Genomic DNA, 72089 nt, shown 5'->3' with positions numbered 1-72089 from the left:
GAAGACAAGTTTGGCTTCTTCTGCTTCACCCAAGAAAAAATTATTGCTTGGAAACACTCAATTCATTTTTAATTCTTTGCTATCCTGATGGCCATGCCTCATAATTACATTTGAGATCATGGTTCTGTTATTGTGTGAATTGTGCAGATGATACATTGAAGAGCTGGCAGTCAAAAGAGGCAAAGTAGAGAAAGAATAGAAGGGGAAGTGGGCAAAGGAGTGGTGTAAACTGCTCAGGGGCTGAACGAGAAAATAAAAGCCAGATCCAATTAGTATTAGCTCAGAGCACTGTTCACAAGAGAGGAGTAAAGTAAAAATCATATTATAGAATGGACTTCAGAGAAAGGCTGGAGATTATCTTGCTGAAAGGTGATATTGTGCCCAGTTAGAAACTTTAATACCACTTTGCTTCCCTGGGAAAGCAATTGATTTCACTGCAGTGTGGAGCACGTGCTGCTCCAAACCTGGGAGGATGAAACTCTGCTCAATTCATGGGTAGCTGCATATGTGATAAATTCAAGAAGGTGTATGTCAGAAACTCCCCTGACATTCTGGTCTTTTTGAAAAAAGAAAACAAAATAAATAAAAAAAAAAGAGGAATATTATATTTGGCTGTGTTCTGTGCAGATGTCCTCAAATGCTGCAGGGAGAATAGAATTTCCATTTGGGAGGAAAACAGCAATACCTGAAATGGAAGATATAAAAATTTTAAAATCCCACATAGCTTGTTACTTATTTATACCTTAAGACTTTTTCACAAAATTAAAAGTAGGTGAAATCCAAACAGCAACAGAAAAGATTTTTGGAAGAGAACATCTGTACATGTAGAAATTTGGACTTTTCACAAAAATATAGAAAATTGACATTTTGTAATCAGAATCTAAACACCGTGATTTCAGGATGCAGAGATACTGCTTCAGAATTACAGTTCAAGCATTCATTGGTCCCTCCATCTTCAGTGAGGCTTTGGTGTAGACCTTATTTTTGTTACAATATTGGTGATGAGGTGCGTATGAGGAAACTTGGCAACAGAGTGCCTCAGAATTGAAGACAAAGTCCTAATTTTCCACTGAAAAACATCTTCGCTCATAAATTTGAGACTGTCTATTCTCTTCCTACATATATTTCATGTGAACCTGGGTTTCTTGTCTAGTCCTTTTGTTATCTAGCCAGGTAAAATGGTACGAGTGGAGAGCTTAAGCAAAAGATATTCCTTCTCTCTTGGTACCAAGCACTTGCTGAAGATAAAGATCAAATCTGGCAGAGGAGGAAATTCCATTCCCTTCAGAGGATGTGGCTAGCTGTATCACACACAAGGATCTCGAAACTGAATCCTCCTTTGGGCAGTAAGATATCAAGCTATCCTCAGAGAATCCCTTTATTCAAGATTCAGTATTTGTTTTATGTAACAGACAAAAAAAGGCCAAAAGTCCACCTTGAGACAAGCAGTACTCCAAGCCACTATGATTAAAGCCCATCAGTTTGTACATCAAAAGCATACTAGGAAATTATGTGGGTAGCATCAAATCTCTTTGTCTTTTGATCACATCACCCGTGGGTCTCCTAATCTGATATTAGATCAAGTGAAGATTTCATTCAGCCCATGGTTGCAACGTGGAATTCACAGAAAGAAACTTAAAAGGTACTTTTGCAGTTCCTCCTGCACGGGGAGCTTGACTGGTCTTCATGTTCCAGGCTCTCTGCTGACCCATCCGGCTATGACTCCAACCACCATCATGGACTTGCACGAAGAAAAGAAAATTAAGCCACTTTTTCTTTCTTCATTTTTCCTTGAGGTAGTTTGCTTCAGCTGTACAGCAAAAGGTCTTTTACAAGGACATTACATATTTGCAGAACAGAAAAATACCTCCTTTGGGGAGGGTGAAGGAACACATCTGAGGTGGGGGGAAATCTCCAATTCCTGAAGGAGCTTATTAGCTTCTGATAGCCTCGTCTTTCTGAAGGGAAGGAATAGATGGTGCTGCTTCTGTGGCAGCTGAGAAATTTCAGGGACATTTTTCAGTCTGTGCATGACAAACGCTGAAAGACAGTAACACCAAGCTGTATTTGTTGTTGATGTAGTAATAACTACTAGTAAATTTGAATTGCTGACTTGGGCCTGATTCAGAATCTTTTAATGACTTTACAAGACTTGCTCTTACAGATAACTGAAAAAGGGGATTGCTTTTCTTTTTTGCATATGTTCTTTTTGAACATGCTGGGTTTAGTTTTTATATTTGTGGTGAGCTGAAATTTCAGAAAGTCTTCATCAGACAGGTCATCAATAAGTTATAATGATCTAGCATGCTCATGGGTATGCTTGTAAAAACTTCTAACCCAAACAACTCATGCACATTGCATGCTTAAAATATTTTAATCCTTTGGTAGTAAGTGGAAATAAATTATGTATAAGTATTATTATAGCTGAAGTCTCTAACTAGTCTTTCCTCAAAAGACCTGTGTAAATGAAGCTTCTCTAGGCATTTCTACATGATCAATCCAATCCTTTTATTTTGCATACCAGTATTTAATTTAAAATATCATTCTCATCTCCGTAGCTGTATACATGCTACTTTCTTAGATCATTCGTCACCTTATTGTGACACTGACCTGCCTGGAGCACTGCTCTAACCTCATGTTAGATGACTGCAACGTACGCGTGGATCAGCTACGGAGCATTACAGCTTCCCGAGCCTCAAACAACTCCAGCTCAGAAGTTTGTAGCTTTGGGTGCTGGCCAAAAAAAATGCTGTCAAGCTGATATAAACCATCTGCTATTGTATTTACCATTTTTTGGCTCTACATAACTCTCTGGTTTGGAGGCAAGTCCTTCAGCATAGTCCTTGAATATCAAGTCTTTGATGGAAGGGACAATATGATCATAAGCCATCAATTTAACTGAGCTCAGAAAAAGTGCCATTAAAATAACAAAATACCTCCACAGACACCTGTGAGATCACGGGCCAGTTACAGACAGAGAAGGTGGCTGCACAATCTTGGTTACTTGGAAGGGAAATTGTTTTTTGTGATGACAACAAAGACACAAGCACAGATTTAGAGCTTTATCTTTTCCTTATTGAAATTTATGTCAAAACTTCCTTAACCAGATAAAAACATTTCAAATGTTTATCCATTTGGTTGAAAGCTATTTCCTCAGCTGGAGGATTTAATTTAACATTTCCACCAAAGAGAAGATAGGAAAAAGTTTTATCATAGTATTTTGGCATGATTGTTTCTCTTCTCAGGTGGCATCAGTAAGGACAAACATAAGCAAAAGACAATAATGATGCAACCTGCAAAACTAGCTTTCTCAAAGGGGGTCTGTCTCTGCCTAGGTATGCAGGTTTTCAGAAAATGTCTGCGAATAAATGGGTTATCATATTTGACCTGCCTCTAAAAGGGCAAATAACATTAGTTTGTAACAACTAGGGTTTTCTTTTTTATATCCAGGATGACTTGATAAAGAATAGGAGTCAAGCCATGTTGCAATTTCATTCAGTTTATGGAAATACCATGAAATAATCTCTCCATTGTGTTGTTGTGCAATGGTCGAGAGCAGTGTCAATGGCCCAGAGGTATTACCCAAACTCCTCTGTTTTTCATAAGCATGAAGTTGGAGTGAAACAGTAGCCTAGGAAGTGAAAAACTTACTTTATTCAGACAAGTCACCTGGCTATCAGTTTTTGCCACAGTTGACAGAAGGGAAAGGACAGCAGACGCAAGATGATGATTCTGGAAAATCCAAATAATAATAAAAATCCACTAGAAGTAATAGTGGTTTAAGTAATCTACTTCACCAGACTTTAGAGCATGCCACTCTATAATCTCCACGAAAATAAAACATCAGTATTTATCTGTCAACACTGCTAAATATATAGTCAGCAAAATCAGAAATAAGCCTACATAAAATAATATCTGGCAAAAGCACAGAGACTGCTTTCCATCCGGCACTTTTCAAAATGTCACTGAATGACATATTATTGTATTTTGCAGCAGAAACCATTGCTGTCCAAGTACTGAGATTTAAACAGACATATTTATGTGGTATTCCTGATCTCGCCCATCAGCTAATTAATTTTATTTATTATTTTTAGAAGTATGTTACAAAACTATGGAGAATATTGATGAATTTGTCATGGTGTTTTTATCCACGGACTCTCCTATGCTTTAAGGAATCTTTTGGTTAAACAACATTTCTGGCCTGTAATAAAAGTGATGAAAGAGAATACAGGCTTTTGAACTTCCAATCCTCTCCATGTCATGAGATTATGCATGAAGCACAGAAATTATTTCAAAACCAAACATTGTCTCTGTGTGTAATAGATGCAAAGCCAGAGCCCTTTGGCATCTATAGCACTCATCAGCATCACGGCCGGAGACTGCAAATCCTTCCACAAAATTCTGACAAACCTGATTACTAAAAAACTGTCAAATCTTCCCATGTCACGTGCAACCCAGCAATCAAATATGAGCCTAAACCAGCTTATCTGATAAATCCTATTTCCCAACCTGATTACCAAAGGATAAACTGCTACAACAAAACCCACCTTTTTTTTTTTTTCTCCCACTGTTGCTCTGAGTTTTTAGAATATGCAGTTTATCTATATTTATCTGAAAAGAAATCACAAGCGTGACTGGGGAGACAAAGGGAAAGGAGCAATTTTAAATATGAGGTTTAAAGAAACTACGCAGCAAAACCTCACCAATCCCTTAGAACTGGCTAAGCATAAAGTTCACTGTCTCTTCTATTTCCACCTTAGGTCCTTTTCTTCTTTTACCTTTTCAGTCTCATCTGTGGCTCTTCTTGAATCTGTGGATTTGATTAAGGGCTTGTGCTTAAAATAAAGCTTCAAAATTATTTAATAACATTAAATCACACACGTGATAATGATGAGTCACGGCAGTGTCATGGAACCAAGACCCTTGAAAACAGTGTTAAATGGATGGCAAATGTTTGGCTAAGTGTTGTATTTAAATAAGCTTGCTTTGGTGTTGCTTATGCCTCAGCACACATTTTTTAGGACTAGGGCTATTGGTGTTTGAGTAATGTTTGCTAAGACAAATGTCCATGGAAACAATTTTGAAATTATCGGTGTTCAGAAAATCTGTTTGTAGATAAAAAGAGTGATTGTTCAGGGACTAGAAGTATTTGTATACTCAGGATAATCAGGGAGAAGGATACAGCTGCTAGAAGAAGGCAGAGATAAACAAATTCAAATAGCAATTTTATTCAGGATCTTCCTTATAAACAGTCCTGGGTAAATTTTTAGTTATTATGAAAAATATTGCATTATTGTACAGTAAAGACACATGATACAGTTACATTATTTCTTATTGCTGATCATCCATTAATACTGCTACCAAAGCTGAATCTTTGTCTGTTTCTTGTACATAGAGTCTTTCTCTTGTTTTTTGAAAGAAGGTAAAGGACAGTGTTGAAAATCTCATCTCAGGAAACATTTTCCATTCTCTAATCATGTTAGTTTTATCCCCAAACAGTGTGCTGCATGCATGAATTGGTAAATCATATTCATTGCTTATGCAAGGCACAATATATTCATCCCACTGCATTCAGAAGATCAACGATACAGTGATTGTTTTATTAACATTAACATCATATTATTAATGTACAATATCAGCAGCTTCTTTATGCTAATAATGATTAATTGCACTTCTACTTTGGAAAACAGCCTACACCAGTGATGTATGAGAATAACATTTGGTGCAAGCATATACTCTGCAAAGCTTACAAATAATTTGGTATAACAGGTAAGTATATGACAAAGTCAATCAGTCTTATTAATTTCTTAGCAGATTTCATAAGACCATTCTGTTGTAGAAGTCAATCATTCTCCATTTTTTTGCTGGTTTTCACTGAACAGTCTCTCTGATGTCACCATAATCTGAGCATGCTAAATCATGATCTCTCCTAGATCTACCTCATTAACTCCACTGGAGTTGCACCATGTTTTATATAATCCAAACATTTCTGGAAGTTCTAAAATTCTGGGACTACATCTTTTTTAAAGAGAAGAGTGTGGAAATCTGTTCTAGAAATAATATATATAATATGAAGTATTTTTAATAGAAATTTAATACTTAGTACATAATCAAGCAGGTTTCAGCCCTAGAAGAAGCCCAAACACTAGAAATTTAGTATGGATTCTGTGAGATACTGTGGTGGGTTGACCTTTGCTGGATGCCAGGTGCCCACCAAATCTGCTCTATCACTCTGCTCCTCAGCTGGGCAGGGGAGAGAAAGTATATCAAAAGGATCATGGGTCGAGATAAGGACAGGGAGAGATCACTCACCAATTACCATTACGGACAAAACAGACTCGACTTAGGAAATTAGTTTAATTTATTACCAATCAAATCAGAGTAGGACAATAAGAAATAAAATAAAGTCTTAAAACACCTTCCCCCCACCCCTCCCTTCTTCCTGGGCTCAACTTCACTCCTCATTTCTCTCCCTCCTCCCAGCCAGCGGCGCAGGGGAACAGGGAATGGGGGTTGTGGTCAGTTCATCACCCGTTGTCTCTGCTGCTCCTTCCTCCTCACACTCTTCCCCTGCTCCAGTGTGGGCTCCTTCCCACAGCAGACAGTTCTCCATGAACTTCTCCAACGTGAGTCCTTCCCACGGCTACAGTTCTTCACGAACTGCTCCAGCGTGGGTCCCCCACAGGGTTATAAGTGCTGCCAGCAAACCTGCTCCAGCAGGGCTCCTCTCTCCACGGGGCCACAGGTCCTGCCAGGAGCCTGCTCCAGTGTGGGCTTCCCACAGGGTCCCAGCCTCCTTCGGGCACATCCCCCTGCTCTGGCGTGGGGTCCTTCCCGGGCTGCAGGTGGGTCTCTGCTCCCCCGTGGGCCTCCCTGGGTGCAGGGCACAGCTGCCTCACCATGGGCTGCACCGCGGGCTGCAGGGGAATCTCTGCTCCGGGCCTGGAGCACCTCCTGCCCCCCTTCTTCTCTGGCCTTGGTGGCTGCAGAGTTGTTGCTCTCACATGTTCTCACTCCTCTCTATGGCTGATGTTTTCTGTTGCACAGCTTTTTTTCCCCCTTCTTAAACACCTTATCCCAGAGGCGCTACCACTGTCACTGATGGGCTCGGCCTTGGCCAGGGGTGGGTCCATCTTGGAGCCGGTGGGTGTTGGCCCCATCGGACATGGGGAAGCTTCTGGCAGCTTCTCACAGAAGCCACCCCTGTAGCCCCCCTGCTACCAAAACCTTGCCACACAAACCCAATACAGATAGACAGACAGAGTCAAAGTAAGAATTTTTAAACACTAATCATAGCATTGGCCCATGAAATGGTGGGGAAAGGTTCATAAAAACTCTTCCTATTCTCAAAAGAACACTTCCAAATTAATTTTATTTCCAAAATAGGTCACTCCTTTTTATTAAACAACACTTGCTCTCTTGATTTCTTTTTTTTAGAGGAAAACTACAAGGCTGACATGAAATTTGGGAGGTATTTTTGACTGGAATGTACTTTTAAATGAGACCTACTTCTACTCTTCTTAGTTCTTTTCTACGTCTTGTACTAGTTCCTCTTGTTGAACATTCAAATTCAGGATGAGATTATGCCCTAATTTATTTCCTCTTCCTCTGTGTTGGTTGCAGAGCTTTTTTCTTTCCCCACTCTTTTCACTCTCATCACTTTTTCAAAAGGAGGTGGGATAAAAGAGGTATATTTATGTCAGTCCTTTGTGTTTTATTTTATATTTTTAAAAATGTGTTACATACTGGACCAGATCCATGGGTGCACACCTACAGACATTCAGGAACAAGAGAAGTCAAACAAAGTTGGCAAGTGGACAACAACTATATTTTATAGCATCTTGAGGGCAAGGTTTATTTTTTACCTAGCATATCCATAAGTGATATGATAAAGATGCAAGAAATATTCAAAACACTGAGTAGAATGCAATGAGACCTAAAAATATCACTGCGTTTGTATGTGAAAACATCAGCAGAGACTCAGATGGAGATTATCTAGATGGTGGAAACAGTAGAGCCAATTCCTCTCTGCATGAGATGCCCAACCCATCAGTCCATACGCAGTCCCCACACTGCAGCTGGCCAAATGACTACAGGCACTGTGACTCACGAGCGCTGTCCCTTTGCCCCTTTCCCCACCACCTGCACCCCCATAGATGAAGATGGGCCTGCTCCATCATGAATGCTTAGAAACAGGCATCTTCTCATTAGGTTTCCTGATAAGGAAGGAATTTATTACCATGGGCAGCTTGTCCCTCTTCTGCTTGCCACAGCATGAGAGCACCCACTGTAAAGATGGCAACCATGGTAACTGTAGCTGTATAGTTATATAGCTCGCATTTCTGACAAATTGGCGGCAAAGTGCTTCCCATATCTCTTTTAAAAGTAGCAATTATGGTATCTCCTGCATTTTATCTTGCAATAAACCACCTGATTTTAGAAGTTTTTAGGAAATATCAATACACAGTAGTTGCTACTTGCTGTTTGTTGGCCTCATAAACCCTGTTATTATTAATTTTGTTTTGCGTAACTGCATGCCAATTAATTTTCAGTTAAACGAACTTACCTAGGCAGGAACACACAATCCCCAACTGAGTAATACTTGTTCGCTTACCCTTCTCATTTTCTTCCCCAAATGAGCTGCAGACATTTTAGATACCCACTATAACTGTAAATCTCCAAAGCTGTCTAGGAGACGTGGTCTGTAGATAGAAGGATGCATTCCAAAATTTTTTCTAAATGCACTGGGATTGTGCCATGAAGATGAATTCTGGCAAAGCACTCATGTTTGAAAGGGACGCTCAACTATATTGCTTTTAATGTACTGGGTCTAATCCTCCAGGTTTTGTATTATTTCCTAGTGTTGTCAGGTCAACTTTAGAAATAGGTGACATATCAAGATATGAACAAGAAACTATTTTCTTAGACCTTTACCAACTAGAGGCAATTGTAGTGTATACATACGGTAGCTCTTCTGTGCTTGGTATAACCTATACCTGGACCAAAGTATTTATTGCATACAGTATCTTTGGAAGTATATGGCCCTTGAGACAACTGAACTGGCGTTAGTGCCAGAATAAGTTATGTTACAGCTAAATAATGTTACAACCAAAAGAAGATCATTGTGGTACAGGAAGAGGTGGGAAAAGGTTTAAAGGGAACTTTTCTTTCCCAAAGGCTCTATGTTTCTTCACCTTCCATCCTTACAATCTAAAAATGTTATCTCTATTACCTCAGCAATCTTTTTTTAAGACTTTACAGGTTATTTCTGTGTGCATGTACATTTTGGTGGCTTTTTTCCTCTTTTCTCTCTTTTATGCGTGTGTGAAAAATGAATAAATGCTAGGTGATAAAATAAAAGATATTTCATTAATAAAAGCTTTTCAGATCCTTACTTTATTAACCACTAGTACCACTACTCAGGGAAAAAAAATAATCCTTCACAATCAGAATTCCCAAGTGGATTCTCTTTGACAGAAAAAAAAAGGGTAAATAATAGCTGCATTAAAAAAATATGGAAAGTACCAATCTACTGCCTTCATTGCCTCATGATTATGTTACTTACATTTATCTGACAAAAACAAATACTTGCTATAAATGTAAAACAACATGATCTGAAGCAAAAGTACTGGTAGCCTGGCACACAATTGAACCATTTACATCAAGTAGACTGCAGTTATTGCTAACATACCCTGTTTTCCTGTCATATTTTGTATCTTTGTGACTAACCATGCACTGAAGAACTGTACACAAATGCTTCATTTAGGAACTTTTGATTTGTCATGAATGCTCTACAGCCATTAAATGAATTGCTGAATATTAAAAACCTTTGCTTTTTCATCTAAGTATGAAAAAGAATGACATATTTTATAGGATCAAATAATCATGTCCTTCTTCCTATATTCCTCTTTTTGGAATCTAAAAACCAATCTCACACTAAGAAATATTCATCTAAGTTTCCTACTCTGCATTTGTCAGATAAATTTTTATCATCATCATCATCATTTACATATACATGATATTTGGCACTAGCACACAGAAATACAAGAAGCCATCTTTCAACTTGTGATCCCTGCAGTAAAGTCTAACTTTAGGCAATTTCTGAGCTTACCTGAAGCCCTGTTGAGGCTGTGTAGCACAACATGCTCATACACTCTTTGCAACTCTCCCACAAAATCAGTCTTCACATCTACAAAGGAGCTCTTTAAGGGTGTGAGGTGAACTCCTAAAAATATTCATTAAGTATTCTTAAAAGGAAGAAAGACCCCAAAGGTTTGATGGTTCTATGAGTCAAAGGATCTTTCATATGAGATGGTTAAAGTGGCAGGGTGACATCATGTCTATACTTAATCAAATAAAGCCATGGTATTTTGGGAATACTGTTCCTGAAGAAAATGAGCCCCACATTGGCTAGGACTCAGACTTAGACTTCAACTGGTGCTCCATCCTGGGACATAGGATTTTATTTTAGATGGATTGGGAGTGTTATGATGACAGTTGTCATCGTGGTAGTTAGTAATTTCTATTTCTAGTCCAGGCTTGAAGTCTGAAGTGAAGAACCGTTGGAAAAATATTGTGAAGAAAAGATTTTGGTGCTCCAAAAGTGAAGATTATGTTGAGGCTCAAAAGGATGAAAAGAAGTGTTCGTACCAGAACTGATAAATTAATCTAAATGCTTCAAATATCCCTGTTTTATAAACAGTGATTAAACTGTAATAAGGAATTAAAATCAGTACTGTTTGATTTCTCTTGCTAGTTATTTTTTCTAAATAGAGGACACTAGACATCTATGATGATGCTCTCTGACCCTTTGTACCAAACATGAAGAAAAAAAAAAGATGTTGAAATGTTGTGCTTCAATAGTTACTGAAGTTGAACACATACATTCTAGACACCTCATTTCTGCAAAAACAGGAGCTGATTTTCCACTAACTGAGATAATTTTCTAGGTCTCAATGGAGACTCCTTAATCATATAGCTGTGAAAAAGGAAGGTCCATAGTGTTGCAATAATCTTTGTTTCTTGCCTGAAGATAAAGCAACCGGAATTACATTTGCAGCAGGAATAACCATGGCCTCTATCTTATTGATTTTCTATGCTATTGCAGATCTGGAATATTGTCTGCTTCTGCCCAGCTGGAGGTGTTCTGTGAATTTCTGAGATTTAAATATTTATTGTTCTTTCCATAATTTCTCTAACTTTTTCTGAGTTTTTCAACTCATCTAATCCTTAGACAATCTACACCTATGGGAAGTAAAATCTTTAAAGTTGGCAAAAGCCAAAGTATTTTTAGAGAGGGCATCATGCATTGATTATTGCCAAATCTCAGTGGACTAAGACACTATGTTATTGTCAGCATTTTTATTGCTGCCATTGCTTTTTCTTTTTTTCCCTTTAATAGTTACAAGAGTCTCTAATATATTTTAGGCCAAACTGTTCCATGAGCTAGAAGGCAATGAGAACTTTTCATAAGAACCATATCCAGCTTTAAGAGACAGAAAAATGAATATACTTGCTGCGTTTCTGTCTCTATCACACATTGTCAGTCCACAAGCAAATAAAGAGAAATGCTGTTTCTGTTGGTTTTGATGAGTAAAGAGAATAATCTCGTTCTTTTCTTGATCTAGCTATCCCTTTGCAGACTATGGATAGCTTATATTTAATGTAAAAATGTTATAGAAATTGAAATGTGTGAAGGGTAGACAAAAAAAAAAAATCTATTGGGATGCATAGGAACAGGAATTCATCAGGGGAGTTGGGCCCAGAATGCACACAGATAATTTGTGAATGATGAAGATTCTGCCCATCTGGAAAATGTTATGAAAAGTTTAATTTGATGCATTGTCTGAGAGGCAAAGCCCCCCTTGCTTCTGTTATCCTCTCTCTGCAGCTTGGTAAATATTTACCCTCTTAAAACAACCTTGCACATAGCACAAAGTCAAAAAGAGAAGCTCTGGCTCTTGGTCCCAAAGTGTTTATGGTCCTGTTGGAGCTGACAGGAGTGAAGCAGAGCTGGTGATAACCATAGACCACACAACAAATAACTAAATTAAAAATTCTGAGAACAATCTACCTGTTCTGCACATAGTGATGCATCTTAGTGGCTAGCAAAATTTTATTTCTGTATTTGTCTTTGATAAACAGCTTTTTATCTCTCCTGCTTTAGCTTATTCAGAAAAGAAAATCATATCAAGAGATTTTCTCCTTTCCTCATGACATAATTTGGCATACTCCCTGACATTAAGCAGACCTTTTTTTCAGATACTGATAGCACATTTATGTTCCCAAACAGACCCAGATAACCAAGGCCACTGCCAGCGAGAGACTTATTTGTGGTGTTTCTGTCAGAAAATGTGCAGTGTAACACAGGTCAAGTAAGCTAGGGCTTGAGTCAGAGAAAGGCAAAATTAACAGAAAACCCAGTTTACAACATCTTAAATAAAGCACTTGTTCAACTTGTTGTTCCCTCTGATTTTAATATTCAGGACACTCGGGCTGGCCTGAACCTGCTGTATTCAAGCTGTGCATACAGTACTCCTCCTCACAGGCATGCTAAATGATATTTTTATTTCTTCCGCTCCTCTCCTCTAGGTCAGACGGGAGTAGGGGTAGTGTCAGTGGGGGTGGTGTGACAGTTCAAACAGGAACCTCAGGATCCCCAGATTTCCTCCTGCATTTTGAGACGTGCCATTCCTGTGTCTCAGTGTCCCTTGTCAAACATACTGGGATGGAGGGAGGGCACTGAAGGAGTCCCCGGGAGAGCCGGAACGGAGCAGGTTCACTGCAGCTGCTTTCCACCAGCACGTGGAGGGAACAGAAACCCCTCCAGAAATGAGGTGTGGAGATAACAGATCTCCACTTGAAAGGACTTTAAGAAAACATGCAACTGCTCAAGTTACTGGGATCGGTGGGTGACAGAGAGAAGAGCTTCCCCTCTGTTCAATGCCTGCACAAGGCGAGCACTCTCGAAAACATGCTGGGCTCTTACCCAGGTACACACATTGTCAGCACCGGAGGTCTTTTCTCAGAAAATGTTTCTTCTTCTCCTCTTTGGTGTTTGCTATTGCTTAAGTAAGAGGAAGCATGGAATGAGAGTCAGAGCTATACAAACTCCAAGGATGTTTCTGCATTTTACAAGCCTGTTTGCTTATCTTCACTTGCTCTGGAGAGCATCTTTCAAACGATGTCTGCAAAGTCAAAACCTAGCATTGTTATCACGCTCATCCTTCAAAATAACGTAGATTTTTTTACCAAATTTCTAAGTAAAATCTAAAATCTTTCATAAATACTACATACCCAGAGGGCAGCTACAGAGCAAATAATATGGATGACATTGTGAGCATCCTAGCTAAACTCCTCCTAATATACAGCACAGTTCAGCAGAACAATTCTGCAGTGAATTTAATTAGCAGAGTTCTCATTTCTGCTTTTGTCACACACAAACTCTTCTTTGTACAAATAACATTATTTTCTTTTTTTGCTTTGCTTCTGTTATTCCCAGTGGCTATCTTTCTAGTGCCATTTTGCAATTTCTTACATGTTTCTCTGTACTGTAATTATGATGGTGTGCTTTTCAAATATACTTTTTTGGTACTGAAATACAAAGGTTGGAACTACATGAAGAAAGGTAGAATAATTTTCACAGAATTATTTCAGTTACTTCAGAGACTGCACGTAATGTTTTTACAACTTTCCATAGATTTTCCTTTTCCCTATATTTGCACATATTTGGGAGTCACTCAGACAATAAGACATCCTGACTATCACAGCATAGGAAAAGAAACTGCTGTGCCTCTATCTATTATGAGCACATAGTGCAGCCTACATAGATATTTTACACGAGACAAGTGGTTATTGTCAAAGAGACTGGTAATATCTTGCTTGAACATTTTCAAGCTGGCTCTAGGTCTGTATATGTAATGCCAGCAGTGATGGAGTAGGTACAATATTTCTACAGTAGCATAGTTCCCTGCAGACGTCAGTAGGTTTTATCAGGCTCAGAGGGAACGTCTGACTGTTTATTGTGCTGGTGAAGTTCTCCAGCTCTGAAGAGCTCAGACCAGATTAGGCTTTTAAAAAGTGCTGACACTTTAATTTTATATTTCAATACATTTCAACTAGGAGTGGGTCTGAACTTTTTTGTGAATTTTGATCATAAACAAACATGCAAAATGTTTCCCAGAGATTGCTCTACAGTCCATAATCTTGTATAATTTCAGGTCTGAAATGTGTAAACAGCACGATTAGGCAACATGAAAATTGCCATATAAGATAAAACTCCAAGAACTAAGTTTCTAAAATTCGCAGCAGACTTTGGGACTGGGTGGTAATAATTAAACATATAAACTCCATCTCTTAAGATAAACAACAGAAATCCACCGAGGCTGGCTGCGTCAAGGTACTGGATGGATATTCAGAGATGTCTACTTTAAAATATTTGTTCATCGGTATGTGAAGCCAGCTTTCTTGCATTAGCTTGAAACTCTCCCTCCAGCAAGGTTATAGAGTGCATTATAATTTCATAATAAGATGTAGTGAGGCATAGGATGAGCACAGTCTTCCCAATGATATGTATAAGACTATTCTGAACTGAAGGCACAAGGAGGTGCCTCACATTAAACGATGGGAAATTACACAGCCCAGTTAAAATATTGACTCAGAACTTTATGCAGCAAAGTGCTCCAGCTTAAGTTCATCCTTTTTCAGCAAAGCACTTATTTTTGTGGGTAGCATTAAGCACCAACATAAGTCAGTTGATTTTAATAGGGCTTTGCTGCATAGATGCAGCTTGTTGAAACTAAAACCAGAAAAACAGTTTAGCAAGGGCCATCCAGTTTTCCTGGCAGAGGCCAGGAAACATTAGCTCTTACATTAGCTCCCCTCTCTTGAGACGCCGAAGCAGAGACGAGATTTTTCTCCCTGCCAGCACAGCACCTTTGCCTTTCTCCAAGCCCTCAGCTCATTTGCTGGCCAAGGGACATGTCTGTCACTGTGCCAGGTGGTGAGGAGATGCTTCTACCCGAGCAGATTCACTCTGGTATGTGACCCAGGGCAATGGCATTTTGGCTATTCCCTTCCGTTTCCCGCTTGCATCTACCCCAGCATAACTCTTCTCATCACTCCTCAGAGCACAGCAGAGACAGTAATCAGCTATCTGACTCCATTTCCTTCCAGGCACCTGCTTGAATGAAAACTATCAAGCACTGTGATAGGATTAGAAGGATAACAACCTAAAACCTTACCCTGCCAGATCTGCAAGGCTGGTAGTGAAGGAACTAGAGGGACTTAAAAGTCAAAAAATTCTGTACCACATATGATCCACGACTGCAGTAATCCTGTTGATGGCAATTTGCTTACACACACACAAAGATAAAAAATAAGAAAAAATCCATATTCTTAAGTCTACTGTTACACAACTATGATTTACCATCTCAGTATTCATCACAATGTTGAAGCCATAGCAAAGCAGGTAACCTCCATAGAATCCCCGGCTAAGACACTGGACTTTGCAGTGTCACACGTTGTTGTTCGTGAGATGGGAAGAAGTACGGAGGAGCGGGTGTATTGTCCCACGATGAGGTTTGCTACCATGACACTGCTCCTAACACGGGCCCTGCAGGAGCAAGCTGAAGCTGCTGAGATCTGCTTTATAAGGCCCTTGTACAGCAGCTAATCTTGTCCTATAATATATTATTGATATTTCCCTAAAGAAGGGGGATTCACCCTTTCTAATTATAAGAAGCTGCTAGAAAATATATGAAACCAATTAGTAATAAAAGACAGATATCAAGAGCATTGAATCCAGATTATCCATCGCAGATGTGAACTGGAGTCAGCTAATGGCAAAAGACTTCAGTCTCTAACTTCTCAGTTGAAATACTATGGCTGAGTTGGTGACTGTATTATAACACTATTTACAGGCACTGTGTGAAATCACAGTCATAATAAATCCAGAGAAAGTGCTAGTGAAATTGAGAAGGAAATTCGCACTTCATTGAATTCAGTGTCAACTTCCATTAAATTCAAAGGGACATGAGAGTCTTCACGGGGTTACTGAGCATCTGTAAACATTTCCAAATATGCCCCAAGTTACAGGTTTATTTTTCAGTTCAAAGAAATTGGCCAGGCAAAGGTACATTTATTTCTTATAGGCTTGATAAAAGAGAAAAAACATTTGAAAAATTGATCAATACCTTATGACATTTGGGGTCCTACATAGTTTGGGAACCCCACTGGATATGGGAAACCTAATCTAATATGATTTATGCCTTTTTTTTTTTTTTACAGTACTTGGCAACACATATTCATTCTAGTGTGGCCTCAAAGGCACTTGGCATCCTCACGTTTCAGGTCTGATATGCTTCACGTTGAGGCACTGAACTAATGGACATATTTTACAGAATCACAGAATGGTTGAGGTTGGGAGGAAGCTCTGGAGATCATCTGGTTCAACCCCCCTGCTCAAGCAGGGCCACCTAGAGCCAGTTGCCAAGGACTGTGTCCAGAGGCTTTTGAGTATGTCCAAGAATGGAGACTACACAACCTCCCCAGGCAACCAGTTCTAGTGCTCAGTCACCCTCATAATAAAAAAGTGTTTCCTGGTGTTCCTGTGTTTCAGTTTTTGGTCACTGCCTCTTGTCCTGTCACCAGGCACTACTGGAAAGAGCCTGGCTTTGTCCTCTTTGCACCCTCCCTTCAGGTATTTGTATACATTAATAAGATCTCACTTCAGCCTTCTCTTCTCTAGGATGAACAATCCCAGCTCTGTTTGGAGAATGCTTCCTCATTAGCTGTCTTCATCAAAAGGCAGAATATCAGCTAATCTCAAGGCAGGGGCAGCAAGATCTCTGGATTTTATATTAATGAATAGGAAGGTTGAAATAAGAAAAAAAAAAACCCACTGTGATGAGGTTAAAGAGGTCTTGTTCAAATGAAGCTTTTTGCCTAAAGAGAACAGAAAGAAAAGAAGAGAGGAAGGATATCTAAACATTTCAGTGATAAGCAATATTTTAAAGTCTGCATCTCCCAGCAGTAATAGGAGAGGCAACCCTGTGTGCTACAAAAGTGAAGCTGGCATTTCACTCTTTTCTAAATCTTCCTGTGGTGAAGTTTATAGTCAACAAAACATTGCAATTCTTGGGCATGTGTGATGTGCTATTACTCATCCATTCATCTTAGTTATAAATACATGCTTAATTGTTTTGGAGTTTTTGTGTGTGTGTGTCAAAGCATAACCTGGACATTGACTTCTGTTGAAAGAGTTATCGACTTCTGTTGAAAGACTGGGGACTGGCTCAGCTGCTAAATCAGGGTTCACTTTAAAGCCTACAAACTTTCACTGAAAGGCTTTCATTGACTTCAATCACCTTTAGATGAGGTTTCTAATGCAGATATTGAACCTATTTGTAGCAAAAAAATCTTAGAGAATGAAATCAAAAGATGACTGAAAAGAAAATCATAAAGTTTTCTTGAAATGTTGTTTTTTAATTGCTTCTCAGAGCTAAATGGGCAAACACAACAGCTGTGTTAAGCTCTACTAACCTGAAGCTTTAATAGTAATAAACAACTTGGAGTACTAGGAAAGCAAAATGATATTTGTTAAGAAATGGACTGCAGCTGAACTATGTGTATGGGAACACCATGGTTGGCAACCGTTATGGAAAATGACCTTGTCTTTTTATTTTTTATGATAGAGTAAAACAATACAGAGGTATCCTTTCTTAAGGTTCCACAACACTGAATAACAGTTGAGGCAACACAGAGAGGAAAAGCAAGAAATAGGAAGGACAGGGGAAAAAATACATGAGTAACTGAAACTACCTAATGCAATTTGGTAGGGATACAAAAGGAAAATAGAGAGATTACTTAGTTATTAGTGAGAGATATTAATTTACACCAAAGGAAAATGACCTAAGTGTTTTGGTTACATGAATTTGGATTGAAACTGGAGATTAAAAAGTGTCACAATCAGGTGAACTCTGGATTCTGCTGTAGAAGAAAATGTATCTGTTCACATTATGTAGCTTTCCGGATTTTAATAATCTAAATATTGACTGGGATAGGTATTACACACACACACAAAATGAGAGGCTATTTAACTAGAGGAAATGGTACTTCTCTTGGAAGATTTGCTTGACTAATGAGTTTCTTCTTTTACTATTGTACATTTCAGGTTAGTCACAAATCCAGGTCTGAAGTTCAGTAGCTGTTTAATCTGGTTATGGGTGATGTTGCTTCTCTGTTTGGAATACTTGATGAGACAAAGTTCCACCAAAGGAAGCAGCAAAAAGTTTTCCTTCATTATGCAGGTGGTAGTGAAGAAAAACTACACTGTCAGCAGTTCTGACCACCTTTCTGGTTATGTTTGGCAATTCTGAGATCTACAATCAATCAATGAACTGAGCTTCTCCATATAGTATTGAATTATAGTGTGTCTCAGAAGCAGCTAAGATACCTGGCTAGGGGACTATAAAGTGAAGTCAAGCAGATAAGTCCTGATTCCCAAACAATGAATGAGAAGTTCCATAATTCAAACAGAAATACCCTTGGAGCAGTACACGTATTTATTGCAAACCACAATTCATTTCTTTACATTTTATTTTACAAATTCTCCATTACTTGCTTCAGTTACAGTGAAATGGCCTACTGTATTTCAAGATATTTCAAGCTGATCTTGTACTTCACTTTTCTATGTCAAGAAATATTCAGACAATTGAACAATCAGATTACTGAAAAGCTGTTAAGTGCTTTGTGATGCAAGGAAGTGTGAGCTATTTAAGAACTAATGTGAAAAATGGCAACTTACACACTATCAGGTAGGTCTAAAAGAGAAAAAAGGAAGAATAAGTCAATATGATTAGACAGGACTGTATTCAATGAGCACACTTTTGTTTTGAAATTGTGAGAGAATAATGTTATTTCTCAGGATATTTTCTTTTGGATTGTAGAAGAAGATACTTCTACTTTGTAACATGTATTTTGCCCTTGCAATCTCCATAGTTTGTAAAACTAATCTGATTGAAAAGAATTGGATGCACAGAAATGAGATTTTTTTTTACACTGGAGAAGTTAAAATGAATCTTCCATATTAAAAAATGCAAAGATTATTTATACAAGAGGTGTTCAATCAGTAATTTTTAAAGCAGAAATGAGGTCAAAAAGGAAAATGTTGCATTAATGATAGCTATTTGGCAACTCTGCAGAGGTTTCTCTGGAATGAGAAGTTGTTGAGTTCATTTGAGTGGACACACCACAAAACCATTACTTTAAACAGCTGGTAACTTTGGCCAAAGGACTAAGTGAGCATTTGCCACTAAGTGCCACATAAAAACTGAATAAAACTTAGAATCGTAGAGTCTGTGTTTTGCTGCACTTTATCGATCGAGAATTCCCAAGCCCTCAGTACTGAACTAAATCTGCTCGATCAGAGGTTAAAAAGGTAGGTAAATATTAATGGATTAACTCCCACAACACCAATAGGCAAACTGAGACACAGGAGATTTAAATGACCGTGTCCTTCTTTTGCTCAGACTTTGAAGAGACCCAGCTTGCACTTGGTTTCTTTCTTGTGTGACGCATGCAGGAAAAGCCACTGCTGTGCGTTCTGAGCTTGTGTGCTTTTATCTGCAAAATTTGCAAAATGGGTAATTTAAGGCGGGGGGGGGGGAGCAACTTCCCTGTAAAACCACAGCATTGCACTGAACAAGGTGTATGTGAGTGAGCAGCTGCTAAACAGACCCATGGCACATCCCAATGGGAATAGTGGGCCTGGGCCAGGCAGGAGTAGGAGGCAGGACTCTGACATAAACCCACTCCTCTTTGCTCCCAGACCTCGGGTTGGCCCAACTGCCTGACCTGCCCAGAGGGAAGCCATCCACCACTGATCCCCAAAGGGCGGCCAGCGGCACTGGTTTGTGTCCTAAACTGATGCATGTTGTGTGTAAACCCCTTTTTCATGCTGCCCCACTTTCCCTCACAGATACTGCAGTGCTGCCTGTAACAGTTATAGAGCTGCCTTTAGTGCAGTGTCAGAGAATGCCTGGTAGAATAAGTGACTGTTTTTAATTCTTATAGGATATCCTGATCACAGTAAATGAATGAAATCTGGCTTTCAAACACCAAAGCTGTATTCCAATTGCCAGCCTTTCACTTCCCAGTCTCAGAGATGCCCCCCTCCCATAGCACCATCATTTCTGCAATGTACAAGTTAACAGCCTGAGTTTATCTTCCTGAAATTCTACCACTCTAAAACATATTTAGGTTGCACTGAAAATCTACATCTGTCTTAGAAGGGACAAGGAAATTGGCAATGCAGAAAATTCAGTAATTCATGAGTCGTGTTCATAAATTGAGAAAATCCTTATATCAGAAAATACTTCTTTTTAATATTATGTGTCCAAAACATAGCACAAACTATGTTTTTAATAGTCTCCAGGATGGAAATATAACCAATGTCTATTAACATTTGAAAAAAATCTAAGAGCTTATGGTAATTGAAGATGGAGGGCCAAAGAATTTACCAGAGATGAGTGCCCATTTCCATCAAAATTTAAGTAAATGACAAACTATTAAGTCATTATCATGAAGTCCAAAGGACTGCGAGAAAAGTGTAAAGATACTTTTAATTATAACATTTTCTATCAATATTTACAGAAGTAGGTATACCCTACAGAAAGATGACAAGTATTTGTATGAAGAAAGGTCAAGAGGGTCAGAAAAAATGCACATTCTACAGAAAATAAGGGATACGAGCACTGTAATTAATGGATCAAATTGCCAAGGAATTGCAAAGAGGATCAGAGGGTAAAAAGATAATTAGCAGATCAAAGGGTAAGAAGCCAAGTGTTGAAATAAAGTGCTAGTAATACAGACAGCTAAAGAGGAATTATTGACCAATAATTGTATTGCTTTAGGCAATGTATGCTTTGCTAGAACCATTTTTAACAAGGTTTTTAATGGACTAGTCTATTTTTATAAATGTGGAATTATGAATGTCAAATGCCATGAATTCATTGTAGAGCCAGAGTGCACTAACAGTAACCTAGTTTTTAGGAGTTTGTAACAGTAATACCAATGGGAAATAGAAGGAATTCAGGCTGCAGTGGCTGGTTACATGGTCAAGGGAGCTTCCTTTGAATACAGAAATAACATAGAGTGTGATTTTCAAGGATTTGGCATAAGGCTTGTTCATCATATCAGCATAAATTTATTCAATATAAGTTTATTCTGGAGTGGGTAACTTTCTGGGCTAAAGCTTCCATGAACCATCTCCATTGCCCTGAGTTTTATTTCCTTTGTTATTCAAGAGGGTTCAAAAGTCTGCCAACAGAAGACCATCTATTTTCACGCTACAGCACACCTGCCTCACCAGTAACGAGGCTCGATTGAATGAGTGAAAAGCTAATGGGGATCCAGGGGTTTCCAATTGTCCCCTGAAGTACTACCTCTGCCTAAGTGGAGATTTCAGTCCTGTTTTCATCTGACATTGAGTCCTGCTATGGATGACACCAAGGGATGTGTTTAGCCAGAGGTTAAGTAGGTGGAAAGAGCAGCTAAGCAGCTAAGTACCCTGTTTGTACTTTATATTTACTGACTTCAGCATAAAGTGTTGTAAGAAACCTCATACCATTGTTGCCTTACCCCTGTTTGAGGTAGCTAAAGTCATTATTCTGGCAGTTTTGTGCCCAGGGATAGGAAAAAAATTCAATGAGATTTTCTTTATTGCTTTGTTTGTTCTGAAGTGTTGTCAAATTGCATTTCTCAGGCCCAGTCCAGCTGTTTCTTGAAGTAAGAGTAGAGATCTGTAGGCTGAGTTTTGTCTAAGATCCCTTTTTGCAGACCTGGACCCACAGGGGATAGTTACAGGCTTGGGAGCTCCTGTAGTGGTTGGCTGTCAACACTCCTTCTCTAGAAAGGGGTTCTTGAATATACTGTTCTTAATATTTTTAATAATACATATGCTATCTGAGTCTGGATAAGGATGGGAACTGCTACAGCAGATCAGATTTATGGTACTATTAAACGAATCTGTTGAGAACCTTGATGAGGTATCAGAAGATCCCCAGGTGAGCTGAAGGCATTTTGCCAGGGATAGGCAGGGGATAATTTTGGTTTCTACTTCCATTTTTCTGAGTCTAGTCATTAACAAAATAATAGAAACATGTAAAATATAAAGTAAATGAATTGGTGGCATTTTTAGTTAGCATCTAATGGATTTTCCTCTGCAAAGAGGAGTACATAAATACAAATTGTTCACAGCTTTACTCTCTCATTTAGCTTGTCATTAAGAGAAATATGTGAAAAAAGTATGTTCCAAGGTGTGGAATTTTTTCTTAAATAGTAAATACCTCCCAGATTACTAAGTGATAGAGAAGATTGAAAGTGTCAGTCACAGGAGCTCTTGTGCTTCTGCTGAAGGCAATGACAAAACTTTAATTAACTGAAAGTCACCCAATGGTCTAAAACTGGTAGTGCTGAGGTCATTCCCAAAGATAAATGCAATATAAAAGTCTTAGTGAATAGAGGCAACTGTGTGTACATAAATATATATTTGCAGTTTTGCTTTGTAATAATCGTTCCTGGACTCAGAATTATACCTGCAGCGAGAGCTACAAGATCAAGCTCTTTTAGACAGCAGAGATGGGAAAAACTGTAACTATCCAAATCACTGTAGCACTGAAAACAAAACATGAAATGGGATGAACATCTAGATAAAAAAACATGCTGAAAGATAACAAAGTAAAATTTTTCTGCAATTCTAACTCCTAATTTTAAAAAAATAGTTAAATGTATTTGCTTGAAGTCAGGAAAAATGAGGCATGGTTAAAGTTATTTAATGACTGATGTAACTTCAGCTAGTAGTATCTATAAAGTTTGTAGCTCTGTAATTAGTGAGTTAGAAAAGTTTAATATTTCAGAAGTATCACTTTGGATGTGTAATTCCAGCTGGTTCTCACAGTCCTAAATAAGGTTCATGTGAGTTACTTTCTAAACAATTCTTGATAAATGATCAGTCACATCTCTTGCTGCTTTTTCTGGGTTAACACCCTAATTGTCTCACATAGGAGATAATAAAATAAGATCAATCTAAAAACCTCAGTTGAAATGTATCTATTTTGTAAGAGATGGTGCTGTAATAGGTGCCTGTAATAGGGGAAGGATGATGAGGTACCCTGAAGTGATTAGACATGCTGCAAGAGTGAATTTAATTTGGAAGATTGAGAGGTGTGGAGATAACCACTTTCTGCCTACACACTTTTACCACTACTCAGTATAACTGAGGACTTATAAATACTTTATAAATTAAAGAAATTAACCAGAGCACTCCCAAACTGTAAGAACCACCTACACCATTTGTACATTGTTCTATTAATAGTGGCTAAAACATTAGCTCCAGCAAATGTGGCATATATTAAAATGGAGCAGAATTGAAAAGATCAGAAGCTGGTGTTCTTTTCCAGGCAAATACATGGATTTTGAGGGACTAGATACATTTCAGTTTTAAAACAACAGTAATTTCCTGGCTATCTCCAGATCCCTGACTAGAATGACAGTATTTTTAAAAAGACGGTGATATATGTAATGACCAGATTCACTAAATCTCAACAAACAGACACACATACCCCACCTCTCTATGTTTCCTCAAGCTGCTGTGATGTTATCAGGAAGGAAACTTTTTCATCATTCACATTTGTGTAACAGACCCTGTGCTGGAATTAAGCTTCATTTTACCTCCTAATTTCCCCCAAACTAACTGAAATCATTATGTGATTAAATCCCCGCCTCACCCCCCAGCCCAGCACTTCTGCTTGCAACATGCCTAGAAGCCTTACTTAATCTCACCTGCTATCCAATTAAAAGCCTCTCAAAAATTCACACCTGTGCTAATTGTAGATTCACATCACTGCTTTGTAGTCATTAAGTCTATGAGCTAAAGTTTTTATGAGTGCAACTTATCTAGTTTATCAACAAAATGCTGGAAGGTTTACGTGCTAAAACAAGATAATCAGTATTCATGCTTCAAGATTTCAGCAGGGGTCAGAAAGGAATTATCTTGCCTTATGAAGCATTTCAAAATGGCTAATTATGTTTGTTCATAAAATTTGGTCCTAAAACAATTGAAATCAGAGTAAAAGCTTTTGAACTTTTAACTGTGAACAACTAATTTGGCTGAGGTGTTGATCATTTTATTCTTCAGTAAAGACCAAAAAGATACATTTTGAAAATATACAAAACCTATAACATATAAGTTTCCATCTCCATGTGGCTTGCAAAGGTTGGAAACGTACTGTTGAGAGACAATTGTTGATGAACCTATATTTCTATGTATGTATGTGTGCACAGATGCATATTCTCTAAGAGACACATGATTTTAAAGCAGTGGTCTTCTCAGCTCACAGAACCAAGTCAAGGTTGTTAAATATTATCTGTTTGCACACAGTTGCCAAACGCATCTTGTAGATCCCAAAGATACAGTATTCAAAGTCTAAAATATTCTATTTTGCTAGAGATTTTTTTTTATAAAAAGAAGTTTCTTCACCCTTATACAGCAGCAATCTCCTAGCAATAGAAAACCCATCTAGAACCTTAGACAGATGAGGACAAATGAAAACAGAGCAATGAGAGAGAAATACTTGTAATTCAGCCAGGAACCTTTTTTTTTTTCCTAATGGATTCTTGCTCCCAATCCACCCAGAGTAAATCAACGGGCATACTACAGATGGATCAGCCGTGGTAAACATATACAGCTGCACATATCTGTTACACAGGTGCTTGGTTTTAGACTTGCTGGCTAGCCAAGAGCAGTCAGAGTTTTTGGCAAATGCCCGTAGTTCCATGGATTGGAAGAGAAAAGACAGTGAGAAAGTAGTCAGCTGGCACTAGCACTTTCCATAGCAGCCCCCAAGCCTGAGCCAAACCTGCCGGTCTCATTCCTCACCCCATATTCTGAATCGCTGTCAAATTCCTAAACTTATTTTGCAATTCAGTGGGAGGTTTTTTGGCTGGAGTTACTGGAACAGAGACACTGGGATACTTAGTACTTCTGTGTACAGTATTAAGCCCTTCAATTGTTGACCATTCTGGGGCAAAAGTGCTTGTGTGTGGTTTTTATGGTCTTTTTTTTCAGCCCCCCCCCCCCCCCCCCCCCCCCCGCTTTGGTTTTGAGTGGGGTTTTTTCCACTCTTTTTTTTTTTCCCCCCTCAGCTTTTATTTTTTCCCCTCATTTGGGCTTTTTTCCTCTTGTTTTTTTTGTTGTGTTTTGGGTTTGGTGTTTTTTTTTTTTTTTTTTTTTTCCCCAACTGGAGGGGAAGTAAGGGCAAGAACCCTCTGTGAGACAGGCTGGCATTTGGCAGTGGCAGCACAGGCTTCTCTTTACTAGCTGGACATGTTGCAGGTGTAACTGAAGTATGGTGACGTTCATGTCCCTCTAAATAGCTGCTGCTGATGTTGCAGAACTGGTGCTGAGCCAGTAGAAATGCATGAACCATAATCAAGCCAGAGAAGACAACGTTATGATGATGACAGAGACAAATATATATCTCTTCACTGTTAACATTACGTTCAGATTAATCTATGTTATATCTGCCTGTGACAACGGGCCAAATCACTTGCTGATGATCTGTTGTGATAGGAACATTAGAGAGGCCTACAGAGGTCATAATAAGCTTATACATCATGAAATAGATACACATTTTTCTGACATTTCCATCAGTTTTTCATAATCTAAGATAATTTTCTTTCCAACGCTCTACTTAATATTTTTAAAAAAGGGACTTGTATTCCTTATGTTGCAAAGATACCTTTCCAAATATGAACTGATAGAGTTTTGCCTCCACTTCTTGATATTAAGAGACACATAAGAGTTGTCTATTCATGAAGATCTAAACTGGGCATGTATATCTATGTGTTTATAGGTAGTAATCTCTGCTCTATAAATAGCCTGAGCCTCTAGTGACCAGAGAGGGCCAAAAAGCCAGGCTTCCCCTTAAGCAGAAATTTGGCTTTAACAGTATGATAAACCTAGAGTGATGGCCAGGGCTTAGGACAGCAAGGCCTGATCACCCGTCCCAAAAATCCAAGCTATGAGTGTAAAATCTGCAATTGGGAGGAAGCCTGGAAACCTTGGGGGCATCTTAGTTCTGCTAGAGACAACTTTTGGGGTCTGAGGGCTCCTGTTCAAAGCCAGAAAACTTCAACCTTAGTTGGTCCAGCTATGCAGACCAGGGTGCCCTAGACCAGGCACCCTGAACACCCCTACTCCTCCAGTTTTGGATACTCCAGCAGGAGCACAGATGGGATTTCATTCAAATAATGCTTAACTTTACTGAAAGCTTATCTAATCCAAATTCCTTTAGACAAAACATTTAAAATGCAAAACCTGGTAGTTTTAATTAAACAGAGTTTTGCTGGGAAATTTCTGACTTCAGTCCACTTATGAGTCTCTCTAAAATATGTGTGAAATGTCTGTAATTTAATCAGCATGCTGTTAGCTTATAAACCTAATGACAACTGGTTTAATGCCAACATTTTTGTTGGCACTGCGGTTCATTTTGTTATAATCTTTCAGCAACTCTGGGACTAAATTCAGAATTCTTGCTTTGGATATCAAGAATGGTAAGAAAGAATCAACACATTTTCTTTGGTTTCACAGAGAAACCTTGGTTTCTTCCCTCTTTTGAGCCAAAAGAAAACATTAATTAACAACATTACATCTTCAGGGAGGTCTGGGTGAGATAGCCCTCTAATGTGTAATCAGCATTTTAAGCAATGACACAGTATCCTCAAACAATTTCCAGCATAAGTTTGTTTGACCTTTAGTTTGAAACTACCCACAATGGGGACTGTTTTTTTTTCACTCTTCATTACCTTAGCCATTTCCATCCAAGTACTCAAGGCTTTCCTATTTTTTGCATAAGTGTGGGATATGAATATATGACTACATGATATATTGATTTCATATGAATGATAAATGGAGATATTATTTCCCAGCATATGAAAAAATACAAAGCTAGCAATTTATTCACACCAAGAACATCAGTAAAACCACACTTCAAAAAGTTGTTTAACCTTTATTTTAATCTGCTTTTCTTTCCTCTTCCCTCCACCCTCATTCCTTCTTAGGAACATCACAGGCATGGTATGCATACTGTGGAAAGGATATTAGCCTTCAAATAGACGTTATCCACCCTAGCTCACAGTACATACAGACAAAGGACACCTTCCCAGCAAAATATTTTACAAACTGCTTTGCAATTCGCCCTTCCCAAAGGTTATTTGTGTATTTTAATTAGCTCAAGTTTTTTCCCCCCATTGATTAGGCTGATTAGACAGTGAAATATAGCTAAGAGAAGGATAGCAAAATAGACAAATACTGCTTTTATCGTGCTTGGGTGTAGCTGATGCTGTGAAAGCTCACTGTGGCAGATCAGCACCCAACAGGTCTACGAGCCACACCACATATATAAAATGGGGAGTGCCAGAATGGGCTCAGTGATGGACTGGAAGTTCATCCCTCTGTGACTTTTCTAGTAGCTCATCTCTGGCATGAGGAATATCTAATAAATAACCAATACACTGTAGATTGACACAGCTCTCCATGCAAATATTAATAGCAGTAACTATGCTAATGTATGTAATGAACTAATTACCTGTGGTATAAACATGAAGTGCTGCATGAAGAGGGCTTTTTAATCCCAGATAATTTCAAGTTTTAATCAGCTTGCTCAAAAAGAACCACATTTTTTGATTGCGCAGCTTTGATTGTGTTCTCTGGAAATACTGTGCTAAAAGGTGGTTTTCCATAATTTAGTCAGGAAATAATTGTATTCTCTTAGAAATAACTATCATCGCTTGCAGAACTTGGCCTTTCTGCAAAAATAAATCCTTGCAGTGTAGGTATCCTGTGTGGTCAAAATGATGGCCTGAAAGAGAACACTCTCTGTTCATTATCTAGATCTCTTCAGTCTACTCAATTCAAGAAGGAATTTTGCAAGAGCTCGCAATCACTAGAACAGAAAATAGATGCACTGTAATGCTATTACATTTACAGAAAGCTTCAGGATAATTTATTTATGAGATGGGTTGTTGCTTTTACATACTCCTTATGTTTATCAAATTTTTGGCATTTATTCTTCCCAGTTGGGCCAGTGAAAAGCAGCCAATTAAGGTGTTATTCAGGCATAAAACTTCCAACCCCATCCAGAAGCAGGGAAGTAGGAAGAAGAATTATCCAAGGGTTGTTTGTTTTTTGGTTTTTTTTTTAGAAGCTCCTAATAGATTTGGCTCAAGCAGGTAGAAAGGGGTACAGGAGATGCCTACTTGCATGGTAACTAGAGCTCACTTGATCATGTCAAAGAGCTGGTTCCTTCCCACCAAGGTCACAATGTCCCTCTGCAGTGACATCCTTCCCCAAGAGGAGCAAGGGCTTTGCAGCCAGGTCCTACTGTCCTGCTGAGAGCTGGCTGGCTGAGCAGGGCTTTCATGGATGATTGCTGATGAACCTGCTGACATGCAGATCAATGATCTTCTGCAGGTATAAAAATTGTCTGACATGTTCCAGTAAACATGGAGCTGTCCCTCAACTAGGACACAACTCAGTGGACAAAAAATACCATAATTGGAGCTTACGTCCTTAGCAGAGACTTTTACCAGTTGAAGACACTGGGTGCCTGAGCAGGGAAAGATGTGAGTTTGTTACTTTGTGAATCTGTAGGTCTTTACTCCTTGAAAAGTGAGGATAGCAGAAGCATAGGCACCAGTTTTTCTGGCTTGTTTCACTGTTGCACAGAGTGCCGATGATTTAGACCTTCAATACATAGTTTGAATACTTTCCTACTATGGCTTTGTTCTACAGATTTGGCCATAAAGATGCAATGATTCGGGCTTTAATGGCAGTCTTAAAACTTTTTGGTCTAACAAGCAAATATCATCTGGTGTGTCCAGCAAAGTTATTATCTCTTTATGTTTATGTCAATTAAATTATGTCTGAAGCAAGGTTTAAGTGCGGTGGCATTACAGTTAAACATCAAACCCGATTGTGTTTTGCATGGCAAGTGTAAAACACTGCTATTTCTATTAAAAAAAATCCATTTTTCTATAACAGATTACATTGTTTCTTTGAAGTGTGAATTTAAGCAGCTAGTGTTTATAATAATATGTACATCATTAATCTTCAGACTTTAATCTCTATAGCCCTATTTAACACAGTGAAGCTTCAAAGGGTACGGATGCCTTATATTGTTTATTGAGATATGAGGTAAAATATAAATGAAAGATCTGGGGAATCAAAGTTATATCCATAACATTTTTTAAATCCGCATAATGTATTTAATGCTAGATGTGTTAGAAAGCTACCTGTATATTTGCCTGATGAGCAGTAATACGGACATACTGGAAAGGGTAAACATATTAATTAGAGCCTGCACATCTCTCCTTCTTGCTAGTGTAATCATTAAATTGATTTTTCCAGTCTGACATGTAATTGTTCCAGCGATGGAATCCTGCTTTCCACTCTCGTTCTGCTTCATCAATATTTCCTGTAAAACATGAAATGGGATACATTAATCTAAATTTGAATCTCTTTATATGCTAATTGAAAAATAATTTTGATTATCAATGTCATTTGCTCCAAATACATTGCAGGATGGTCTTTTGTCTCTTTTCTTAAACCTGGAATGACTGAAAATTCAGTGATTAATACTTTATCTTTAAATCAGGAAGGAAGGATTGCAAAGATATTCTGGCACACTGCACGCTAATAAATATACTTATGTATGTGCTTGTTGCTTCTGTCCATAAAATTCATCATTTTAACATCACCTTTTTTTTTTTTTTTTAAATCCTCAAAATATTACTTTGGTTCAGTATACTCTACAGTGAAACCTACATATCCTAAAGACTACGCTACGCAAACTGAGACAGGTGCTTGCAGAGATACAGTGAAATCATAGCTTTGTTCCAGGCAATGATGGTATTGCCATCAGTTTCAATGGATTTCAATGGATGGCCAGGATTTTCACCCTACTGTGGAATAAATCCACAAGTTTAATGTGTAAGGGGAACAAGTTTGGAGAGGGATACTGTAAAATGTGCACTATGTCAACATGAAACCATCTTCTCTTTTCTTTCTCATTCTAGCCTATAAAGCATTTGCCGACTAATCCTCTGTCCCAAGGCAATATTTACTGCCAAATTTGTTACAGACATCAGAGAAGAGGGTGAGGATAAGAAGAGTAATAAAAATATATCATTTTACAAGGTTCCCAGAGTATTTTACGGACAGGGATCACTTCCTTCGGTCCCAAAAGGTAATTAATGCTAGGGAGAAATGCAGTGACCTTGCAGGAACAACCCATATAACAACTAAAGGAAAGATAACGTATGTAGGCTGTATCGCATACTGTGGCTTATTATTTTGGATCAGTCGCAGACTTTTTCTTAAAGTGTAGAAGCCATTTATAATCTATGAATGCCTTTATTCATTCTGGACCTAATTATCTCAGTGTCCCATATTGACATAGCTTGCTTCCAGAAAAATTTGGTAATCTTGTTTGTGAGATAACAGTTCCATGGTTTCTTTATGCTCTTTTGACTTTATGTTCTTCTGCTGCAGTAGACTATAGGTCCTTTCCCTCCATAAATACACCCTTTTACCCTTTTTTATGATCTGCCAGCACTGCAAGTTTAACTGGTTATGTGAAAATGAAATACTTTTGTGTTTTACACATCAGTAGAAAAAATATTCTGGAAAGAGAGTCAACAGATTCAGAGATTTAGTTTGGAGAAGCATCCAGTAATTTGGTTGCTTATCTGCAGTTTAATTCAACATTTCCAAACCTGTTTGGTCTGGAAATCCAGATGGCAATTTAATGAGACTTTGAAATGAGATTTACATTACTTCTTGGTTTCAGTGAGACCAGAAATAAAACCAAGATACTTTTTCCTGGGGAGGGTCTGGACTTCTGTTTGTAGTCAAAAGGGAAAATGTGAAGAACAAATATAGAAAAAATTATTAAAAATTAACCGCACTCCTCTCGCCCAGTTCAAAGATGTAAATAAGCTTGGTTATATCAGAGACCAAAGAAAAGTTCAGAACATTTTAAATTTTTTTTTCTGCAGACCACAATGGCCAATAACTCAAAGAGGATTTGTAAATGCTGGTAACAATAAAACCACGTTTTGATAACTAAGCTAGGCAGATATCACTTTCAGAACTATGGGGAGAATGCACAGCATTTTACTTTCCTGACTCCAAGAACTCGCCTTTGCATGTTTCTTAATTTAAAGATGTAGCCAAGGTCTTGGGTAAAGCCAAAGTTTCACATATATCAAATGGATTGGTAATTTAGAGCATGAAGCAGTACTAGTTTTACTTGGAGAAAAATTCCTCAACTGTGTTTCTTGTCTTACTCTTGATTATGGGTATCCAGTTTTATTTATCCAGGCAAAGCCTCCACTTATGAATTAAAAGAAACTCCTGTTCCTTCTTTAATTATTCAGGTTTAAATGTGTTTGAAGTCTGCCCAAATACTTTAGAAACTGGAATAGCTCTAGCATACACACATCTTCAATTAAAAGTCACTGTTTTAGAGTATAAATTATGAGGCATTTCAGTGCTTCTTAAAGATCATGGTGAAGAAGTGAGTCAGCTAGAGAAAGCAGACAACAAGGAATTCAGAGTAGCCACCATTATGAATCTAAAAGACAAAAGGGGGAAGGAAAACACTGAAATAAGAACTTGGATTCCCATTTGTTTGCTTTTTTCAGTGATAAGATCCAAATTGAAGTCACAAGTCAATGCATCCCATTATCACCAACATCATCAATCTCTTTGAAGCAACCACCCATGACTTAGATGAGCTGACAGCTAGAAGGCAAAAAAAAAAAAAAAAAGATTAGAGATTTCAACTTGACCGATAATTACAGCTCAGAGCACTGGGTTACTACAATGCACTGCAATACTACGGAAGTCAGCTAATAATACGGCGAGGTTATTTTGCTATATGTAGTCATTTAGGCAATCCCAAACTTTATAGTAATCCCAATTAGCCTCATGCAAAGCCCAGTAAAGTTTACAAGGAGAAAAGGGGATATTTCGGTAGGCGATGAATCATACCTCAGTGCTCAGAAAGGTCCCAGTTTAACAGACCAAAAAAATGAAAGTGCTTTTTTTATTCTTCAGCAGTGTCAGTGCAGACAGCTGGCATTTCTTTTCTTTCCACACAGGCATACAGCCCTGCTGTAATGCCATTAAAGTAAAAGTTAAATTTATCTCCATACCATCACTTGCTGAACTGCTAGATGTGCCAATAAAGTGCTAATCTTAAATGTATTTTTGTGGTATTAACATTAAGATTGGGAAAAAAGCCATATAGCAGTTATGATATAGTGTAATTAATAAGGGCTGACAAGTTAGAATTAATTTTTCTGTCCTCAACAGCTCATAAATATGGGTACCTGCAAACTTCTTGATTCATTAGTATGATAAATGCTACGAGTTTATCTGTGCTGTAGATTCTCATGGTGATAGTTTCTGCACAAATGTTCAGAAAGGAGAAAACAAATAGTACGTGTACTTCAGTATCTCAATTCAGTGTTCTTTAGTCACACACTCTGAATATCAATGATTTTTTAACTACAACAATATATTTGTTTTCATATGTATTTTTAAGGACTTCAGATTTTTTTTATTTTTTGAATTTTCTTCTTTCAAAAGTCAGTAGAGCTCTCTGGGAGATGAAATACTGTAAGGGCTGATATTTCTCCTATGACCTGGGATGCAAGGTACTGGAGTTAGAAAGAAATCAAATTGTTAAGGTACATAGCTTATTGCCCATAGGTGGACTGAGTACAGCCTAACTTTGTTGGTGTGTTAATTTTGACTAGTTCACTTTTCTGCATGCATAATGAGTGCAGTATCTAGCTCTATGGAAATTGAAAACTAATTTTGATGTTGAATTTTCTAATTAGTTGCATTTTTAATATTCTTACTACCCCAAATATTTAGCTCTATAGAATCCAGACACTATTTGGAGGATCATAGTAAATAAAATTATTTTGGTTTTTCACTGATCAAGAGGTTGAACTTTTCTCTGTCTCCTCATTCAAAGTCTTTTTAGAGCTGTTTTAAAATGTAATGTATTTACATTACCTACTTCGATGTTTGGTCTCTCTATAGATGATATATGATGCAGTAATATCAAATAAAATAGAAAAATACGTATTGGGCACACTAAAACAGTAATGGAACACAAATGGAAAGCTTGGCTGCCTGCAGCTTTCCATAATCAAGAGGAAACGGGCACATATAAATAGTTAGGGCTCTAGATGCATTAAAGATTATGTTAAGGAGGTAGAGTCTAACATAGATGCTTTTATAATTATCATATGATTGCTCTAAAAGCTACTTAAGAGTCACTTACTGTTTACTGTCCCTCTAGTGTGTTTCTTTTAGAAACAGTCATCAGAAAAAGTTCTGGTGATTGTCCCAGTGCTCACTCCCTCAAATGAAATATTAAAAGCTGAATGCTCCCAGCTTGTCTTAGGGTGACTGGGAATGGAGGGTATTCTCAGTGCTTTCACAAGAGGGTTGAAACCTGTGTAGAAATTATGTCTAGTTGGAATTGAGAGCCCATGTAAGGCACGTCTTGGTCCAGTTTACTGGCTAGAGATTATTATTAAGCTAGACAGAAAGCTACAAGTTTTGACTCATGTCTTCAATTATAGTTTTATATATTGAAATTGAAGGGGAAGACATTGAGAAATCTTCCAAAATCATACAAAATACTTGAGATATTAAATCCAATATTTTATATATGTCTATTACTGTTATTTTAGTGTGTGAGGCTTTATTTTTTTCTTATTAGTTTTTCTCAATCCATAACCATGGTATTTTTTTTTTTAATAAGTCAGATTTTGTTGCTTGAAGAAAATGGAAAATACCTAACTATAAACATGGCAGGGAATAACATTTTTCCTCTCTCATATATTTAACTGCCTCAAGGAACCTGTCTTACCCAGCCTGTCATGGAAACAGGCTTGCTCAGATGCTGAACACCTTTGGAGTTGGCCATTACCTGTCGAGAAGAGCTCAGCAGGGGTAGCAAGCCTTGTGCTAGGAGTGGAGCAGTAGCTAAACAACTGCTTTGTTACCAAGAGCATCCGTGTCAAATTCTAACCACTTGGCACAACAAGAAATCCCCCTGCAATTTCTGAAAAATAAGTTGGTTTGATTGTCCTCTTAAGGTTCTACCTGATATAATTCCACTTTGTCTATCTGAACCCTACTTGGACTATAACTTGCAATAATGATAACATATAAAAAATGCTTACTTCTTGTTCTCTGTCATCTTATATTATGTTAAAGCAACCTTTCAAATATTTGAAATATTTCAATGGAAGAAATTATAGAAAAGATAGACCCTCAGAAAATGAGGAAATAAGTGTATTTATGTCATGCACTGTCCTTTGGGCATAAAAGGAGATAGAAATGCAAAATAATATTTCAGTGAAGAAAATTATTACAATATAAATTATTATTTCATGTTTGTAACCAGAATCTTAAAGATATGTTTATCAGAACTGTATAAGATTGTATAGGGAAAATAAATATAATAACATAGTATTTCTGGTACAATATTTCAAGGGTTGATAGATGTAGGTACATGGCAAAACAGCACTACTTCTTGACAATATCCAGGCATGATGGTTCTTTCCTTTTTTGCTAAAAATATGCTCAGGATTTTTTAAAATCAAATTACGTAAATTTATGTTGTAAATTACTGAATATGGCAAAGTGATGTATTTATGCCTCCTGGCAGATCCAGAGTGTTGCTTTGTCATTCTTCATACCACAGGACCATGCAAAGCAACTCTGCTGTCCTGCCGAGGTGTGCTGGGCTATGTCTGGTGATGTGCTCTCTTCTGCTCTGTCACAGAGCGTTTGGTTGTGCACAGTCCATTTGTAAGACACACGCTACTCAATAGGGGTTCACAGACAGGTTAAAGAAATATGTAAAATAGTTCAGTTCCCCTGGCTCAGCATAAAGGGCTTGTCAGAATTTTTGAAACCTCCCTAAAATCCATCCTTAATTTGGTATACTGTGATTTTAAAATCGCAGCGTATGCTTTATAAATTATTCATTTACCTACTGATTTTGCTTCTCTTGATTTAATTGAAAAACATCTATTGAATTGAGAGGGTATAAAAGTTGAGCCATAATACAGTTATAGGCTCAAATGAGGAAGGAATAAATTATTTCAGAAAGAATCATCTGTGCACCATGAAAGTTTACAAATTTTTAAGACTAACATTCAAACTGAATCTTAGAGAAAGCTTGTAAATTACCAATTAACATTTTAAAAGTGCATCTTATTTTTGAAATGAGACTTTCCTCCCCACCCCAGACAAACTGCAGAATGCCGTTCCAGAGCTGCAAAATCACTTTATAAAACCAATTCCTTTCGAAGTCCAGAAGCACAGAGGCTTGGTCTGTCTGGTGGGCTTTGCAAAAACAGTGGCATAAGGCTTCTAAAGAAAATCCAAGTCCTTTCTGTTCAACTGAGTTTAAAGTTTCAAATAGCCCCTTGTACATTTCTAGGTAGTGAAATCTCATAAATTTAGTGTATACACAGTCAGGCACAAATCAGTTCTATTTTGCATAGGCAAATCCTGAAGTCTTTGGGTTGTTGTCAATGGCTAACACTCTACAAATAAAACACAAGGTGCTCTCATGTGAGATGTAGAACAGATGCTGCCCTGCTTGGCAGCAGCAACACACTTAATATCCTCTGTGGATTAGTTGCATGATAATATAATCCCGTAAATAATTGATAATATAATCCCTATATAACATCCCACAATGTACCTCAGATACATGAAGCTTATATGGAACATCTAAAGCCTCCAGAGATCCCAGTGCAAGCTCCCCCCTTAGCAACATCTCTCCTGCTCTCTCCAGCACCCCAGGATCCCAGAGCCAGGCAATGCCAAGACCCTTGCAGGGGGAAGTTTGACAACAGAAGTTTCCAGCACTCTAAAATGTCTCACATTGTGGCTGCATCTGCATTTTGGGGCCCGAGAAGCTCCACACCACATAAATCGTGGGCCTTGGCCTGTCCCCAGGTTTTGTCCTAGGATATAACAGGGTGCCACAGGGTGTTGAGCCCATGGCCAGAAGCACAGGGCACATTACATACCCTCACCACAGCATGGACAGTTTTGTCCAATCTGAACATCTCATGGAAATTCAGTTAAAAATAGGAATTTAAAGGTTTAAACTCAAGTATCATGTTAATATCAAGCAAATGATCCTTGTATAAAAGTTCTAGAAAAGCATCTAAAAAATCATCTTTACCTGTCATTTCCAGGACTTTGGGAAAAAAAATATTCCAGAATCGACACTGCTGAGCACGCAACTTTGTCAGTATCTCTGAAGTGTCGGTATTTAATGTCAAATATTTTTGTTCAGTACTAGTGAAGACTGGCCATCTTGTTCCATTAATCAGGGTCCCATTTGGAGTTCTAAATGAGAAAAGAAGCATTTCATCTAGAATGAGAAATTACCTCAGCACATCAATAAAACATTAGTTGGTTTTTATTTAACAGTTATTTCAGCTTAAGTATGTTAGTTTGGAATTACTGAAGTATACTTTGGTAAGTAACAGGAAAAAAGGAAGGTAAATTTGATTTAACTTCATTTGAAAAAAAAAAAAAAGAAAATAATTTGTATTCCCCTTTTTGGGTGTTCTGGATTCACTTAAGGGGAAAAAAGTTAATAAACAGCCATACACAAACTACACTTGTTGAATCGAGATTCTCACAGAAGCTGTAATTTATTATGGATGACTTAAGAACAAACCAACCAATCAGTCTGGGAGGTTGAGTTGTTTATGTTTTAGTTTGAATGTTGCTGATCCCTTCAGATAGACAAATAGATTGGACTAAATAGCTCAGATAAAAATGCAAGTAAAGGTACAAATAATGTCTAAACTTTGGATAAGAGCTGTACTGGGAGAAAAAAAGGACAATATGTAGTATCTATATGACTAGAGGAAAAAATAATTGGTTTAAGTGAGTAGAAGAACAAGATGGGGAGCATTGCATTAGGGAACAAATGTGACAGAATATGATTTTCAGAAAAATCAGTACATTTATACTTTAAACAATCATAAATCACCATTAGCTTAGAAGAGGTTAAGAATACAAATTAAACATCTTATTGCATTGCAAGCAGAAGGACTCATTTTCTTTTCTGGAAGCTGGTATCAGGGAATCTGGGGTTTAGGGCTGAACAACAGTAGTTGATGATTCTTGGTGGGATAAATTGAGAGCACTGTTAGTTAAGTTAATTTGGTTATCTCTACTTTACTTTTCACCAAGACTCTTCCCAGAAGACAGTGGTCAGAGAGGAGTCCAGGGCGTGTGGAGCCCACTTGAGTTCTGCTTGCCAAGAGTAGGAGCAAGGTACCGGGTGTAGGTGGGAGCAGTCGGAGCACAAGATTCAGCTGCTGAAATAATATCAATATCTCTTAGTTGATTTGGAACCAATCAAGTGTTCGGCCCATGTTTTAGTATTCTGGAGTCTTTGGCATTGACTGCTTACAGAATGATGTTAGAGTAAGAGATTCAGCATATTTCCTGAATTGCTCACTTCTTTACTAATTTTTCTTTACTAATTCAGCTCTGATTAACTTATGGCACCGTTTTTAACTGCACATTTATTTGTGGCTCATAAGAATGATAGCTTAAGCAGAGCTTGCACTTCAGTTCAAGAGCAGAACGCTAACGGTGCTGTCAGTATTCATTTAAAAGCTTTTATGCTATGAAATAAATCATGACATTCCACATTATAATTTACAGGTGTGGGGGGATTACACAATGGCTACAGATGTATTTTACTAAAAATGATTGAAAGATCTGTCAGATGAAAACAGCATTTTGAAATACATGAACCTGCTGATTATGACATTCTCTGCATTTCAAGGAATTTTCCTGTTCAAAGAAATGTCCAGTAATTTCCTTTTTAGCTCCATTATTGAAAATTTCCCAAGTTAAAAACTAGCTCCCAGTTACAGCAAAACAGAGATCACAGGAGTATAATTTTTAACTGTTAAGAACAAGTTATGATTATAACCTCGTTGTTCTATCATAATTGCTGTTCATTCCTTCTTGCTAATAACTTCATGATGAGAATTGCAGTGCCCACAATAAGCTGCAAAATTCCATGTTCTTTGCACCAAACTCAAAGTTTAATAATATTCATATTATTATAAAATAAAAAAGTATTGTGAGAATATCTTTCCTGAACAGAAGGGAATCCAATACACTGCACAACCTTGTCTCTGCCCATCTATGTTTGGATGGACAATCTTTGCTGACAGATTATAGGAACTTGCTGCTACTGAAACAAAGCTCAAAATTTCCACAGAAACCTCCATCCTATCATCTTTAGTAATTCCTCAAAACTTTGTCCTTTCATCTTCTGGTACCAGTCAATCATGTCTTCTTCAGTATGTTCCAGTTTTGTCCACCTTGGTGCTGTCAATGAGGCCTGAAGGTGTGTCCTGAAAGGGCTTGGGCCACACACATCTTCAGGACAGACCTCTATCTTGTGCATCTACCTTGTCAAACACTAATCACCCTTCTTAGACCTCTGCCCATATCTATAAGCTCCAGTCAGGGAAGATCTTCATTTTGTAAAATGTGAGGTTCTTCACCGAATATTTCAGAAAGAAGCTAACTCCTTTTCTACACATTTTTTTATGTTTACAGGAGCAAGTCTTATGGCAATTAAGAAATACAATTATTTGAATTGCTTCCAGAGAATAAATGCAAGAGAGAAGAGGAAAAAAAAACAACAAACAAACAACCCCCCAAAACCCCACAACCCTGTATTTAAACTTTAGTGTAAACAGAATTTGCTTCATTATTTCAGCTATGTTTTTTCTTTGCTTATGCCCTGAAGTTGTAAGCTGGACTCTCTCTACTCTGTGATAGTGGTACGGCAGTTCATTTATAGTTAATTATTTTAAGATATGTCTTTAAGGCAGTAAAACTTTTTTTCTCATTAGCTCAAAAAACAGACTGCCTTCGTGGACTCAATCTCCAGTAAAGCTTCTCTCATGCTCTCCCTTTACACAAACATGTGCTCTCCTTGAAGTTCATGAGCCTTATTTAATCTTATGCTCAGTGGAAGTTGCTTGATATTACTCATTGTTACTAAGATCAGGTTCTCCTCCCTTTGGGTATTGTATGTCCATAACTGTCAAAACGTTTAATTCTCAAGACTCATTTACAGCAAGCGTACTAGATTTAACATAGGAGTGAAGAGGGTTTTAGAGGAGTTTATTCACTGATCATTCCTGTATATTTAATGTTCATCTTCAACAACTTTAGAAAGTTAATTTGATTCAGCTACAACCACCTGAACACAGTTCTGTTAATCATAATAAACATACAGACATTACTATTCTCATTAATATGATCAATATAGCCAGAAATACTAGTTCACTGCATATTTATTAATATTCACATAACATTACTTTTACAGATAGTTTATCATACACATACACAAAAAAAATGTAATACATCATATAAGTTGGGTTTTTTTTTGTAAGCATTCATGATATAAAGTACCTGTAAAATATTCACTTTATTTTTGTGAGTGAGCTCTGAATAGTTTTCACTCTGCTGTGGTATCACCATTTAACAGAGACGTTCTTTTGTATTGTTAAGTTATATTTTGATATAGTCCACAATGAAAAATTTTCTCTGATAAGTCTCCTGAAAACAGTTTTAGGCATCATTTACCTTCCTAATGAGTGTTGTAAACACTAACTGTACCACATGCCAGCTTAGATTGTCCCAAGCTTTCCCTGTATTCCTATTTAGCTGCTCTATTTGTAAATGGATCAGGTTAACATGTTGGGTGTTTCTCTAGAGGAAAAGAAAAACAAAACCCACATCATTTTAGCTGTCTAACACAGATGAATTATACCAACCCAAACTCACTAAGAGATTCACAGGCTGAAACACAATTTTACCTCCAGTCCCCAGTAGCCCCTTCCTCCAGACAGAAAAATATTTGTTCTGCCTGGCTGAAGCTGTTCATAGAGATATTGCTCCCCGAGAGGAAGCGTACACTAATTTCACCTGAGCAGTGTGTTGTTGCTCTTAATTGTCTCTTCAGTTGCAGCTGGCTTTCCTCTGACCCACTCTGAGAAGGGCTCAGAGAACTCGTTTTCCTACAGCTCACCCTGGAGAGGATTTCCCGTTTCTCTCGGCTGTGTGGGGCCACGGGCTGGTGGCCCCTCCGTGCACAGCCTCCCTCCCTCCTGCGCTCCCCAAGGCAGCAGCAACCCTGCCTCTCACAGGCACTTAGTAAGGCAATTTCTTCCTCTGTGCCTTCTGCAGGTTGTCGCTAGGCTGGCATTCTGATGGCATGTGTCTCGTTAGCCGAACGGGTTGCCCACTGAGATTAATGAAAGGTTATGATAATGCTGCTGCACCCTCCGCTTCCCCCGCACTGTAAGAATTGAAATCAAATGGAGACCTGTTCCTCCTTGGTGAGACTTTATTGACTTCACTCCGGTTGTAACCGCTAATGCTTATTTTCAATGTGGCCCCCTTTTCTTTTAAACAGCTGGTTCAAAGGGAGGAGAGAGTGAATGTAAATCATTTTTATTAGCTTTCATGGTTCCTTGTAGCTGTCAGGCAGCACTGGCAATCAGCTGTTTTTCATGGGATGGCGTTTTACCATGTGTTACCATGGGCACAAGATAACAGGGAGGGGAAACGGCCTTAGAGCAAATGCAGCAGCAACAATAACCCCGTCCTTCCAGATTTTCTACAGTTGTATTACGAAGCCTTTAAGAATTATGGAAATAGTCAGTTTAGCATCAAATAAGAAGCGTACTGTAAATGTTCCACCCCAGGGGTAGCTCTGGGAATGAGGGACAGTCCAGCACGTGCCTATACTGCAATCCAAAGGAGCTGGGGAAGCTCACGCAGCTGTACCCAAGGTGGCTTCAGAGCAGCCACATGAAGGCTACCGCAGCACAGCGTGGTTTCCAGTCCAGCAAACCCCGGTGCAGCAGCCCAGTACAGGTATAAAACCTGACAGGACTGAATGTAATTAATAATGTCTTTGTGCTTGTAGAAACACAGAATGAACTGCTTTTTCTGTAGCATTGTAAATTTTGGTTGTGTTGTCTCCTAATACATTTTCTGCCAGGTGAAAGGGAGTAAGATAGCACAGGGTAGAGAAATCCAAGGTTCAGGAAAAATGAACAAGAAGACAAGAAGACATCAGCTGGGTGATAGGATTAACAGTTGATCTCAGAGAGTAAGAGGCTAGAACCAGAGTTATGTGGTTTACAACAGAAGTAAAGATACCAAACTATCAACTGGCACCACAGGTTAAGCTGTCACTGTGCTACAAGTAAACACGCCTGCTTGCTTTAATGAAGCTACAGGTAGATTTAAAAAAAAATGATAGGATGGTAAGGGCTCCTGGATAACATCATCACGTCATGGGTCCCCATCAAAGCTCTGGTGTCCAAATCTTTGGTCCTTTGAGGGACAGGCTAGGCCAGCCTCTTGTGCTTCTTCTGGCAGTATGGCTAAAGCTTGTGTCCCTCCTGCTCATGCCTCAATCAAGAAATGATCCTGTTGACTTCAGAGGAGTCACGATGGGGATATCCTACACTTTGAGGAAAGGCCACAAGATTTGTATCTTAAAAATTTATCTCAGTTTTACCATTGCTTTATTAGTTGTGTTGTGTAGGACACATCCATTAATCATGCTGGCACTAAACATACCCAATCAAAATATCTTTTTTTGTCTAATGCAAATGGATGAAATGTGGGGGTTTAGTGTTGTTTTTTTTTCCCCCAGCCTGGAAGAAAATAGTTTGTTGTTTTCCCTCTTCTCCCCTTGGACAGGAGGGCACTCATAATTAGCCGGAGAGCTGACGAGGAGCACCAGGCACGCCTGTGCTACCTCAGCCCTCTGGAGCAGCACTCGCTGCAGAGGGGCGGGAAGTGTTTGGGGCATTAGTCAGGCAAATGTATCCAGATGTCTCACATAATTTCTAAAGGCCACAATGCACGATATTTATACCTGTGTTCATTTTCTCATTGCAACACAACGACTGCCAGGTTAACAGCAATTTTAGGCTGTGGCGTGGTCCCCAGGGGGCTGACAGAGTAGCAACAGTGCATGTTTGTATAAGGCTTTGCTCACATGTTACGACTGGGAGCTTAAAAGATACTTTCCAGCCCAGTCCTATTAAAAAGAAGAGCAGATTTTATTGTTAAGTACTGGTGGAATCTTCTCAAACCCTCAAACAATTTGGCTTAATGCTGGTTTCTTCATACCAGGCTATTAGTTTCAGATGACTCACTGTTAAGTAGACACTGGAGAGGGCAGTGAGGTTGAAGACTCAAAGTCCTTAACCTGAGCAGCAGTCCTAGCTATTGGAACAAAGAAAATGAACCTCTTCTGGAAACTTTCCTTAGAAAGGTTAGCAAGGCAAAAGATGAAGAAATATCTGTAACACCTGTAAAAAACCCCTGTTAACTGTACAAACATCCCCAGAGGCTCTAATTACTGTATAAGTTTTCTGTTCAGAGATTGAGACCTGTATAGGGAAAGGCTCTCACTGCGTGAATACGTGGATTGCCTCTGATGCAATATCACCATCAATTGGGTCCACCTATGTATGATTCAGTATAATGAATTTATTCTTAGATTTTTAAAATTCAGAACATTTTCCCAAGTCAGCTAATTATCTACTAAAATGATTTGATGGACTCCCTGGATGAAATCTTTACATTATGCCAAAATATTTTACATTAAATTGTACACTTTGAGGCTTTTGTTATTAGAAACTGCAAAAGCAAAGACAAGATGACAGGGGCATTTTTCTGTCCATTACCCAAATTTTATGAATTAGCCCATTTAGAATAACAAGACAAGGGGAAATGTCACCCCTAAATAAGTGAATTGGAAAGTTGACACGCTATCACTTCACAAATACATATATTACTTTTGATGTCTCTACTGCTACCAGTTAGTGGTCTTTATACATGATGCTGCATAACAAGTTACCTTGCTAGTTTTTATTTAATTGGGAGACCTCTTCAGAGTATTCCTTAATATCAGCTACTCACTAACCATCCTATCTATTGAACTTATGTGGACTCTCTGTACAAATGCGTTGTCACACTTAATATTTTATTTTAAAATATTCTCTTAAGGTCTTTATCCTCTTAGACTAATGGGAAAGACAGCAGCTATCTAATCTATCAGTTGAAAAGGGTGAGTGGTGCCATTTATAATAGCCAAGTTCTAAAAACTACTGTACTGAAAGGTGACATCTCAGACACGGGTATTCTCAGCCTGTGCAATACTGGATGATTGCAAAGCATCCATGATCATCTGTTTTATATACTAAGCTTCCCTAGAGCCTCGTGGCAAAAATTGCAAAAATCACTGGTTCTGTTTCTGTGATGCTTGAGCCTTACTCAGATTCCCGCTGTAACGAATGAAAGGACTCATAAGATTGAGTCTGAGAGAGGTTGCAGATTTGAATCCTTCAAATTACTTTTCCTCAGCAGCTGTTTATGGGAAGTTCATTATATTCTGTTGTGCTCAGTTCTCACTCACAGATCACATACATGAGTTCATAATCTAGTGACTATAAAGTGCCTCTGAGCCTCAGCAAAAGGAAACTGCTTTGCAAGTTATATTGTAGGTAAATATTATTTCTTCTGCTGATCCTTGAAGAAACCTGTAGGATCCAGCTGGCATACTTTTTAACTGACAGAAACTGGAGAAGGACCTTTGCAGCTAGGCTTTCTTACATCTTCACAGGCTAAAAAAAGCTCAGGATATTCCTTCCAGATTCCAGCTTGGTGACAGCAGTTGTGTGTTTAAATGTCTTAAACTATAAATTCTCGTGGTATGTGCTATTACAACCAATATCGGTTTCAGGAAATGAAGCAACAAGCTGTTGCTTCTTTTTTGGTCTTATTGTGTTCTGCTCAAAACAGCCTCAATGAAGCACCCATCAAGTTGAAATGATTCTTGCTTGTGAATGTCTTGGTGAATTCCTGCTATATATAAGGGATTGGCAAGGTAGGTCTTAAGGTATTGGCCATAAATAATATAGTATTTGAGAAATTTAGATCCAGGATGTTCTGCCTTAGCTCTTTGGGCATGCTTGCAATGCATTTAGGAGCTCAGTGCCTCAAATCCCTGGCTCCTGGACTGGAGTCTGCTCTGGTATCAGGGGTAATAATGAGCTGGGTCAGCTGAGCCAGGGCTAATGAGCCCTTCAGACCCTCTCTGTGCATGCCTAACCTCCTGGGCCCATGCTGGCACTCCTGCACGTAGGTCTGCTCTGCTGTGAAAATGTTTCAGCAAAGCTTGGTACTATTTCAGCAACCTGCCCCGAACTGCACCATCTTTATAACATAGGATGGGATGTGATTATTATACGAGGTCTGGAACATCAGTCCGACCATTCTGTCTCAGAGTCATTAGAAACTTCAAAGTTTCAAGTTATATCAAGTTGTAATGTCCTTTCCTGAGCAACTGGTAAAGTTAAACATGACCAGATCTTTCTCTAAATTTAGTTTAATTAATAATGAAGATCCACACTGATTTAAATGAGAGCAATGTCCCAATATCCTCTGGGTCCTGCTGAGTGAGGACCAACAGACCTTTGTCTCCTGTCCTCTCAGTGAGTCTATACTATGGCCCTAGAGCCCTGACAGTCAGAGATCCCTCAGTATCTCTGATGGTACGTCCCAAATACATGCATGTTCTGCACTGTTTTGAAGAGGGTGTAAAGAAGAGACTGAGACCATGCTGAATCTCACAGCTTTCTCATCAAAGAGTATTATTTCTGGCCAAAGAAAAGAAAACAGCTCTGAAAATTGAAAGAGTCTATGATGCTGGAAGCTGCCACAGTGAGAAGAGTGATTAGCAAGAGGAAAAAGAAGAAAAAAACCAACAGCGAATAATCTTCAACCTCATGGTATAACTTCAAGAAGACAGAAGATTTGAAGCTAAATTGACTTCAGGGAAATGGATGAAATTTTGACATTGATCTAGAGATAATTTTAAAATTTTAAAATTTAAATTTAAAGATGTTTTATCCTGTCTTGTTTTAAGAAATAATTATCACTCAGTGTGATGCTCACAGTCACACTAAGCTGAATGTGACAAGTGTCTAATATAAAATACCCACAACATATAGTTTTAGTCATTTACATATTTAGATTATGTATTGTGATAAAGCAGTAAAGTATTTTATTCCTTCTGCTTAACATGACTTGCATCTGATGCATTATTTTGCATGGCATTTGAAGACCAGTCCAGCACTTTTCGAGGTGAATCAACTTACTAGTTAGGGGCTGATCCAAATCCAGACAAATGGAACAGGCTGATTGACTTCAAAAGCTTTGGATCAGGTCCCAGCTGGAGAAATACCTGTAGCTGTTTACAAAAGAAGCTTCTCTCCTCCTGGACAGAATTCACAATGATGATTTCACACCTTCTCAGGGACTCCAGGTTCTGGTGTGAATATTCACAGTTCGTATTTATGTCTCTTTTGAATAGACATAAGAGAGGCAATGCTATGGCTTAGTCCTTCTTTATTCTAAAGGAACATTTTTGACTTTTTTTTTTTTTAATGTTCCTGTAAAGTGTTTTGTAAGATCCTTATGCCCTTTCGTATGGTATCAATTTTAACTTTCAAGGACGACTTTTCAAAGCTGTTATTTTTTTTACACTCCTAGCTGCAGCAAGAAATCAAATGAAACTACAGTTTTTAATCTTACTTGCAGAGGTTGAAGAGGGCTATTTGGAAATGGAAGAAGGTGCTGAACCCTGTTGAGACCTTGAAGGAGGAAGTAACTTCCGTAGAAGGTAAGTAAACGAATAAGTAGACAGGAAGGCATATGGCACTTGCCCTTTTACTGATCCTCTGAAACTGTCTTATCTCCTCCACAAACTCACTTCTCCCTCTCATGACCTGGAAAAACTTAAACTTACATAGTAACCAGTATTGCTCCCTGGGAGAAACCTAAAGAGAGTGTCTAAAGGGAGAGAAAAATGTTTTTATTGCCATGGAACTATTAATACTGTGTTTTAAATTCCCAGTGGCTTTGGTAAAATTTGTCAGCCCAGTTGGTTGTGAGAAAGAGTGAGTACTGTACTCATATGTATATGATTGCTGTTTCCATCTCTTGCTTTCTCTCCCATTAATAGAGTTCATCCCAGACACTCAGAAATTGTTAGATAAATGGATTCAGTGCTTTCCTTATCTCAAGACCAAATTTTCAATAGCAACTGTGTAGTAGATACTATACTAGGATATGATATTTGAGATTTGTTTTCAGTTGTAATTGCTCTAATCATGATTTCTTTTCAAGATGGATGCTCCACATAGCCCTACACCAACTAAAATCATCTAGATTCATTGTGTCCTGACAGATTTCATCATAGTAGCTTTTTTCTTGATATTTTCCACTACTGCCACTGTTTTATTTCTGTGAATGGTAGGAAGAGCATGAGTCACAAACTTTAACTACCATGTAATCTAGGCCAAATTGAGAAGTCCTATAAATAAAACCATTAGGTAGCTTTCAGTAGCATGTATATGTGTTATTGCTTCATCTGAAACAGAACCACTGATACTTCATGATGGGAAATGTAAATAAGAAGCTATACTGTTCATAACAACCCCAAAAAAGATATTTAAAACTAAAAAAGAAAAGATTAATTTCTTATCCCTGTTACAAATTCATTGTAAATTTGACATTTACAAGTGGAAGTTACATGTAATTTTCTTTGATAAACACATTCAAATTATGTCCCAGCATTACAACATCCTCTGAGTCTGATTTGAATTACACCAAGAGGGAGATCTCCAAATACCAACATTTGGACTGAGAGTCATGAGAGGCATGCTCACAAGAAGAAATAGTGTGTAAAGAGGGGAGGATATCTGAGACTATTCAAAGTCCTTCTCTTTCAAAATCAAGGGGGCTTTTGTGGAAATTATAGTATGCAGACTACTTCATAGCTAGGAAAAAACAACTGTTAAACCTCTAACCTTTTCCAGTTGTATAGACAATTCACTCGGAGGCTACTCCTTGAGAACACCATGGTGAATAACATTCATGAGAGGCAGATATTTAAAACTTCGTTAGTTAAAATAAAATCACAGTGTTTGAACAGCAGTTCCAGTAGAGAAAGCATCTCTCTGGTGTAAGTTTGAGGCAACACTCTGTAGAGTTTGTATTGTATGAAATTAGGAAGTTGTCTTATGTTCCCTCAAGGAAAGGCAGTGAACACAGATGGTGGCCAGAGGTGCCTTGGAAAGCAGACAATGGCAGGTTTTAGTTTTACATCTGCGCTAGCATATAATTGTGTAACATCAGTAACTGTAAGTATGAAATGCCTGATTTCTACTTATGCAGCTTCTAGATTTGTGGGGACATAATCTCACAAATCCTGTGACTAAATTGCTAACTACATTTACCCACAACTGACTTCTCTTGCAGCTGATTGAAAAAAAATTAAACACATATTGAGCTACCTTCAAAAATATGGTGTTAGGTAACCTCTGCTGCTCCTCATTTCCTCTTTTCTCCCCTTTGCCACTTCCCTGAAACAAGCCAATCTCTTGCGTTAGGGAGTAAATTAAAATGTGTACTGAAAGGTTTCCATTCTTCATGTGAAATTTCTCAGTAGGACTTCAGATTAGTGTTCCAGAACCACCTGGAAAAATGGGGTTTGCAGACCTTTTAAACTTCAATTTCTGTCTTTTGATGATGAAACAAGGACTAAGCTGCAGAAAATCAGCACAGAAGAAGAGTGCCCCTAAAAAGAGGATTAACTGTGGGTGAACACTAATTAGAATTTCACAGTGACTTTTGCAACCATGTGTTTACATGCCTGCAAAAGTTATGATATAGGGAAAGTAATCCCTAATCCTAGATTATCTCTGAAGTGTATTGTTCTTATATGTGAACCTGCCTTACACAGAAGTTCATGCATGCATTTCCTTCATTTCACTGTTCACAAACCCTTTCCCCCCCAAAATGCTTAGCAAACGTCTCAGACATTTTCTTCTCTTATCTTTGCATCTCTTTTTGTGCTCTCTCTCTTCTTTATGTCTTTTCTTGTTCACCTAGCCTCTTGCATCAGTTAGCATTTCCCCTTCTTGTTTTCCCACCTTCCTTACTCATGTACTTTCCATCAAACACTGAATTATTTCCACCCGGGCTTCTTATTCCCACTCCCAAATTTGAAGTAGCGATCATACCATGATTTTATTTCAACTCTTGGAACAGTTGAAACATTGAACAGTCTTCATTCCTCTCCTTTCCCCAAAACATATGCACATAGGCTCTCTGCCAGGTTCTGGCCACAGCAGGGAAGCATGTCCAGTACAAGGCTCTTCTACCTGTCTCTCTTGCAAGAATAGGAAAAGCCACATCCAAGACATTTCCCTCTTCTTTTACAGGGTCAGCCAAAGGCAGCATAGCTCTACAAAAACCCACCTCAAAGAGATCCACTTTATTATTTATTTTTTTGTGCCTGTGCATGCATGTTTTTATGTCTTTGCCTTCGACTGCAGACATGGGGAGTTCACCTTGCTCAGGCCCAGGACCATGAATTATCACTTGTGGGTTTGATCCTGCAGCCTTTGACAACTGTATTAGAGCTTACCCTTTTCTATAAAGCACTGACAGTGTTATATTCAAGGCAAACCTTTGCATCATAGTTATAGAGTTTAGTTTTATGTCTCATTCAATTACTCCTACAATATTTGGACATTTCCTTAATAGATGTTCTCATCACATGTTTGAAAATAATAGTTTGACTCATCTGTTGTAGAGAACAAAATCTGTATGGACAGGATTGCATTTGCTGCACATATGGAAAGTAACAAGACATCTTCTTGTAATTTTGCAATATTTGCAATAATATTAAGCCAATTTAAACCATTTGAATCTCAGACCTATTTTCAAAAGATGACTGAATCAAATACTCCTGGTTTCAATTTTGAAATTCAATGACAGCTTGTCAGCTTGCAAGCCAGAAAGAGAGAGATGACTGCCAAATGAGAGTGTCTAGTTACTGATTTTTTCCATGATGCACTATTTCCAAATAGATTGCTAAAAAGGTGTTTCCATTACTGCTTCTGAATATAACAATATGTACAGGCCCTGGAAAGATGATGAGTCACTTTTAAGAACCCAAAAACCAAAAGTGAAGTTGGAGAAATAGAAGTAAGTTTCCTAAGATCTGACCCTTTTTTTTGTTCATGACTCTGATTTCCACAATTTTTTTCATGGCTCAGAGGTGATTCCAGTAAAAGACAACGAGCACGAGAATGCATGTGCCCTTTTGGGTCATAATTAAAACTTTGCTTTTCCCTAACATGGGAAGGGAGGAGTTTGCTTTCCATATATATTTTTGTACTTTTAGAAACCTCTCTCATGCCTCGTTTATACTCCTTGGTTTTTTACCTCACACCCAGAAATCTCCTGTTCTGGATTCTTGACCTGATACAGTAAAATCACCAGTTAAGATGACAAATTACTTATTCTAGGTAAACGTGAGATGCCAGAAGCATCAACCTCAGGGAAAGGCTCCTCTTGGTCCCACTGAGCTGTAGCTCCAGTGCGTTTGAAGACCCTGTGAGGAGCAGCACCAGGTCTCAGCTGAGTAGCTGACAGGCACCTGCTTCTGTCCCTGCGAACGTGCGCTAATCTCAGAAAGAAATACAACCCACAGTAAATGGCTGAATGGTACATAAAACTTCCTAGTTTCCGAAGTATTAGAAAATTAAAGGTGGTTGGAGTTATTTTCTTTTTTCCTTTTTTTTTTTTTTTTCCCCAGTATATTCATTCCCTTCCATACATAGAGTATATAGGTCCCCAGTTCAATCTGCTGTCTGGACTCTATATGAGGCTGTTGTTTCTGTTCTCGCTGTTCTGAAACTACTCTCTATAAACATGTTGTGATAAGTTGGTAACAAAAGCACTGAAATTTATTATATGTCTACCAGTGGAACATCAGGGAAAGGCAATAATAACCAGGCAAAGTGCTTCAGAGCTTTAGTGGGACAATCAAAGCCTCACAAATTCCCCTAAAACATGGGAGGAAATATTTCAAAGGCTTCACTTTATAGAAAAAGCTGCAAAGATTTGTTTCAGCAGTTGTAAAACTGGCAGTGAGACAAGTTTTGCTGGTTTCCTTTTATCTGAAACGTTTTTCACAAAGCCTTAAAAATATTATCTTTGTATGTTCCACTACATTCTTATTTGAGTTTTCATCTCATCTGATTTGTCTGTCTTCTTGTCACTATACGTCACTCATGTCTAAAGAATACAGTTACCAAATCTAATGAATAAAGTAACGCAAAAGGCATAACCTAGCAACCACTGATTTGGGATGCCATATATTTTTTCATGATAAATAAAACTTCCTCTTACTACAGTTAGCAGAGCATTCTGCTGGTTATGATTGATAGTACCTGTTAGTGTCACTTGCTTACTTTCAAAAGCTTTCTGAAGAATAACAAAAGTGCAGCAGAGAAATGAATTTTAAAAGTGTTTAAAAAGAGAAATTCAAATTCTTTCACCATGGATGTCACATAAAGGGTTCCAGAAAGCTTTCAGGAGAAGGCCACGGAAATCTAACATAATATTGTTAAAATGAACTTTACTTATACACAAACATAATCATACCGAGCCTCATCCAGCCCTTCTGTATGATATCACACTACGGTTTCCTGCTGAATACAATTCGGCCACGTCTCTTTGCCTGTCTAATTTTGATGATGTCTGGAATTTTATCAAATTATTTTAAGGCTAGCAATTGATATTCAACTGTCAATGTTCTTGAATACAAGAATCAGCTGGGGAGACCCTAGGTCAGGGTAAATGGAAGATTTTAAAATCAAAATGTAGATCAAGAACATCGATTTTGGAATCTGTCCTTTCCTATAACCCAAATATTTTATTATACTTGATATATTCAGATAGCACCAGTAACAACCCTCTTTCTTCCCTCATTGGTAGAAAAGAAATTCTTTGAGAGTGTGATGAAAACGTTCTTTCAAGGCTCAACTACATGCAAAAAAAGTATTTTATGAAATGATGCTAATAGCACTAGGAACAGCTGGGATACTTGGTTGACCTTACCAAAAGTTCAGTCATTAAAAAATTGTAGTGATAATGAAACTGCAGAAGTGTTCAAGTGATGGAAAAAGAATTGCCACAGCTCGAAGCTTTTGTCTTCCAATCCCAGGAATTTATTGGCAGTTTATTAATAGTTACCTTTCTCTGTACCTTAACGGACATCAGTATCCACTTCAAGACTGACTTCACAGCTGGAAGTAGCCCAGAGGGCTGATCCTAAACATCACTACCAGGAATCTTATGGGCCTCCCAGTCTGTCCTTTCTTCAAGTTGCTCCATGTTAACTGCTTGAACAGTCAGACCCATGAGGTAATTTGTTTCTTTTATTCATTCTTTTCAGTCTACGTGATATGAAGTAACATTATTTATATGGGTAAATACTGCAGACAGTGATTAGCAGCCTGTCCCTACATGCAGTAGCAGAGGTAGTTATGGTATCCATAGTTCCCAGGGGTTCCCATGCTGCTGAATCCGCTTCTGGATAATGAATCTGCAGGGAATTGCATGACTGAAAAGCAGTGGCTTATTGTCAAAGACGACTACTTCAGCAGGGTCTTCACAGAAGATACAGACCATGTAAATATATGGCAGATTCCTAAAAATGACACTATTCCCCTGGGTACTCAAGAGAGATATTATTGGTGTATAACGCCAGCATCTAACTTCAAGCCTCACAGGCAAAATGTCTGTTCCTGTCTCCTACTGAATCCTGTATGTTACCCATTCCCCATTCATATTCAAACCCAGAAAATCTTTAACCCTGTTAATGATGAGTCACTTTTAAGAACCCAAAAACCAAAAGTGAAGTTGGAGAAATAGAAGTAAGTTTCCTAAGATCTGACCCTTTTTTTGTTCATGACTCTGATTTCCACAATTTTTTTCATGGCTCAGAGGTGATTCCAGTAAAAGACAACGAGCACGAGAATGCACGTCTCTTTGCCTGTCTAATTTTGATGATGTCTGGAATTTTATCAAATTATTTTAAGGCTAGCAATTGATATTCAACTGCCAATGTTCTTGAATACAAGAATCAGCTGGGGAGACCCTAGGTCAGGGTAAATGGAGGATTTTAAAATCAAAATGTAGATCTGATATTTATTGTATGTAGACACCAAAATGTAGACACTGATATTTATTTTTAGCAAGGATGTGAAATAAGAAGTGCCTAGAGAATTGGCAAATTCCATGAGCTATTGATAGGGGTGGTGATTGAGTGGGAAGCTCTTGGGCTGGCTGACAGTCTCCTTTTGTTTACTGAGAAAGGTAAAACTCAAGAATTTCACATACACTCTTGGGATCCTTTGAAGGAGTCACTTTTCTTTTTCTCCCTAACATCTTTTGTTTTGTTCTTACATGACATTAGGTATTTCTCAGAAACGGAAAATACTATTACCAGGCATTTGGACCTTTGACTTTTCATATCACCATTTTTATTCCTACTACTCATGTGAGAATGAAAACCAGAGATCACTAAGGTCAAAGTATGGGCTTGAAAACCCCTTGTGAGAAACACAGAGCAACAGGCTGTGGTGCCAGCGGTAACATGGAGCACACTGCTCCGCAGGCAGTGAGCTGAGTCACCTCTCAGACCCTCCAAACCAGAAAGTACCAGGAGAAAACCGCTTTCTTTCAGCTTTTGTTGACTCTACCTTATCTCTTTTCCTCTGCAGGCTGCTCTTCTCTCCCTTGTGCTTTTGTACTTCTGCACATTAGAATATTAGGTCAAACACCCTCACTAAAAATTGCGCTGTACACTATTTTTGATTTTAATCTTTTTGCTTGATTTTCTCGTTATCTACTGGAGACATCAATGGTAAAGTAATTTTCCCCTCAGATATTTGCCCTTTGATCATGTCAGAGTTTACTAGAAACATTATGTCAAATGGGGCTTCCCCAGTTCTTTATAAATGTTTACTGTGTGCTCAAAGGTGCCAGGAAAACAAGGACCAGCTATTACTTTCAGAATTATTAACAATTTTTATTATTTTTCCACTTATTGTACACTATGAATGATTTGTTACAGAGCCTTAGGGGTCTGTGTTTTGGATGATGATGAAAGTGTCACATAATGATTTAATACTGATCTGATCTTTTACTGTTACATAAATTGCATGATTATATTGTTTACCCTGATAGTGATGGTTTGGATACTTGTGGTTGAAGCAGAGGGAGAGATTATTTGCTGTTTGCTGTGGAAACCACTTGAAATTCAATCTGTAGGCTAATCTAATTATAGTGCAAATGATAATCAGATTAGATGACGGGACTGTCTTCTATAAACTTAAACCTGAATGTACCTTATGTTGTCTAATTTTAGCTAGCTACAGTGACAGGGACAGTGTACTCTATTTTGCACAGCAGATTATTGAGATTTTTTTATATATACCCATAAAAATTATATACATATATACATAATAATTAAATACATATAATACAGTGGAAACCAAGAGTTCACAGAAATGTAAATATTGTTCTGCAAAATCTAATATAGACCTGAATTTCTCTTTTCTTACTAAGAAATAGTTCTGTTTAATGGAAAGATCTGCTATCTCTCGTATAAGATTCTGATTGCAAACTCCTGTATGGGAGGTTGTAAAGCTGCAGTATGTAATAAGAAGCCTTCACCCAGTTTACTCTCCCCTAAGGGCCTAATGACACCAGCTTCAAAGCAATGTTGTCCTAACATGTCTTCAGGATGCACGAATTGTTACCAGGCTTTACCTGACCTCATTGTGAAGACTTCATTCTGGAAATCTATCAGATGCATTTTTGGCACTGATAAATCAACCACAAGCTCAATTCCAGAACGTACACCACTGTTGAATGCTTTTCTCTGTGCTATGGTCTTTCACACCAAATTCATATGGAGTGGTGTCATCAGGCTCCGAGTAAAGAGGGAAGCAGGAAGAGCTCATAGATTAAATTTTAGATTAAATTTTACAAGAATAAAACCTGTGTTAAAACATTATGCATGGATGAGTATAGCTATCTGTGTAGCCATTTTCTGAGTTTTAATATGTTCATCACTTATGGTAAAAAAAATTACAGGCTCCAACATATAAAGCGGATAGAAGTTGCTAATGTAATTAATATTCCTGTGTATCAAGGCAAACAGTCAATCACACCTATTGATGACCAAATCTGTTAAAAAAAAAACAAAACAATGCACATAAAAATAAGCTGTGAGTCCACCTTGGAATGTAACGTGAAGGGACTGCACAGGGCTCAGGCAGCAGCCGGGCTGCCCGTGGGTCGGTGCCAGCCGCCCCGTGCAGCGTGTTCCAGAGCCACGGCAGAAGGGGCGACCGCGGGACCAGGGCTGATCATGGAGCTGCTGCGCCCCGGCAGGCATCCAGCAGCTCCTGGCATAACACCACGGTCAAGGCAAATATTACTTTCCTTGGATGAGTAAACAGGGGAATATCAGGTTGAACTAGAGGGGATGGATGACAGCGGTAATTAGGGCTCTTTGGGGAGGGCAGTGTTTAATTCCAACAAGGAAAGCTCCAACAAGGTGTTGATGAATCACAGTTTTGGAGAAGATGCATAATTATTATTTAAGGACTTGAAAAAATGAATTACAGTGAAAGCCTCAAGAGTATAACCTATTTTATTTAACAAAAAAAAAAAAAAGATTAAGGGTTATTTGTATAGAGCTTAGAACTATCTCTATATGGAACACAAATCATAAAGTAAAGCTTAGAAATTGTCAAACAAAATAGAGCCTCTAGAAAATGGAGAAGTAGAATAGGCAAAACGCAAAACTTCTTTTTATAACTGTAAATGTTTTAAGTGTAATTAAGCTTTAGAACAACCTACCAATATTTGTTCTGGACTTTCCATCACTGGAAATATTTAAGTCCCACCTGTGTTTTGTGTTATGTACAAGGTTTTATGAACTAAATGAGCACAGTGGTCTCCTCTGATTTCTAATCTATTAAGAAAAATAATTAGATCCTTTTCCAAAGTTGATTTCAGTCTTTACAAATCTACATATCCTTCACAAACCAAAAGAAAAGACCACCATGGAAGTAAAATTAAAGCAGGATTTTAAAATTTAAGTCATTTAAACATTTTTAAAGAATGAATTAAGTGTTTGAGTCTATGTTTTCACAAGTACAGATTTTTATATACATAATTTTCTCAGGAGAGAGCACAAACTGAGCTTCAGAGAAGACAAGCAACCTGCCTATCCCATCAGGCTTGCAGCCCTGAGACTAATCGTACATAACTGCGGTAGCGGCTCTTTTTCTTACTGCACTGAAATGTTTTAATTTCAAACTGAATATTGCAGCAAGAGAACCCCACAACCCTGCCATGCAGCCCAAGGGCTGTCTCACTCCTCTCTGACTCCAGCTAAATAGGCTGAATGAGGGGTTGTATTTAATCCATTTCAAACATCTAAATGAAATATGTTTATTTGCTTCTTATACAGACTAGGACATATTTCACTTAAAGATGAGTCTAATGGAAATAGCAAGTGATTTGTCATTGGCTTCAGTGAAGCCCAGGATTATACTTACAGTACACATGGGAAGATAGGCTTTCTGAAAAGAGCAGCCTGCAATCCCAATCACTTCATCATGTGAACATAATATACCTCCATATTATACACCTGCATGTTCTGAGAAAATTACATTTTAAAGGAAATTGGGCTTTTTGTTCCTACTTCTACTGTTGGAAGTCTTTCCCAGAATTTGAAATATTTTGTTTCTAAAACCTGAAACCATCACCTTCCTTTGTAACAGCTGCTGCCATGGCAAAAAAAATGTTTTGCATTTGCTTTTATGGGTGGATTCACATTGTTTCCTTAAGTTCATCCAATACAGTGAGTTGCACATCAACAGTTTATTTTACTAAGACAGTGATTTTATCAGAACTAAAATAGGAATTCTGGATAGCCAAACAATTAATCCTTCCTCATCGTTCTCATCAGGCTTCAAATCACCACCAAAAGTTAAGCTTTTTCCACCTGTGAAACAACAAGCAAAGACCAATCAAACCAACTTCCGCAGTAAACTTACCCGGTTTTTGCAAAAGTTGCCCAGTATCTCAACATGGACCGGCTTAAGATTTCTTCAGCTTTGGTGTAATTCACTCTTCTTTCTAGGGGCAATCCAAACACAAACTCGATCTCATAACCATGCATTACTCCCATCCACTCTGGCCAAGGGAGCTTTGAGGATCGATGTTCAAAGAAATAAAAGAATGCGTTGTGTCCTAATTGTGCAAACTTTTTTGTGAATTCCATTGCAGGACATATTATATTGTAGTCACCAATAACATCATCCATGGCATCACGGTAATGTTCTGGCTTTTGCTCATTTTCCCAATCTGTGTACTGAAAAATGATTGATTCTATTGCAAGTTGGCTTGCTTCTGGGAAGGACAGAGTTAAAGCTGCTTCAAATTGTGTTTTATTGATCAAGCTATCACTATCCTTGCTGAAGCCAGGGACTCCATATACTAGAAATGCTGATCCTTCATCTTTATTAACACCGACTAAGATCTGTGTTTGTTTGAAAAGGCCATTCTCAATCAACGTTTCTGGCATGTCTGAGAGAAAATCACCATCCACAGTTGGACAAAAATATATTCGTAAAATAGAGTCATATGTTACAACAAAAATTTCATTCTCCAGTATATCCTTTGGGTCCTTGTCTTGGAGGCAGAGAATTAGCTCTGTCTCATTGCTGGTGGGACACTGGAGTTGTTTAGCTAAAGCCACTGTTCTGTTTCTGGCTTCAGATGCTGTTATTGCAGCCCAAGGGGCATTTGCAGATCCACTTTGCATGATGGCTCTTGTGAATAAAGGATGGCTTTTAGGAGAAAGGATATGGTAGCTGACAGAAGCCGAGCCAGCGCTCTCTCCAAATATAGTCACGCTTTTCGGATTGCCTCCAAATGCTGCTATGTTCTCCTGGACCCACTGAAGTGCCAGTCTTTGATCAAATAAACCTGCATTTCCAGGAGCTTCCTGGTTTCCTGGCAAAGCCAAAAATCCTAATGCACCAGTCCTGTAGTTCATGGAAACTACAATGACTCTTTCTACCCTGGCTAGAAACTTGCCATCATAGACTGGTAGGGAAGTCGACCCAGTCTCAAAGCCACCACCATATATCCACACCATGACAGTTGCATTCTTGGGTTTGGGAGAAGGAATCCATACATTAAGGTATAAGCAGTCTTCACTTAGGTGAGTCTTTGGATTCCACATCTCTGATCCAGGAAATCCTGGGTAGGTTGTGTCTAGAAGCTGGTAACAAGAGTTTGCATGTTTTGTGGCATCCCAGACATCTGACCACTTCTCACGAGGTTCTGGTTTTTGAAATCTCAGTCTACCAATGGGTGGCTGTCCATAAGGTATTCCAAGGAAGGCTGTCACAGTCCCCCCCAGTACCTGCAGGTTCGTCCCTCTGACTCTGCCTTTCTTGGTTGTAATGATGTTATCTTCAGGCATTACCTTCCTGATGAACATATACAGGAGAAGAAGCCACATAAAAAATCTGGTATAGAGACTTGTACCATTTGTCCAAATCATGATATCTGAAACACAGGAAAAAAGAAATTCAGAATTAGTATTGCAATGTGTTAGTACCAGAGACAAAACAGTTTATTCAAAAAGGGTGTAGGTCATCCCAAGGTCATTGAAAATAAGATGGTGCTGCCACACAAAGCTCAGCAGTTTTTAACCATAAGTTCTTGTTAGTTAGTTGTGTTGCGAAGATTGTGTTTAGTGTTTAGTATTTAGTATTTGGTACATGATGCAGAAAAACTCTAACTAAAGAAATAAAAAAGCATAGGACTAAAGAGCCAGACCAGGGAAGGTAAAGTCATATAAGCAGACGCTGACTACTTCAGTTAGCAGATGACTTAACCACTTCATTTCCACTGGCAGGATGAACAGGATATTTTATGACCCGTGACAGAAGATGCCATGCCCGACTAGCCATTATTCTGTTAGAGGTTACTCTGGCAATTTGTATTCTCAAATCAATAAAGAGTGATAACAAACATCACTAGACACAGATTTTTCCAGACATAAACACGCATCCCATGAACACTGAAAAGGAGCTTGAAGCCAAGTCTTAATCCAGGGATCTCCAGGTCCACATAAGCTTTGAACTTGTGTCACAGTAGATGCCTGGGCAAAACCATTGAGATGGCATTGTTATAAACTCCTGCTCATATGTCTTAGGATCTGAAGGTGTTTTAACAAGTGAAGTACGTGAAGAACCTCTGAACTGACTGTCAGTTTGTCAGCTCCTGTGGGTGACTGTGTACAGAGGTATGCCAAGACCTAAATGAAACATTTCTTTCAAGATCTTTTTTTTCTAAAGCAACTTAATCAAGTTTATAACCATCATGAGAAGCAGGCATACTACTACTACTTAGAATGAACATTAAAATGCTAAAAGGCTAAGGATTTTTTAATATATGAAGGTGGTGACTAATAATTTAAGTATGGCCTGGTCTTTGCTTCCTGAAAACTTTTCAAAGTAATAATTAATATTATTTTAAGGCTAAGGGTATAGATTTTTATTATGTACCATATTTAAGGATACTAAAGTCCAATTTACCCCAACTTTTTCAAATACTATAAAAACTCCAGTATCTTCCCCTTGAAAGTGAAAGTCAGAAAAAGACTTTTTGCGTAAACCCATTTCTATAGCTTACATACTTGAAAATGCTTAACAAAGCTTCCTTCTATTTTTTGCTTGTTGCCCTGTTGTACATAGTGTACTCTGTCCTGCCACTTTAAACAGGCCATTCTTTGTTAATGAGAAGCACTTGTGTCCTTAAAAGGAATGAGGCTAATTTCTGTGGAAACTACAGCTGTGGCCTAATCTGAGCTCCTCCTTCTTGTTTACATATTCTTGGAAATCAACTAAGAAAACACAGGGGAGAAAAGTGGAAGATTTTGCGCAGAGGTTCCTAACTCTGAGATAGCATCAAAGGAGGAGGGAAGAATCTTCGGAGACAATATTTTTAGCATTCATCTAAATGGAAAACAGATTAATTTAGAAAACATAAACATCTATGACTTTGTCTTTTTATTAAAAAAGAAAAAAAAAAGATAATTTGGTGAATGGGAGCAATAGATTTCAGAGTTGGTCTAACACTCCAGCTTCAGCTGCAAATGGCCCCATGTATGCCAAACTTTAGAGATGTGAGTGGACGACTCACATGGTCCAGCAACTCCTGAGGAGTTTGGGTAAGCAGAGACTCTCTCCAGCAGCCTGCAGCACCCGCACAGGAGGCTCACATCATTTAGTGGCACTTAGCTCCCACTCCATGTGCCAGCCATTTTTTGTTCCACTCATTCCTGTAATAAAATCTTGTAAGAGTTGGGTGAGAAAAGGTATGTAAAGATTAGCTTAGGGCTGAACTCTTTCACCCTATCTCACAGTCAATCAAGGCAACTGGGGTGGCTGTGAGAAATGTTAATAGGAGGGCTCTAGCTGGGTATTTTTGCACCCAATGCACAGCACTGTGAGATGGGAGAAGTAATTTCTCTAAGTCTGTTGTTTCACTGACACCATCTTTCTTCACATACTCACTTCTAACATGTCACCCAGGACTGAACCACAACAACAAGCTGGAAATAATAAGAGATTTCAAACATTGCCGTTATGAAGAAGAGAAAATAACACCAAGAACAGCGAGAGACATTAAAGTTCCTAAAGCTTTTAATATCTAAATAGTAATTAAAATGAATTCCCCTCTGTACTTTCCTGTTAATTAAAAAGGAATGGGATGGGATGGGATGGGATGGGAGGAAAACACTGCAAAACACAGAAGCATAACTTTTGACCCTGAGAAATTTTAGACATGAATTTTAGGAAGAAAAAGACTAACAAAAAATTTGTGTCTGTACATTTTTAATTAGCTCTGCAAAAGGCCAGGTGTCATTTTAAAGAAAAAGTTTGAAACAGATCAAGCTTGAAAACCACAGAAGTTTTGTACTACTGAATGTGACGACTTGTCTAGTCTCAACTTACTCTGCTAATATTAACAGAAGTAGAAAGTGAGAAATGATTATTATTACACCTTGAATGTATGGCAAATATTACATTTAATAAGGTTTTTAATGCTGCATTAAAACAAACTCAACAACGTAAAGCATACTGAGCAAAACAAACATTACTTGATTATTACTATGAGGATAAAAGGGTCAGAAGATTGCTTTAGCTCATCAACCTTAACTGAACAGAGATATATCATATAATGTATTTGCATACTTTAAAAAGCTGCTTCTGTAGTAGTTTCCTCCAGCAAAAGTTAAACAGACTATACTTTTGTATTCTTATTCAGCAAGGGAACACAATTTATTTCAATGACTCTTTCCTCTCCTTGCAAATCTTTGCCCAGCCAAAAAATCTATACACAAGACTATATAATCACTATTTAAATAGAAAACATGGTTGAATTAATAAGTGATTTCTAGTTCAGCTTAATTTACTTAACCCAGGATCCCTTGAATAATACCAAGGTCTGATACACACGCCTGCTTACTCGTTCCATTTGCAGAGCAGAGTGAGTTTTCCCAAGAGAGCAACAAATGGGCAGAGCATAACATTTTAAAAGATCACAATCCCCGTGCAAATCAAGCTGAACTGTAAATTATCCTGGCAGACAGAGACGGGTAAATAGAGAATCACTTACCCCACTTCTATTACAAGAACTACAAAGTTTTTAAGAGTCAGGATCTTTGAATACTTCAGGGAAAATGCAGTATGCAGCTGCTGCTTTAAGCCTGTAAATTGGACAGTACTGACATTATAATCAACTGTTTCTGACACAAAGCTCGCGAGAGTTGGCAGCAGCAACTTGATCTGCAGGCAGCCGTTCCTTACTATCTGACATCTGCTCAAAGGCTAATGGTATAGTTGTAGAAATGCTACAGAGAGAAACCCATTTTGGAGAAAATCAGGCATGAGCTTTTTATAGGAAAAGGAAGATGTGGTAATTTGTTCTTAGCACAGGGCAACAATTTTATAATCTAGAAAGATAAACAGAATTACAAATATAATAAAATCCTGCCTCTCTTTCCTTCATCTTGCTTAGAGCACCAATCTCACCTGTACTTTTTTGCTATTGTACAGCTCAAGTTTAGCACCATTTTAAAGTACCTCAAACTTTTATTCTCACTGTAAGATGAGTAGTTATTTTTGGGTTTAAGCAACTGTGGCAGATAAAAAAAGGAGTGTCCTCTGCACAGACATGTCAACAACTGGCAAGCATTAGTTGTATTCCTTGATTCACGGCCATCTGTAGGCTACAGCAGAAATCTGCGTTGTCCTCTTCTGATGTTAGGGTTAAAAATGGTACCCATATGGTGTCACACGCTGCTTTCTCTCTCTTAAGCTTCAAATAGGAAGTCACCCATGCTGCTCAGTACACCTGATACCCTCCTTCTGCCTGAACCTCCTAAGCATCGTTTCCACCAGAATTCAGTACTGCAGGTGCAAAGCCAGTCTAAACTACAGGTCAGAGTTGTAGCACAGCTGGGGACATGTCCCACAGTGAGGGGGGGATATTTAAATTGCAAATATTTTGAGGTACAAATGAAGGCGTAATAGAGAAGAGAGGTGGAGAAGATAAATAAATAACATACACCCCCCTTACAAAATGTCTTGTCAAACCCATATCCCTGAGCCACCACGCGAAACCAGAAAACCACCCCTTGGTGGTGGGGCTGCATCTTCTCTCCAGCAGCATCTTCTCTCTAGCTCTGCTCTGAAAAAAGCAACTTTTGCACAATTTAAGGTTTTCTTCTACCGAGAGCCTTTGCTTCCCCCTTTAGAGCTGAAGACAATTACTTTCCCTCTGTTTAATAATCAAACTACAGCTCTGCTTCAATTACACAAAAGCAATATTTGGCAATGCATAGAACAGGAATAAAGCAGAAATAAAAAGTTAAGTATGAAGTTTATAGACCTTAACATGGAGACTACAAATGATTTTTAAAAGCTAGCATGTGAAATAGTGTTTTAATAGAGAAAAAGTCAAGAAAGCATGGTCTACCTTTTACAGTCTACCTTTGGGATCAGACATTCAATAGGTATATTGCAGGGACGTGTCCATTGGAGAGAATATGTCCCAGTCTAAACCTAAGCCAGGTTATAAATCTGTAAACATTCAGCTTGAAAGTGTCAAATATAGTTGGGAATTCAGAATTCTTAGCCAAGATTGTTATCTCAGTAATGTAAATAGAAATATTTAATAACAAAATCAGATTAAGTTGGAATCAACTCTAGTGGCAACTCCTACTGATCAAAACTTTTCAAGTGCAGTTTCCTGCAGGAAGGGCTAAGTTGTGCTCTTTAAATTAAGGCAGTTTTCAGTGTTCTTTGATGTGCACATTCACTGACTTTCTCTAGTGCCTTTTCAACCCATTTGGAAACATGGCCAGGTGACACACGTTTGCTGTGACATCAGAGGAATGAATCATAAGCCCCAAATCTTGTTAGAGGCCACTTTTAAATAAGGTATTTCTGATGCTTATGACAAATCATTGTATTCTCAACCCTCATCACTGCCTTGAGCAGTAGAGAAACAGTAGGAGACTCAAACACTAAAAATGCTGTTTCTGGCTTCATTTATTTTCCAGCATTGGCCACGTTGCCCTACATCTGCTGTCACAACCCCTCCCTTCTCATCTTCTCGCCCCTCTCTGCTCCCCTTTACAGTGCCCACAGCACCTGAAACAGCCTCCTGCTCCAAGACAGACACAGTTACTAAATGCAAAATGCAGAGTATTTCTATGCACTCTGGCAAGGTGACCCTGGGATAAGTGAATCAGCTGTCTCTGACTGTTTCTTGGGCAGTAGGAAACACTGAGTTCAGCCTTGGAATTAACTGGATGTCTTCAGGGAAGAGGGGCATTAGGACAGACTGACTGTTATATTTCTCAACTACTATACTTTAGTCTAATGTTAGACTATTATGCTATACTTTTCAAGAAAACTAAGCCCTCTTCTATATTTTTTTCCTTTAATTAAAAAATTAACATATAAATTAAAGTTTCACAACTGTGTGCTGTGAGAGGAAACACTTATTTTAGTTATTACTTAGCTTAGTAAAAATACCTGAGTGAAAATTAGAGATTAAATACATTTAATGCCTCTAGTAATTCTCTGTAGAGTGGTCATTTTCTCAGTTTTCCTTTGGGAGCTTGAAAGGAAAGGAGGTACAAACCAGTAGAGAGAACACTATATATATGTGTGTGTGTGTATATAAGAGCTGTTATACATACATATATATATACATGTACACTGGTACTTTTAAATATCTCTATCCATCTATCAACCTATCTATCTATAATGCTGGGGTTTTTTGAGGTTATGTAAATTTTTATTTAAGGCAAGGTTCTTAAAAATCATCACCAAAGATAAAAGTGGCTTTTCATTGTTTAATGTGTACATATGAAACAGATGTCACACCAACATAAAAATTTTGATACAAGAGATGTCCAAGTCTCTTAAGAAATTAAGGCAAAGGCCAGCTCTAGGAAAGATGGACATTTAGTAGGCTAAGAAGCTTAGAGAATTTAAACAATATGTATTATAGAAATATCAAACATTTTTGTTATGATTTAGTTCATTATTAAACTGCCCTTCAGGGTATTATTACCTAAGCATATGCAGATGTTTACACTTATGAGTATTCTAAATTACGCCCATTCTGTGTTATCTTCAGGACTTACCTAATAGTGCTGAAAAATCTATGATAGATAAAACTGTTTGTAAAAAGATGCATCTAATATTTCTAACGGAAAACACATGCCTCTCTCCCAAGGTGTCCTCTGAGCTTTCAAGGTCTACTTGTACGTGAAGAGTCCATTCACGAGGTTTGATCCTGCCCTTCCAAGCCATCTACAGCCTCAGAAAGAGCACCTGGGCTCCTGTAAGGACAACTGGGCTGAAAAGCTTTGCAAATGTCACTTAAAAGTAAAGGATATCGCATAAGAAGTGTGTGCATGTGTGAGGAAATATTTACATGCTAATAGCGTGTAAAAGTAGGAAACATTCTTATTTTTTTAATTGCTGAGAGGAAAATCGAAAGGCAAATTATAGCTAAACTATCTGAAATGTCATTTGTGTGAATATATGGGGAGGTTTTGTTTAAACTCCAGCCTTGCTATGCTCCCTTGGGGGGGCTTGGCTGTCTCTGATCCCCGGCTGAGTTTTCACGCTGAGCATCTGTGTGACCTTGGCTCAAACCTCTGAGAAAATCGCTATGTTGTGAGAAAAAGCTGTGAGGAAAACAAGTAAACTCAAGCTGTACAAGATACGAAAGGTGAAACTGCTGACAGGGGTAAGATATCCAAGATGGGGACAGTTAGCAGCTCAAGGACTCGGAGGGAAAAACACCAAAGCTGCAAGCTGTGAAATCTTCAGGTAAAAACCACAGAAGATGAGAGCTCAGCAGCAGCAAGGAACTACTGATGCTCAGCTTTGGGGCTTTCATTCATGTTATTCTACTGTGCATATTAGGAAATAAATCATTGCCTTTACTTTTAAGTCGAGTATACCCTGCTTGCAGAGCATCTTTCTATGCCCAAATACAGTGACCCTGAAAGGTTACACCTTTCTCCTCTTTCTGTATTTCTTTTGCAAATGTCATACTTGGTGTTGCACACACCACCTGTGTATACCCATGAATGTAAAACAGGGACACCCTAATTAAACCTGGGGAGAGCTGAAGTGTTGCTAAAGGTCAGACCAGTTTGAAATTCTGTTGTTATTCTGGTTATTCAAAGAAGCCTCACTCCAGGAGCTTCCAGGACTAGCAGAATTTCCCAACAATAGATCTGAAGGGTAATTTGATAATATTAGGAATGGTGTCTTAGATGCATACCATGAAAATGGATACCAATTTATTAAGTATACAGAAGACACTAACACTCATATAAGCCATTAAGCATGATTATATTTTCCTCTTATTGGTTCAATTATGATCCGCTGCACCTTTTTCCTTATTACTCTAATTATAGGTTGGTATAATTTCCTCTTTATTAGTACAATTATGGTCTGTAGTTTTATAAAATTTTTTGAGAAATCAAAGCCAATGAGAAAATATAACCAGTTAAAAGATAAAGGTATGATTATTATTATTATTTCTTTTGAATGTTCACTTACTCTTAATTCCTTATGGTACTCTTACATAACTCAGTATTTTGTCTCATCTAGGGATCAGATTCAATAAAGAAAATAAAAAATGATTAATGTATACACAGTATGTCTTGCATGACATTATTATAGCCTGGTGTGTAGCTTGTAAGAAAATGTGATTCTGTGTTTCCTTTTTCTTTCTTATGGATAGTAAAGATTTAATTGTTTAAAATTATGTAAAGATATCTGAACAACTAGCTTGGTTGCTGGTAATCACTTACTGAAGCAGTGTGAAGTTCACAACGCCAATATATACTCTCATACCCAAACTCTGTGAATAACTAAGAAGTTTGATGGATAAATGAGCTCATTTGAATCCATTATGTAGAATTTGACTCTGAAAGGTGGAAACTCTTCAAATTCCTAGTTCTCCCAATTCTCACTCTTTATTTTAGGCCGTATTAATAACATGATCCTCCATCCTTCAGTTTCTACATCCACAAGAGAGATACTAATCTCTAATGAAAAATGCCATAGACATGTTCAAAGGTATAGCTTAAGCCACTGCAGTTTTCAGATTTCAATTTCATCGAGCATGTTGAAAATAGGAATGAAAGAATTGAGCCTTAGATCAGGACCTGCTGGGACCTGCAGGTGGGAAGTTACAGAGGAAACAAGTTCAGTGTGCCCCAGTCCACTCTCCAATAAATGGGTCACAGCACCTGGATATGCCACAACTGTGGATTTTAGTGGAAATAATTAGGTGTTTTGTCATGAGATAAAAATTCAGATCCACTGGAGCCCTGTCATTGCTCTGCGTGGGTCTGAAGCCTGTGGGAGAGGAGATTTGAAAGGTTACTGCAGCCCACGGGCAATGAAGGCGTCTGGGCTGCACCTTTCCAATATCTTTGCTCAAGTAGGAGAACGGCAGCGTCAATGTTGGTCAACAGCAAGTCACATGTTTTATTTTTCCTCACTGTGACTGCATCAGAGCAAAACTAAAAAATATTCCAGAGCCATTTCTCCTTTATCTTCTATAATTCACAGCTGATTGATTTCTTTGCCTACATGTCTCATGAAAGAAATATAACTTTAGGAAAAATAGAAGACCCTGGAAGAAGTTATGCTTATTTTGCTTACACACGTAGGTGCACACCAACCTCTGCCATAGGGTCATGCCCAGAGACCATTATGCTTACGAAAGCTCAGGCACTGCTGAAGACTCTTGTAGTCCCATTAGAGAAGAAAAACTTCTCAGGCTGAGAGACTTAACAGAAGGCCTCTTTGTTCTGTGGATGTGCAAGTGTTGTGTAATCATGAAAAATCTCATTATAAACATCTGTGCAAACTTTTCAGGAAGATGCCACGAACGGTGAATATCGGGTAATTCAGCACAGTGCCATCTGCTTGAAAAACAGAGTTGTCAGAACAGCTGGCTTAGTGGTAAAGTACAGTAGCCTCCCTCAGGTGTTGCTATATGTCTATATACTAAGTACATAACATTAACTCAAAGGTAATATGATGTTCAAAATATGCTCAATATGAGGTTCAAGGATACAAGTCAAAATATTAAGGGCATTTTGATTCCAATAGTATCCTTAAAACATTAATCATGTTAGGAAACATCATTTCATAAATAGTTAGAATTATTCTTCATCAGTAATCTTCATTAGTTTCTTAACAGTACATTCTGCTCATGATTATTCTGCCCTGTGAAGATGCCTGATGGATTAACCCACCCCATAAACTTATCTTTTCTTCCCCTCACCTCTGTTTGCATGAAGATAATCATACAAGCCTGAAACAACACTGACTTTTCCCAGTCCCTTTCCCCCTATCATGTAGTAGCATTTTAACACCAAAAACAATCCGTAAGTGTATTTTCCCTTAGCAGGGGCTGCAGCAGGTTGAAACAGGAAACGAAAACGTCAGTGCACTGACAGAACATGGCACCACGGGCAGACCTTGCGGACCTCAGCTGGGGAGAAGAGGCAATTTTAGCAGTTGCAGGAATGTTACGATTCTCTGCTCATTCTCTCACTTTTGCCTGAAGAGAGGTTCAGTACAAAATGCACAAAGACAGTCTGCAACCTGAAAGACTTTCTATTTAAGTTATCAGACCAAGGATACTGGGAAATTGAAAGATGTGCCCAAGATCATAAGAAAGACTGAATTGCATTCAGACACCCAGAACTTTAAAACACAATCCTCCTTGGTTTGTTTTAAATCCCCCAGTTTTATATCTGCAGTGTGGTAGGTTTTCTCTCAATATATTACTAAAAACTGAAGAGGTTTTTGATGGTTATCTTGAATAAAAGCAGCATTTCCATCCATTTTCCACAGTAAACAGAAGTCAGCCCTTGGGATTCAGAGGTTGCATTTTCTAAAAGTCACCACAGGCAATAATCAAAAGAAGTTACTGCAGAATACTCCTGGGCTCTGGAGCTGGTAGATGTACCATGGGGAAGGACAGCCACTTCAGAGCAGTCTGCCCAGGAGCTGCCAGTGCCTCTTGCTGGAGCCACCACCACAGCTGTGAGTCTTTTGTGCACAATAATTAATCATAATAAAGGTTGTACTGAGGATTTGGTCTGGAAATGGATTCAGAAGGCACAGATGGAATATCATGGCACAAAACCATGTGCCTTCATTTTTGCCAAAGCAGAGACTCACTTGCATTGAAGAAAACCCACAGGTAGGCAGGCAGGGGCTGCTGAGTGAGTTTTACGTGGTTTGCCTTTCATTGCCTATCCTGCAGGAACAGAGCTTTAACAAAATGTCAGTCTATTTCCCAGTGCCGCTGGAGGAATAAAGTGCAATGGCTAAGACTTGCTCAGTGAAAACATTCAAGTGACTTTAATTTTCGTGTTCATGCAAATAAAATCCCATCACCAGCTGATGAAAACATCGAAGATTCTGAATGTCTCACAAAGAAATGCAAGTGCCTGTGGTGTTGGCTTTCTGATTAAGCACACTTGTACTTATATCAAATATGAACTGTTCTCCCCGGCAAAAGGGCATTTATCAGTGTTTAGGATTTAACCATGTGAAAAGTGAAAAGCAATTTGCTAACTCTCTTATGCTGCCTTTTCTCTCCTCCTCCTTTTATTCCCCCCCCCCTCAATTTTTTGTCAACTATTCTGTGTTGCCAAAAAATGTGCAGCGATGTTCTTACATGCAGAGTATAAAAAATAGTTTTTCTAATAAATGTTAACAGCAGCCATAAAACAGCAAAATAAAATAACACTAAGAAAAACAATCAATAAAAATCTGTACAAGAATTAAGTATTGGTGCATGAAATAGGAAAAGGGGCTGAATCAGACTGCTTTATAGAGAAACCTGGAAGCTATTTCAAGAGAAGATGGGCAAGGAGTAAAATTTATCAAATGTTGCTGAGATAATTATACTAGAACAGACAGGAAACAAGATGTTTGACCGAAGGGAATGTAAGTGAACGGATCCAGCTCTTCTCTGTGCTTCCCAAATCATTGTCCTTTTGGGCTTAAGTGATCCCAGTGAGTCACCATGCAAATGATTTTAAGCTAATGCTGAGACAGATGTTTCAGTGATGGGTGCCTGGGCAGTAGGAATTTAGTTCGTGCTAAGCACCTGATGCGTAGGCAATGGGGATTTGGTCTATGGAATCAGTCTAGAGCTTGTCCAAACTGGGGGGGGGGGGGGGGGGGGGGGGGGGGAAGAAAGAAAAAAGAGCAAAGAAATAAAAGAATAAAAGCCCTGCAGTGTATACACCATCAGATCCTCAGAACTGGTTCTTCTGTTGCTTTCACCGAGCTGTCCTACCTGCCATCACAGCCGCAGTGTGTCCATGAGTACCTCTCTATCCCAATATACACACCCTGACAAGTCCAACTCATCTCTGCAAACAAACCCAAAAACCACCTGGTCGGCAAGCAGAAAATGGGACTGTGCACAGCCAGTACCTAACAGCCTTCAGAACTGAGACAGGGTAAATATAGATAAGCATTTATTTTGTATGATCAAATAAAGAGTCAATAGGATCAATACGTATAAGCAGCTCCAAGCTCTGGTTATGTGGGATTTGGTGTCTGTTCTGTGGACTAAGAGCTTTTTACCCCTGAGCAGCATGGGGTTAAACATGGGAAGACAATTCCTGCCTTAAGCAGCTGGAGGGATTTTTCAAGCTCTTCCTTCAGTACCTCCAGCGTTCTGGATATGGGATTGCTATGGGATGAGCTATCAAAGGGCTGTTCAACAGGCGTGTTCCTGTCCGTATAGTATGCTACACTTGAGTCAAAATATGACCCAGGAGCCCAAGGATTTATGGGTATTAAGCGGAGATCTTCCAGCTTGGTCATTTCTGTTACATATGTAGCTTCAACAGCAGAGGCTACAGAAGTGCTTCCTGTGCCTCAGCGGATATTCACAGAATCACAGAATCATCTAGGTTGGAAAGGACCTTGAAGATCATCTACCGTTAACCTAGCACTGACAGATCCCAACTACACCATATCCCTAAGTGCTATGTCAATAAAGCGGCTGAAAGACAGACATACTGCCTCCTCCTCCTCACCAAAGATCCTGAGAGGGGGAAAACACAGGCTGCTAAAACCAACAGCCTCACTTCTCTAATGGGTGTGAGATTCTCCAAGCATAGTAAAACCCCAAATATCTGCCAGAGATAGTAGTGACACCACAGTAAATGCCCAATCCAGTGATGATAACCAGCAGTTGACATAGCAAACATCCAAAGAGCAACTTTGGTTTACTGCTTTGTGGCACTCGAGAAAGCATTCCCTCTGCCCCATTACTGGGTTAAAGGTCTTTACCAAGATCTCTTTGAATTTATTGTAGGGATATTTTACTGTACATTTATACAGAGCAAACCTTTCTCTCATAAAGCTGTACTGGGTCTTCACTCCACGACTGGAGTTTCAGTCATGATCAGAACTTTTCATGTAATGGGCTGTGCAAGGAGATCAGCTGTGAGCAGTCTTAGTGAAAAAAAGCTTTCAATTTAAGATAAGTGGCATCTGGTGGAAGCAGAAAGATGGGACACACACTCTGAAAACCACAAAGCAACATTTGTCAGCACATATAGCATATACCCACATGAAGGTAAGGCAATAGAAGGTGACAAAGTTGTGTGGAAATGTTTATGGGAAGCTCCTTCCCATGCACTGACGAACAGAGAGGTGTTTGCCTGAGATAGGGTCAGCCAGAAACGAAGTCTGGAGTTTCTGGCAGGAGTTGGCAACTCAACAGCAGTGAAAATAAGAGGTAGGTTGAGGGCAGGCAGTGAGGACAAGTCGTTCAGATCTGGAGTGCAAGCATCTGCCTGCTAGCTCCTGTTGTCCCCATGGTGCCTCAAAGTTGCATGAAATAAGCCTGATCTTGGCTCACATTAACTCATTTATTATAAATCTTTGGCATGGCATACAAGAGAATGTCAGTAAAAATGGAGCTGTTAACGCATGGATTTTTAGCGTTATATACAATATGTCTGGCATGACTGTAGTGCTGGTAGCAGGAAGGACTCCAGTGCCGTCACGATGCAATATGCCAGAGCCTGCCGCAGTTATTAGCATGTCTACCTTTGACAAGATGCCTTAAGAGTTTCTCCACGGGACAGCTGCTATATTACATCATGTCAGTGCACAGGATAGAGCTATTAATGGCTTTTAATGCGATACTCCGTATCCTGACAATGCATGCTATTAGGCAGTCCTTAATCACCGGATTGCGGATATTGATATACCAACCCTAACAGCTCTAAAGATGTACGGTGCCAAAGTGTGCTACCCACGTCTGCAACAGTATATAGTAAAACCATTAGGCAAAGATTCAAAATGTTATTTAGTTCAAAGGAAAATGATGAAAATTCAAGCCTGCACGTCCACAGATCCAGTGTATGCTAAAAGTAATCTGAATTTTCATATTCCAGGTGTCCACCTATTCTTGGGTTAATGACTAAGTGTTACAACCAGCTTTTCAAAAAATATAACAAAAAATATTGCTGCTCATTTTCCTGGCAGACTGCTTGCATCACTTTAATTTAGGAAGCAAACAATTTTACAATAATCACAGACATGTAAATGAGCCAAAAATGGTGTTTATTTTGTTGCTTTCCAAATTTAAGCTGACCTAAATAATTTAATACAAAATTTGTAGCGCTGAGAACACAATTTGGTGGACACATATGGGAACACATCGAATTTGTGCTACAGAATTGTTACTCCTCTGAGTAACAGATGATTCACTCTCTAAACGTACTGTAAATGCTGATACAGCCTTCGCTTTGGTGGCACGAATGGCACTGTGAAAACAATACAGACCCTCTCTATGTCCCTTCCATCTAAGATAGAAAAAGGAGAGCTTTCTCTTACCCAAGCATGAGAAGTGGGTACGTGCTTATTCTCTGAGTGGGTGTTTGATACTCAGTTGTGAAGGTTGGCAGATGTCCCCAAGCAACACATTAAGTTGTTGATGACCAATTCTTTTTGCTAATATGAAAATAAGGAACAACTTCAGCAAACAGGAGGGGAAGCGGAGCAGGGGACTGATCGCATCAACCGTGTGCCCATGCTGCCCCAGACACTACACAGCAGTTACAGCAGCAGGGGCTGATGGAGACATGGCAGCTCAACCCAGCTGCCTTGAGGCTCTGCACCCAGTAATCAACACTGTCACCTGCTTTGTAAGCAAAGCAAAAAGCAGGGTCTGAACTGATGGGTTATAATTAGTGCGTGATGAGAAGAAACATTAA

General features: G+C 38.5%; 1 protein-coding gene across 1 annotated transcript; it reads right to left on the bottom strand.

Annotated features, from left to right (window-relative positions):
* Positions 1-27052: 27052 nt before the first annotated feature.
* On the bottom strand, positions 27053-61006 carry BCHE (butyrylcholinesterase). The gene is made up of 4 exons (XM_074834330.1): positions 60893-61006; positions 56251-57772; positions 36354-36520; positions 27053-29534 (listed from the first exon to the last, which is right to left on the bottom strand). Exons 2-4 carry the CDS (start codon positions 57765-57767, stop codon positions 29407-29409), a joined length of 1812 nt encoding a protein of 603 aa, XP_074690431.1. The 5' UTR covers positions 57768-57772; positions 60893-61006; the 3' UTR covers positions 27053-29406.
* Between the last annotated feature and the right edge of the window lie 11083 nt (positions 61007-72089).

Source organism: Strix aluco, chromosome 9, assembly GCF_031877795.1.
Source record: "Strix aluco isolate bStrAlu1 chromosome 9, bStrAlu1.hap1, whole genome shotgun sequence".
In the NCBI taxonomy this organism is placed as follows: Eukaryota; Metazoa; Chordata; class Aves; order Strigiformes; family Strigidae; genus Strix; species Strix aluco.
This window is presented reverse-complemented; position numbering and strand designations above follow the sequence as displayed.

Coding starts and splice junctions, on each gene's coding strand:
- BCHE (XM_074834330.1), bottom strand. CDS start 57,767: ATGATTTGGACAAATGGTACAAGTCTCTATACCAGATTTTTTATGTGG. Junction 36,521..56,250: donor GCAACTTTTGCAAAAACCGG/GTAAGTTTACTG, acceptor TTTCTCATTTAG/AACTCCAAATGGGACCCTGA. Junction 29,535..36,353: donor CAAAGTCCTGGAAATGACAG/GTAAAGATGATT, acceptor CATGTTTTACAG/GAAATATTGATGAAGCAGAA.